This window comes from Dromiciops gliroides, chromosome 1, assembly GCF_019393635.1.
Source record: "Dromiciops gliroides isolate mDroGli1 chromosome 1, mDroGli1.pri, whole genome shotgun sequence".
In the NCBI taxonomy this organism is placed as follows: Eukaryota; Metazoa; Chordata; class Mammalia; order Microbiotheria; family Microbiotheriidae; genus Dromiciops; species Dromiciops gliroides.
Genome location: NC_057861.1, coordinates 24,483,862 through 24,555,950, shown reverse-complemented (window position 1 = coordinate 24,555,950; position 72,089 = coordinate 24,483,862).

Sequence of the window (72,089 nt, the reverse complement as noted above, 5' to 3'; positions counted from 1 at the left end):
ACTCACATTTTCCTGATTCTGAGGCTGGCTTTCTAATACCAAATTGCCTGTTATTCCCATCTTTCAGGTGAAGAACTTGATGCACTAAGATGATAAATTATCCTAAGGTCATCAATTCAGAGTTGGAAGAAATTTTAGAGATCTAATCTATTCCAATCTATTTACCTGCTTATTTTACAGAAGGTGAAAATGAGACTGAGATTTTAGGTGACATAAAGGAACGAATGAATCAATAAACACTTATTAAGGGCCTATAACAGTCCAGGTTCTGCACTCAATGCTGGTGGTTATAAAAAGAGACTCAGTAAGGATGAAATTTGGGACCCAAACTCCCAGTTTTCTGACTCCAAATCAGTGCTTTGGATCTGAGGCCCATAGTAAGATGGTAAACTCAGAGTTGGGAGAGACCTTAGATGCCATCTGGCCCAGTTTTATAGATGAGGAAACTGAGGCTGAGAGACTAAATGACTTTTCCCCAAGTCCTATGCATGGTAAGTAAAAGACCCAAGGTCGTTTGAGTCTAAATTCAATGTTCTTTCTACTGCCCCTCTTACTATACATTAAAGTAGAGCAGAGAGTAGGGGTGATGGGAGCCAGGAAGACCCCAGTTCAAATCTAGCCTCAGACATTTATTAGCTGTGTGACTCTGGGTAAGTAATTTAACCTCTATTTGCCCCAGTTTCTTCAAATGTAAAATGGGCATATCATAGCTTCGACCTCCCAGGGTTGTCGTGAAGATCATATGAGATAATCATTGCAAAGGGCTTCTTAGCACAGTCCCTGGCACATGGTAGGTGCTATATCAATGCTAGCTATTATTACAGGCAGGGTTTAAACTCATGCCTTCAGATTCTAATTTTGGCACATTATTCACTAACACTGCTTATCTGGAAGGCAAAGTCCAGCAGATAATTCTGTTCACAGATGTTATTTGACTGATTTTATCAGTGCCCAGAATATTACAGGGCCTTCTCAATAACATGTTTGATTATTCCAAAGAGATTAGACTGAAAGTCTAAAGGGAAAAACTAAACGAATAAAAATGTGAGTTGGCTACAGACCTAACATGTTTCTCCATGGATCATGTTCCTCTGGGTTCCAGTAATGTCATTCTGAATTAAATACTTACTTCTCTGGGCCTCAGTTTATTTATCTGTGAAATGAGAGGATTGGCCTAGGATGGAACTTTAAGGTTTCTTTCAGCACTGAGTTTTATTATGTTCTTCTTTTTGCTGCTTTGGTTCCCTTTTTCCTCCTCTCCTAGACATTCATAAGTTATTAGAGGCAGAAGGGACCTTAGAACATAGAATATGGAAGCATAGTATATAGGAACTGGGAGGGCTTTAGAACAGGGAATGTCCAAGTTGGGAGGGGCCTTAGAACAGGGAATATCAGAGCTGGGAGGGGCCTTAGAATAGGGAATATCAGAACTGGGAGGGGCCTTAGAACAGGGATTATCAGGCCTGAAAGGGCCCTTAGAACATGGAATTTTAGAGTTGGGAGGGAACTTAGAACAGAATGGAAGAGCTAGGAGAGGTCTTAGAACTGAGAATGGATGAGCTCTTAGATCATGGAATGTCAGAGCTGGTGCACTCTATCCACTGCACCAGTTACTTGGATTATAGAAGGTTTGGTTCATTCTTTATCATATTGAGTCAATGAGATGAAGTTCCTGCAGTAAATAACACTACTTGCTCCTCAGTAGACGACACTATCCACGCATCAAGAGCTACTCCTCTAGCCCGAACCCATCAATATACAGAAGAAGAATCTGAGGCCTCTCCCCAGAATGTGTGAGGGAGAATTCGTAGAAGGAAGAATGCCATTCTCTTCTGCTTCCCTCGTTCTCAAAAATCCAGGAAAGTAGCCCGAGAATCCTGGGTTCCCATAAATTCCCAGGTGACAGATTCCTAACAAGAAGTTGGAATCTAAACTCTCCTTGAACCTCCATCTATTTGAGTTAGTACCACCTCTTGGGGTCATGAGTCCCATAAGGTTGCTCCTTCCTGTGCAGAACAAAACTTCCTCTCGTTCCTTGTCCAAAAGTCCCCTCCTTCAGACTTTGGGATGTCCTAGTGGCAGGATACAAGGACGTGCTCCTTCTTTCTGCGTCTTCTTCCTTGTCGTTATAGAAATAAGAAGAAGCAGGAGTCATCCGGGTTTGGTGCCATCGGGGGGACTGGCTAGGGAAGGGTGAGCATTGTTTTTTCACAATCCTAGGAGAAATCCTGGCCAGCCCATTGACCAGAAGACCTGGGGAGGTCAAAAGTTTTCTCTTTCCTTTCATCCTGATTTCACAGCTAGTGGTTGGTTCCAACAGGTTCTCACAGAACCCTCAATTTCTTTTTTTTTTCCAGGGCAATGAGGGTTAAGTGACTTGCCCAGGGTTACATAGCTAGTAAATGTCAAGTGTCTGAGGCTGCATTTGAACTCAGGTCCTCCTGAATCCAGGGCCAGTGCTTTATCCACTGTGCCACCTAGCTGCCCCCAGATCCCTCAATTTCTGACCTCAACTGTGCTCTCTAATTTTTAGAGCTAACCCATTATCTACCTCTCATAAGACCTTTACCTGTGCCCCACCCCCCATGCACATCCACAGACACCTTTCTATTTCTACACTTGCATTCCTTCCATCATGAAGTTTCTCCTACATGCCTTGGACTGTGCTGGGCCCAGCATCACAAAGACAAAAAGCAAATACTCCTTACTCTGAGTGAGCTTATGTTCTCTGGGGGAGAAATAACATGCATAAAATAAAGTAAATATAAAATAAAAGCAATGTGATTTGGGGGTGGGAGATGCACAGTAATCATTGGGAAGATCAAGAATAGGTCTCTTTTCCCCCAGAAGAATTTGTCTTTGCTGCTTTATCAATCAATCAATCTATCTATCAATTAATCAACTGATAAGCATTAAGTGCTTATACTGTGTCAAGCGCTGTTCTGGGCATTGGGATTTCAAAAAATAAAATAAAAATAGGCTTTGCCCTTAAGAAGCTGCCATTTGACAACGTCTGTATATATGTAAAACACATATAAAGCTGATACTAGGTAGCAAGGTGCTTAGACTTTGCAGAGTGACTTTGTATGCAGCTGGTGCTCAATAAGTGCTCTGTGTACTAAATTGGTGTCATTTACTTGTACCTGGGGTTTGCCACTTCAAGATGATATAAACTGAACAATTTCTGCCCTCAAAGTTCCTAGTGGTGGTGGTGGTGTTAGAGGGGTGTGAAATAATACCTTAGTTAGTCAAATAAGACTAGTAAAGGGAAAATAAGGAGAGAATATTAGTCTCATGTTGCCAGCACCTTCCCTCTGACATTACTTCCCACTTACAGCATCTATATCTTATAGGAATAAAGTTGTTTGCATGTTGTCTCCATTAGAATGGGAACTACTTGGCACAAGGACCATGTTTATGCCTTTTTTTGCATCCCCAACTCTTAGTACAATGTCTGGCAAATAGTAGAGATTAATAAATGGTTGTTGACTGACATTCATTAAGAAAACAGCCACTAAGGGCACCCAGTGTCCTAGTGGATCGAGTATTGGGCCTGGAATCAGGAAGATGTAGGTTACAGGCCTGACTCTGCCACTAGTTAGATGTATGACCGTGGTACAAATTATTTGATCTTTCCGAGTCCCAATGATGTCGTCTGTGAAATGGGGAGAATAATTGAATCTGCCTGGTAGAGTGGCTGTGAGGATCCAATGAGGTGACCTAGAATTTACAGAGGTCCTACTATGTGCCAAGTACTGTACAATGACACTGTAAGGGAAGTTCTCTGGACATTTTAAAACTTATAAGAATATGATCTATAGCTTTGATGTTTCTGACTATGAGTAAATACTATTTCATTGGTGTTGGGGAATCCTAATAAAGAAACTTCCTATACCAACACAAACTGGCAACTGCACTATAATGTATTCTGCGGGGTTGTTTTGAGGTCCAAATGGGATAAGGGATATAAGAGCCAGCTAGAGCGCCTGATTCATTAGTGTTAGCCCTGTGTCTGGGGCAGCTAGATGGTGCAGTGGATAGGATGCTGGCCCCGAAGTCAGGAGCAGCTGATTTCAAGACCCTTAATAGCTGGGTGACCCTGGGCAAGACACTTAACCCTGTCTGCCTCAGTTTCCTCATTTGTCAAATGAGATGGAGAAGGAAATGGAAAATTACTCCAGTATCTCTGCCAAGAGAACTCCAAATCTTGTCACAAAGAGTCAGACAGGACTGGACAACAGCAGAGAAAGCCCTGTCTCCAAAGGGGTTCTGTCCATCATAGTGCTGAGCCTCAGCTCCTTATCCTATAATTGGTACAATTTCTAAAAGGCTCCCCCCTGCCCCCCACTTTGTTCCAGTCCCTAAAATCCCACCTTGGAGGTCTTCAAGCAAAGACTAGATAACCACTTGTCAGGCATACTATGGTAGATACTCCTTCCATGGAAAATTTTCAACTATATGGTCTCTCTGACTGTCAAATGCTGTGCTTCTGTGATTCCAGGGTACCTGCCATCATGCAAGGTGGTCCTTCCTTCTTTTGGGCAGCCTTAATTAGTAGGAAGTTTTTCCTGACATCAAGCTTATGTTGGCTTCTTTACAGCTCACACTCATCCCTCTTGCCTCTGCCCTCAGCGTCTTAAATAGACAGAGCTAATTTCCTCTTCCACGTGAAGCCCTTGGTGTGTCTAAACACAGCTTTCATGTCCTCCCTGAGTCTTTTCTTCTCCACACTGAGCAGTCCATGTTTCCTCTAGCCATCTTCCTATGGCATGAGCTCAAGGCTCTTCACCATCCTGATCACCCTCCGCTAGGTCTCAACATGCTTCTTAAATTAACTCCACATCCAGAATTTTCCCACTGAGTAATGTTTACATCATTCTTCATATCCCTACACCACCAACACACTGGATGGCCAATAAATATGTGTTGATTGACTGGCTGAATTCCTGGATAGCAGGAATATTTTTCTTGGGAAGAAGAGTACCTCCAATCAGCCATCTTTGGAGCATATGTTTCAGGAGGGGATCTTTCAAAGGACCATAGTTTCCAACTTGGAGTGGAACTTCAGAAATTGTTTAGTCTGAGCCCTTCATTTTTCACATGAGGAAACAAAGACCTTGGTTGACTTATCCACAGTCAGAAAGTTAGCGAATTATTGACAGGATCTGAACCCAGGTCCTCTGACTCCAAATGTGCCATTCTAGGGCTTCTCAGCTGGCTGAAGCCATTGCAAAACAAACAAGAAAGCAAATTCATGAAGGAACGAACAAATGTATTAAATGAATGAATGAATAAATGAACAAATGAATGAAAAAATGAATAAATGACCAAAATAAATGAATGAATGAACAAATGAATGAATAAATGAGCAAAATGAATGAATGAATGAATTTTTAAAAATAAACAAACTAAATATGGGAGAGAGTTGATGCCTCATGGAGAGGAATGCTAGGAAATGACTCCTTAGCTCTGAGAACAGTGTGGAAGCAAAAGGAAGTCAATTATTCAGAGCTCAGTGGTAAGAGATTACCAAAGACCCCTTCCCACCCAGACCACCCAGCAGATCTGCTCCCAGCTCCCAGGAGACGGCATCGACCCCTCAGCCTGAGATTTGGGTCTTTATTTTCAAATGACCCAGATGTCAGCTGACTTCCTGTGCATGGCCTTTTAAAACATCCCAAGCAGCTCTGCCCTGTGAAACCCTTTCTTACTTTCCCCTCCCTTCAGTGACCATCTCCCCTGCCTCACCACCCCCACCCACCCCTCCTCCTCCTCCTCAGCTTGCTCTCCTCCATCTCTGACCCTGGCAACATCCTGTCCTGCCCCTGAAATCAACTCCCACTCCAAATTCCATGTCTGATAGCAATCTAAAACAAATGCTTCCCCAGGCCCAGCTCCCTTCTTGGGGACACCTTATCTCCCTTTCTTCCAGGATGGCTGCAGTTCAAGGAATCCATACAGTCTCTCACACAGGCCTTTCTAATTTTAAGCCTGCCCTCTGGGCACCGCCCCCCTTTTCTTCCTCCTTCTTGGGCCTGGGCAGGACTGGGGAAAGGGAGTGTGCCTATCCCAGAGCAGGCAACTGGAGGCCCAGGCTGAGGGCATCATTGTGGCTCCCAGGGGAAGGCGTAGTTCGAGAGCAACCCCCAGCCCCATGTGCTAAAGCTAGGGGAGGAATAATGGTGGTCCCTAGGGCTTGGTGATACTTCAGGGACAGAGCAAGAGGCAGCCCTTGGAGTTAGTTCCAATCCTACTTTAGAAGTTCTTAGCTCTGTGGTCCTGGGTGAGCCACTTAACCTCTCTAAGCCCCAGTTTTCAAGGCCAGCCTTCTATCCACTATGCTCTGCCTCCTTCTCTTCCTCCATCTTTTCTTCCTCCCCCTTCCTTTTTCTCCTCCACTATGCTATGCTGCCTCTTCTTTTCCCTTCTCCTTCTTCTCTTCCTCGTCCTTCTCCTCTTCCTTCTCTTCATTCTTCCTATCCTCTTCCTCTTCTTTCTCCTTCTTCACTTCTTTCTCTTCTTTCCTATCTCCTCCTTTTCCTTCACCTCCTCTCCCCCTCCTCCTCCTTTTTCTGCTCCTCCCTTCCCCTTCTCTTTCTCCTTTTCCCCCTCCTGCTCTCTCTATTTATAATAGATATATCTTTCTATCTTACATAGGTAAATAGATTTAAGATTTGCAAAGTGCTTTCCTCCTAACAACTCTACGAGGTGGGTACTGTAAGTAACATTGTCCCTATTCCACACTTAGGGCAAGCAAGGTCCTGAGAGGTGTAGGAACTTACACAAGGTCACACATCTCATAAGTATCACAGGGCTTTAAGCCCAGGTCTCTGCTGACTCATAGACTATAGAACAGCAGAACTAGGAAGAACCCTTCAGGTCATCTAGTACAGGGGTTCTTTACCCCTTTTGTCCTAGATCCTTTGGGAGGCCTGGTGAAGCACTAGCAGATTTTTAAATATATACAATAAAGAATGGAGATTTGCAAAGGAAATCAATCTTACTGAAATACAGTTATCACAATATATATTTTGGGATCAATAGATAGATGGATAGACAGACAGACAGACTAGATAGATAGATGGATGGGTAGATGGGTACTTAGATGTAATTGGGTAGATGGATGGATTGATAGATAAAGAGGGTTTCGTGGATAGCTAGATACATGTAGAAGGGCACATGTATAGATAGATATAATGAGGGGTGGATATGTAGGTAGATTAGATAGATGATAGGTAGATAGATTGGTGGACACAGATAGATAGATAGATAGATAGATAGATAGATAGATAGATAGATAGATAGAATGGGAGTGGGTATGTGGGTAGATTAGATAGATGGATGGATGGATAGATAGACACTAGATAAATAGATATAATGGGGGTGGATACATGGGTAGATTAGATAGATGATAGATAAGGGACAGACGGATGGACAGACAGACATATAGGTCATTTATTAAGCATTTGCTATATTCCAGGCAAAGTGCTAAGCACTAGGGATCCAAATACAAGCAAAAAAGACAATTCCTGCCCTCCAGGAGTTTCTATTTTAATGAGGGGAAACAACAGATTTAAGGTAGATAAAAGGGGGTCACAGCTACTGTAACTTTTCTCAGTTTTGAAGAAGTTCCTTGTCAGGTCTCCTAGGGTAGTTAAGAGTGGATTCTCTCCTCTTTTAAATTGTATTAGAAATAACATGGGCCTGGCTTTCACTGTTCTTGGTTGACAATATCCATTTTATAGATGAAGAAACTGAAGCAAGCCCAGGGTGATTCAGTGACTTGCCTCAGGGCTCAGAGCTTCTGGTGAATGTTCATCCAGCCTACTCAAACATGGGACTGTTATCATGCCTGTTTCCACTGACCATCCCTGGGAGTCTATGGCAGAATTCAGAGAAACGTGATGAGGGCCCAGGGTTCCTCATGCATATTTCCAGAGGGAGTTGCCAGAAAGGTGAAGGTGGCTTAACCTCTCGGATTTCAAGCAGGTGGGAAGGGAACCACAAGTCCTCGCTTGGGAGACCTCACATCGGAAGGAAAAGGGCTTTATCAGCCTAGTCATCACATGATGAGGGATGACAGAAGGACAGACTACTCTTAGGGAGAGAAGAAAATAAGAAAGACTCTCCAAATGTTCTGGGGGCCGCCGAGGGTGAAATTACGGGAAGATATGGAGTAGAGACAGACAAGCTGGGCAAGCAGAGGAAGGTTCTGATGTGTTCATTGAAGGGATTATCCATATGAAAGTAATTTCAGATCCATTGGAGATTTATAGTATTATGTGTTTTAGAACAGGGAATGTCAGAGTTGGGAGGGGCCTGAGAACAGGGAATGTCAGAGCTGGGAGGGCCCTTAGAACAAGGAATATCAGAGCTGGGAGGGCCCTTAGAACAGGGAATGTCAGAGTTGGGAGGGGCTTGAGAACAGGGAATGTCAGAGCTGGGAGGGTCCTTAGAACAAGGAATATCAGAGTTGGGAGGGCCCTTAGAACAGGGAATGTCAGAAATAGAAGGGCCCTTAGGACAGGGAATGTCAAGGCTGAAAGGGGCTTTAGAACAGGAAATGTCAGAGGTGGCTGAGACCCTTGAGAGAGTCCAATTCCTTTGTTTAATAAATAAGGAGGGGGCAGCTAGGTGGCGCAGAGGATAGAGCACCAGCCCTGGAGTCAGGAGTACCCGAGTTCAAATGCGGCCTCAGACACTTAACACTTACTAGCTGTGTGACCCTGGGCAAGTCATTTAACCCTAATTGCCTCACTAAAAAAAAAAAAAAAGAGATAAGGAAATGGTTTTTAAAAAGAGAGGGGACTTTCCCTAGATTCAGTGAGTCATTAGTTTCCAGAATCCATTTTTGCACTCATCTTTCTGATCACTTTAGGTCAAGTTGTGGTGGTGAATGTGTTGTGTGGCCACATATATATGAATTTTTGCAAGCCAAAGCATTGTCCAGCTCATGCCCCAACCGGGCCCTCTCCAGAAAATGTGACTCCCTTTCCATGCCTCTTACTCTGTTTCAGCCTGAGAAACAACCTCTTCTCACTACTCCCTTTCTTCCTCCTCCCTGCCCCTCATTATGCTTTGCCGGGGACAAATGCTTCTTCTTACCCAACTGTGGGTATAAAAAGGGCTGTGGGATTTGAATTAAGGGACAAGTGTGATGAGTTTTCTGGGGTCAGCACAAACCCTGGGCACACTTTGTGGATGTGTGTGTTCTTAGAGGTGAGAAAGGGGATGGAGAGGGGTGTGTGTGTGTGTGTATGTGTGTATGTGTAGACATTCAGGGTGCCAACCTGTAGCCAACACTTTTGTGTCCTTTATAGGATTTCAGGGACTTGGAGTCAGAAATCCTTCCCCTGGGGCCCACCATCCCTGGGCTCTTGGACAAACTGTTCCTCTGAGCCAACGTTAGCTCATCTGCTAAAATGGAGATCAGAAAACCCTCAGGACAGACCTCTCCCAAGTGCTTTACAAACTTCAGTCTCATAGAAATGGGCTGTCCATGGGCCTACAGGCAGATTCTGCATCCAGAGACAGTTCATTATTTTTGAGCGCTCCGGAAATGCAGAAACATAAATCTCCCTGGGACCACTGACTCCAAGGTCTATTAAAGGCAAACAAATACTTCCTTCACCATATCTTCTTTCCCAAAGCCTATTATTTTACGAAGCATTTGTATGTGTTTGTGTGGGTGTGGGTGTGTAAGCAACACACACCCACACACACATTCATCTCACCCCTCTGAACAATGGCATTTGTCTCTTGAAGTCTGGCTCCCATTCACTGCTTCCAGCCTCTCCTGTCTCTGACCCATCCTCTCAACTCAGCAGCCAAAACAGTCTTCCTAATACCCATTGGGCCTCTGCTCAACGACCTTCCATGGGTCCCTATTGCTTTTAGATAAAATCCTAAGTCCTCTAGTCACTATTTAAAGCCCTGCATGATATGGCTTCTACTTAACCTACCTTTCTAGAATTATTTCGAATTACTCTTCTCTGGGCACTCACTGTTTTGTTTTGTTTTAAATTTTTTGGGGGGGAGGGGCAATGAGGGTTAAGTGACTTGCCCAGGGTCACACAGCTAGTAAGTGTCAAGTGTCTGAGGTCGGATTTGAACTCAGGTCCTCCTGAATCCAGGGCCTGTGCTTCATCCACTGCCCCACCCAGCTGCCTCCCAGGCACTCACTGTTGCAGCCAGATTGGCCTTCTAGCTCTTTCCCCAAATCAGCCTTCCATGTCATTGCTCAGGCACCTCGGCCCTCGCCTCCACCTCTTAGACTCTCAAGCATCCTTCAAAGACCAATTCAGATGCCAGCATCAATAATGACTCCCCAGGGGCAGCTAGGTGGTGCAGTGGATAAAGCACTGGCCCTGGATTCAGGAGGACCTGAGTTCAAATCCGGCCTCAGACACTTGACACTTACTAGCTGTGTGACCCTGGGCAAGTCACTTAACCCTCAATGCCCCGTGGTGGGGAAAAATAGTGCCTCCCTAAAGTACTTACTCCTACCTCAAATTATATTGTATTGATTTATCCATTTCAATATTGATTCCCTTCAGTGGTCCCTGAACTAGAAAGGAAGCTTCATGAAGCCAGGGACTGTTGCATTTTTGCCTTTGTATTTCCAGTGCTTGAAACAGAGCCTAGAGAGAATTAGATTAGAGGAGCATAGATTTAAAGCTGGAAGGGACCTTATAGCCCATCAAATATAAGATCTTCATTTTACAGATGAGAAAACTGAGGCCTGGGGTGGTTTATTGATTTGCTCAGGGTCACTATAGGGTGTCTGAGTCTGATTTGAACCCAGGCCTTGTTAGTTCTAAAGCCTTGCATTGATTTTCCTCCTCTTCCTCTTTTTCCTTCCTTCTTTTTTCTTCTTCTCTGCCTCCTTCCCTTCCTCCATCTTTTCTTCCTCCTCCTTCCTCTTTCTCCTCCTTTAGACCTATGATTTCATCAATATAGGAAACTAGTATATAAGTTGGCGTCTTGTCACTTACAGTCTTATAGGCTTGTCTGAGGGCCCTGAGACATTCAATCCCTCGCCCAGGGTCACACAGCCAATATGTGAACAACTTGAACCCAGATTTTCTTACTCAGAGGTCTGGCCTTCCATCCACTGAAGAATTCTGTCTCTACAGTTAGGCACTTAATAAATGTTTGTTGAACTAGATTGAAAGTAAAGGCCTAAACTGGTTCTGAAAATTTCTTCCCTAACTGTGCTTGCAAAGGGGCAATGTGTCCTTACCTCCACTCCCTTAGCTGGGAGGTGCGAGGTTTTTTTTTTCCTTCCATGTACATCTTTCTATAGTGTAACAAAGACAGACAGGCTGTCTCACTTGCAATCCAGAGACAAGATGAACTTCTTAATTGCAAGCAATCCGGGCGATCAGAAAGTCTTCCTTATCACTGTTTATATTAACAGCTCTCATTAATAGCCCAGTGGATAATAGAAGAAATTATTTTCCCCATCACATTTCTTTCATTAAAATTTTAATGCTCTGAATTAATTGCATCTCAATAGATGATCGCTGTACTTGAAGGGGGTAGGAGGAGAAACAATTCAACAAGAGAATGGCTTGAACTTGGGCTCTGGACCTTCTCCAGGGCTGGCCACCGAGGCTCATGGGAAGTTTCCGAGCCTCCCTGTGCACGTGCAGAAAGTAAGGATGAGGTGCCAAACCCCTGGTTTCCCAGCAGGGTTGTCCTGGCAGGTCGCCTGCCCAGGAAGGTTAGATCCCACTTGGGAATCCCCTTAGCTTCCCCCAACAGGCTGGCATCCTCAGGGCAGGTGGGTGGGCAACTGAGCCCCTCTGGGCTATCCTGAGACTGGGTCATATGCCATGGAAAAAACAATGTACATCCTGGCATTTGTCTGTAACACCACAGGCTACATTATCAGCACTGTTCATGTGGCCGGTCTGCTGCCCCTCCCTTTATTGTCCACTTCCCTGGACACTTAGGGAACAATACGGACCGTCACACAATGGGCCTCTAGAGCTGAATTTTCCCTCCCTTGTGAGCCACTAGCAAAGAGGGCTAGAAGGTTAATTGAGTCCACAGGAGTCCCCAAAGGCTTGAACGTATTTGAAAACCAGGTCACGTCCACCTGAATATCCAATGGCTGGTGAAAGATCGCCTAGTATTGGGCCCTTCTGAGCCTGGGGGCTTCAGAATTAATCACTGGGTGGTGGGGGGTAGGCTAGAAGTCTGACGTCCTCACTGACAGAGAAAGGGCTCTGGATAAATGGTCCAAGAGACAAGCTGGGCATCGTTTTCTATCTGAACCAATAGACAATAGGAAAACATACCGCCCAAGGTTGGTGACTGGCAGGGAGGGGCAGGGCTGGGCTCTGGGTCTCTCTGATGGCTTTCTAATCACTTTTGGAAATGCGTCCTTTGTTTCTTTGTTCCCTCCTGGGGAATGTGCCTGTGGAGCAGATCCAAGGAACTGAATAGCTTTTGTGTACGGGAAGCCCAAGGGGAATACACAGTAGGCTCCCAGAGCCCCAACAGCAAGTATGAATAATCCTAGAGCCCATTTCATGGAATAACAGACTCAAAGAGCTGGGAGCGTCCCTTGAAGCCATCCAGGCCAACCTGGACCCACACAAACATTCCTAGACAAGTGGTCTGTCATCCAGTCTTTTATCAAAGACTTCCAGTGACAAACAACTTGTTACCCCACAAGGCAGCCCATGCTGCTTTCAGCATCTTTTGGGGGGAAGGGGGCTAGAAGGGACCTTATTTATCACTTTATGACAGAGGAAGGCAGCCAGCCCCAGAGGCATCATGACTCACCCAAGGTCATACAGGTAGCCAGTGTTTGATGTAGGATTTGCTGACACTGTCAATTCCCTTTCCATTACACTCTACTGCCCGTCAAGGCAAAGATTCAGATCTAGGAGGGGGTCTTAGCAACCACACAGCTCAAACTTCTCATTTGATAGCAGAGGAAACCAACTTCAAAGAGGATGAATTGGGTTGTTCAAGGTTACAAGACAATAAGCAAAAGGACTGGAATTTGAATCCAGGTCCTCTGACTCCAAATTCAGTGTTGCCACTAAGTCACATCTCCCACCCCCGGAACTCAAGATCACAGCTTTCCAACTGGAAAGGACCTTGGAGATCTTATTTTACAGATTAGGAAACTGAGGCCCAGAGAGGGGAGAAGTGATTTCCCAAGGTCATAATCTAGGAAGTGGCAAGTCCAGGTCTAAAACCCAAATCTTCTGATTCTGCATCTCATGATCTTGAAAGTTTTAAAATTAAAGCATAACTTTCTCGCAGGCATTTCTCTTGAGACTCATAATTAACCCAAGCAATCGTGCGGCCCTTTGTGGGGGCTCTACATGTAGAGAAGAGCAAATACAAACAAGTGTTGTAAACGTTGTCTATGTGAGTGGAGAGGTGAACCAATAGACATGGATGGATGGATCAATAGGGTTGATAGAGATGGAAGTATGGATAGATGGATGGAAGAGTGGGTTGATGGATAGATAGATGGGCAAATGGATAGATAATATAGATAGATTACCAATCAATAAATATTTATTGACAACCTATTATATGCAAGGCACTATGATAGATAGATGGATAGATAGAGATGGGTGGAAGATTGGTGGATAGATGATAGATGAATAGATAAATGGTGGATGGAGAGATAATCAGAACTAATGAATCAATAAATATTAAGTACCAGGCACCGTGACAGATAGATAGAAATAGATACAGCATTTATTAAAGGTGAGCACTGAAGTTACACATGCAAGTAAGCAAGAGAGTCAAGTCAGTACCTTCATGGAACTTATATTCTAATGGGGGAAGATAACCCATAAAGAAAAGTTGGAAAGAAGATGGGGAGGGTAGCAACAATGGAGCAAGGCAGCCGGTAATGAAGTGAAGTCCATAATGAGTCTATTCAGGAATGAAGTGAGCATGGCTGGGGCCCCTTAAGAAACAGGGGTTAGGGGGCAGCTAGGTGGCACAGTGGATAGAGCAGCGGCCCTGAAGTCAGGAGGACCTGAGCTCAAATATGGCCTCAGACACTTGACACTTACTGGCTATGTGACCTTGGGCAAGTCACTTAATCCCAGTTGCCTCACCAAAAAAAGAAAGAAAGAAAGAAAGAAAGAAAGAAAGAAAGAAAGAAAGAAAGAAAGAAAGAAAGAAAGAAAGAAAGAAAGAAAGAAAGAGAGAAAGAGAGAAAGAAAGAGAGAAAGAAAGAGAGAAAGAGAGAAAGAAAGAGAGAAAGAAAGAGAACAGTGATTAGGTCTGGACGTGGTAGAAAATACCTATAATTCTTGCTATCAGGGAGTCTGAGGCTGGTGGAACTCCTGAACTAGAAGTTCTGATCTAGAGTGGGCTATATGTTATCCATATGAATATGGTGAGCCTCCAGGGATAGGCGACCCATCAAATCACTCAAGAACAGATAAATCAGCCCAAGTTAGAAAATTAAGCAGGCCAAAGCCCCCATGCTAACTACTGGGGGACTAGGCTTGTGGGTAACCCCAGTATTTCTAGCCTGAGTGAGAGGGGGAGAACAGATTAAAAACAGAAAAAGAAAAAGAAAGAAATAGTGGTTGGACTAGGGAGTCACAAAGTCAAGAAAGTCAGCATTTGTCAACCTGTAGTCATGACCCGAATGTCATAGATACCCGTCTGTTCCCATTTTCCCCAGTGAAGTCCATTGAACAAGAATTTGTGAAGTGCCTATTGTGTGCAAATGTGAAATGTTCCAGCATCAAAAGGCTCCAAAGGAATGGATAGAGGTCATCACAGAATCAGAAACTAATGCATATATGACCTAGAAGCCCTCTCATTTCATCTTCCCTGTATAATTATGAAGTCTTGATGGGAAGGGAAAAACAATTAAAAGTTTCCAAATTGCTACTGTGGCTGCATTTCCAGCAGGGATTCATGAGAAAAGCTTCAGGCATGAAAAGTAAAACCAGAGACTTGGGCCTCCCTAACATTCATAATCACGTATTATTAACATCCAGCTCTTTATCTCAGGGTTCCATGGCACTTGGCAAAAGGTTCAAGGTCTCCTGGACCCTCTCTTATGTGGACTTGGAGGGGAAAGGCAAGGAGAGATCTCAGACTCTTAGGGGTTGATGGAGTGGCCCCAGCTTCTAGCATCATTAGGAAGGATGAAGGGGGGAAAACGTCTTGGGTTTGTTCATTTCTAGAGCTGGTATGTGTCCATTACTAGAACTGGTACGTGTCAATTTCTAGAGCTGGTACTTGCCCATTTCTAGGGCTAGCACATGTTTATTTCTGGAGCTGGCACGTGGCCGTTTCTAGAGCTGGTATCTGTTCCTTTCTAGAGCTGGTACATGTCCATTTCTAGTGTTGGTATGTGTCTACTTCTAGAACTCATATTTGTCCCCATATGGAACTTAAAACCTTTGAGAATGATAGTGTTAGGGAGGCACCACTAGAATCAGGGGAAGAACACAGAAAAACTTGATACTATACACTCCAGAATTATGTTTCCAAATAAAAGTTTCATGCACGGGAGTTTTAAAGAGCCAGATTTAGGCTTGGCAACAAGAGAAACATTCAAACAATTAAGCTGTCCCAGAGTGAAATGGACTGCCTCATATGGTAGTAAGCCTCCCATCATTAGAAGTCTTCAAGTAGAGGCTAGATAGGTGTTAAAGGAATCTTCTTTTTCAGGTATGGGTTGAACACTGAGGTTTGTTCCAACTCTAAAATTCTGTGGTCTCAAAAATTCATTGGTCTCAAAAGGCAAGGGATAGATTCGATCAATCATAATTTATTATATGCCTTCTGCATGCCAGTACTGTTCTAGATGTTGGAGATACAAAAATAAAAGTGAGGTAGTCTCTGACTTTGATGTGCTTACAATGTTGTTGTTGTTTGTCCTTCATTCTAGAAGAGGACCTGATGTCATGACTTACACTGAATTGGATTTAAGTGAGGCAGGGCTGTGCAAGACCATCAACCTCACTCTCTCTTCCAGAGCCATCTAGGTCCAGTGGCAAGATAGACGTCAGGATAACTGGAGATCGCCCCAGACGTTTAAAGCCATTGGGGTTAAGTGACTTGCTCAGGGTCACCCAGCAAATAAGCATCTGAGAAGGGATTTGAACTCAGGTCCTCCTGACTCCAGGGTCAGTGCTCTATTCACTATGCCACCTAGCTGCCCCCAAGTTTACAATATATTGGGAGGAGACAGCATGCTTATCTGATGATTATATTAAAAAATTATTCAGCTAAATACAAGGGTATTTGAGGTTGGGGAATAGGCATCAGCAGCAGGGAGTTTCAGGCAAATTGGAACTATATGCCAGGGAAAACTTCCTACCAAAGGAGAACAGGTTGTTTAAGGAGGTAGTGAGTTCTCCTTCCTTGGAGGCAAAGGGAACTTTGCTCTTCAGAGTCAAAAGGAACACTACAAGGGGTGCTGTAGAAGGAATTCATTGGCAAGTATTGAATGCACTAAATGGCTTTGGAGATTTGTTTGATCTGAAAAGTCCTGGTCTGAGTTCCACAGCTGGATGAACCACAGCAACAACTGTCTTCAGAGTCCCAAGTCCCCACTCACATGCTCAGGTGCCCGAATGGGGAAATCAGGGAAGTGCCCTAAGAGGAGAGAAATCTGAGGTGCTGCCCCTGGAAGCACAGAATGGACTTAGAATCAGAGGACCTGGGTTTGAATTCAAGAACTGCCTTGAATTAGCTGTGTGGCCTTGGGTGAGTCATGACTCTGGGCCTTGTTTTTCTCCTCTACAGAATAAGGGAGGTGTAGAGGACCTCAGGGGTCCCTTTCAGCAATAAATCTATGATTCTGAGAATTATTGATAGGCGATATGTCTCTGGACAAAAAATAAATCTAAGGATATGGATTAAATCACGGTCCCTTTGAAATAAGGTATCATAGTGGATAGAGCACCTGGCTTAGGGGCAGCTAGGTGGTATAGTGGATAGAGTTCTGGGCTTGGAGTCAGGAACACCTGAGTTCAAATCCAGACACTTAATAGCTGTGTGACCCTGGGCAAGGCACTTTATCCTGTTTGCCCCTGTTTCCTCATCTATCAAATGAGCTGGAGCAGGAAATGGCAAACCACTCCAGTATCTCTGCCAAGAAAACCCCAAATGATATCACAGAGAGTTGGACATGACTGAAGAACAACTCTGAGAGTCAGAGAGTTTAAGTGATTTTTCTAAGGTCATTTGGATTGTAAGCCTCCAGGATGGGATTTTAAGTTACCTTTTCAAAAGTTAATTATATTACTTTATGATTAGCTATTGCCAACCATTCCAGTATCTTTTCCAAGAAAATCCCAAATAGGGTCACAGAGAATTAGACATGACTGAGCAACAAGTGAATGGAGCATGGGTCCCAGAGTCGGTAAGACCAGAGTTTAACTCCTGCCTCAGACAATTCCTACCTATGTGACTCTGGGCAAGTCACTTAGCCACTATTTACCTCAGTTTCCTCGTCTGTAAAATGAAGATAATAGTACCTACCTCACTGGGTTAGTTGCAAGGATCAAATGAGATAACATATGTAAAATGTTTTGCAAACCTTAAAATATTATTATTCTGATAACTATCTAGTCTAGCCTATAGGGATAGGGGATAAGGAAATGACATGTGATTTCATTGATGTATCTTCTCCAGGTGAGAACACTCCCTCTGCCAAATGCAGGTCAGCATCTGCTCTCCAACGAACAGTTTGAAAAAAGATCTCTAAGAAGTTAGATGACTTACCCAGGGTCACATGAGAAGTCAGGATTTGAACTCCAGTCTTCAGGCATCAAGAATATGTCACCTCTTGCCAACCCTTGCCCACTCTAGAGCATCCTGGACAAGTGACCTGATGCCTTCTGCCCTAAATCTTGCCGGTGAGAGGTATTCTACTCCTCCGCCACCTAGGAGAGGCTCTAATTCATAAGAGGTTCCCCTGACAGCCAAAAGCAAACCTTTGTTTACGCAGCGTTTCCCATCGTTCCTTTTTCTGCCCTCGGGAGTGATGTTTCCCCCTCCCCTGGCTGAAAACCCCAGTGTTTCTGTGATCTCTGGGCCTTGGTGCTAAGCTGGGGGAGAACAGCATCTCTACTGTGGGAGGGCATGAGCCTGTCAATCAGACTCCTTTTCATTACTGACAGCTGCTAATTAGTTGGCATCCTGGATTTGCCAAGCTGGCTAAATCTCCCCTGAAGCACCTGGGAGCGGTAGGAGTGGGCTGTGGACAGACTTCCCAATTAAGCACCTTGGCTTGTGGGAGCTTCCCAGGGACAAAAGGAAGGCAGCAACAGAGACAGCAGCAGGACACTTTCCCATCAAAGATGTTAGGGAAGCAGGTGATGGGCAGGCCCAGTCTCTTTGAAAGGAGAAAGTGCTGATGGTAAAGGGGAAGGCTAAGGGCTTTACCTTTGAGTGGGGAAAACAGAGGGAGATGGGGGAGGGAGGGAAGGAGGAGAAATAGAACTAAAAAACCCCAGAGCCTGGAGAATGGAGTTCAGTGCATTTTAGGAAGGACATTGATAAAACAGAGAAAACCCAGAACTGGGGTGAGATTTTACCACATAAGAACTGGTTGAAGGAGCTGGGAGTGTTAAGCCCAGAGAAGAGAATACTTAGGAGAACATGAGTTGCAACAGCTATCCAATGGGAGAGGGATTAACTGTGTTCTGCTTGCCCCCCAACCATAGAACAGGGAGCAGTGGTGGGTGAGGAGGAGGAACAGCAAAGAGGGAAACTGGGGATTGATCCAATCTTCCTCACAAGTGAGAGGTGCCCCAAGGTGAAGTGGGCTGTCTGGGGAGGTGGTGGTTCCTCCAGCCTCCCCTTCCACCACCATTGGCTGGGTGACTCCTTGTCCTACAGCTGATGTTCTTGGATGGTTCTAGGTTGGGCTACATGACTTCCAAACCACTCTTTCTGGGGCTCTAAGAAAAGCAAGGTTAATGAAAAGAGAAAAGGCAGCCTGTTAGGGAACTGAAGGGTGCCAATGACACAAAAGCAAAGGTAGAAGTGATCCCTGTTCTCAGGGAGCTCACATCCTACCTTCTCTGGGCCTGAGTTTTCTCACCTGTGACTTGTCCCTTTCATTTTCAAATCCTGTGGGGGTTTCCAATCCTCAAGAGAATGCAAAACCTTCAGGACAGATATTTCTTTCTTCATATCCCCAACATGTAGCATATAGCAAGCACTTTATAAATGAATGTTGATGGAACTGGAAATCTTAGAAAAACAAATGTTGGAAACTATCTATATGTAACTAGAAAATAATAAAATACTGTTATGATTAAAAAAGTAAGTGAAAGTCGATCAATTGACATCTCTTGGAAAGCAATGTCGAAATGGCTTGCTGCAGGGCCTGAGGTCAGTTTTCCAAGCCAGTTCTATTAGTGACCCACTGAGGGACCTTGGACAAGTCATTTCATCTTGTTTTTTTTTTTCCTGGCACAGTGAGTGGATAGAGTGAGAAGCTAGAAGTCTAGATGACCTGAGTTCGAATTCTTACCTCAGAGATTTACTAGCTGTGTGACATTGGGCAAGTCACTTAACTTTTGTTTGCCTCAATTTCCTCATCTGTAAAATGAGGACAATAATAGCACCCACATCCCAGGGTTGCCCTAAATTGAATAACAATGATTTCAAAGTGCGTTGCACAGTGACCAGCATGTAATAGGTGCTATAAAAATGTTAACTATTGTTGTTGTAGTTGTTATTTCTGATTCCCCTGTTGTTAGTGACTATCGGCTACTCCTTCCTTTACTTCCTCCAGATCATCACTACACACTTGCTCCTCTGAGCACTTGGGGAGAAGTGTGGGAAGGCCAGCTGATGAAAGGCCAGTCTTGATGAGATCTCTATGTGTCTAATGGTGACCAGTAACCAGAGAGGGAATCCCAGAGATAATGATGGGCAGACTCGAGGAAGGAGAAAATGTTAGAGACAGGAGAGAATGGAGAAGACAAAATGTTAATGGTAGACGTGACCTTGTATCCCAGAACACATGAACAAAGAAGGAGCACAGAGATTGGATTTTCAGGGATACAAGGGAGCTTAGAACAGATAATTTAAGAGCTAGGAAGGGCTTTAGAGCAGGGAATGTTAGAGATAGGAGGAACTTTAGAACAGGGGATGTCAGAGCTGGGAGGGACCTTAGAACAGGGAATGTCAGAGTTGGGAGGAACCTTAGAACAGGGATGTCATAAATAAGAGGGGCCTTAGAACAGGGAGTGTCAGAGCTGGGAGGGAGCTTAGAACAGGGATGTCAGAGCTGGGAGGGACCTTAGAACAGGGGATGTCAGAGCTGGGTGGGACGTTAGAACAGGGATGTCAGAAATAGGAGGGGCCTTAGAACACATATGTCTGAGCTGGGAGAGACTCTAGAACACAGCATGTCAGCACCAAAGGAGATTTCTAATAGTGTCAGAGCTAAAAGAACACTCAAACCCCCAGCTGGTTAGAATGGAAAGGCTCTTGGAGATCACTCAGTCCATATCCTTCCAGCCCTCCCTGATCTTCTCAGTTTTACGACCCAGTCCTGCATCTGTCAGAAGAATGTGTGTTAAATATCGAAGGAGTGGACCGACTATTCCAACCACAGTTGAAACGGCTCCAATTCAATCCTGAACAAACCAGCTGTGGCCAAGAGCCCCAGCCCAGCCTGCCCTTCCTGCAGTTTCCTTCTGGAGCCCAGAAAAACAACCATCCCGAGTTTGTGGTGGGCGGGTGATTCACCATCGACTGTTACCTCGGCCTCCAAGAAAAACAGGTCTTTCCCATCCTGGTCGCCTGCACTGTCCTCAGGTGAGCCGGCTCTTTGGGCCTCCCTCAGGAACGGCATCTGTTTGGTTGAATAAAAGGCAGAATAAGTCTAAGGAGAGACTAAGTTAATGTCCCTTATTTTTAAGGAGAACCCTACAGCCCTGGGACTGTACTCACTGGCTGAATGACCATAATCAAGTCTCTTCCCCTTTCTGGGCCTCAATTTTCTCATCTGTAAAATGAGATTGTTGGAGTAGACGGTCTCTGAGGCTGCTTCCAGGTCAAATCTTATGATCCTGTGATCGTTGGGATGAATGTTTCCTCAATGTTTGAACTGGAAGGGAATGAGAGACCGTCTAGTCCAAGGCCTTGGTTTTATAGATAAGGAAATTGAGGCCCAGAGAGGAGAAATAGTTTTATCCTTTTGTTCAGTATTTATGAAAAACTTACTATGTTCCAGATACCCTTTGAGGTACTGGGCGTACAAAGAGAAAAAAACAAGCAGTCCCCAGCCTCAAGAATTTTCTAATCCAATGAGGAAAGATAGAATGCACAAAAAAAAAAAAAACAACTTGAAGCAAGGCAAAATAAGAAAAATACAAAGGAGAGCTTTAGGCAAAGTGTTATATGGGAAGGAAAGAAGAAGGAAGAGAGGGAGGGAGGAAGGAAGGAAGGAAAGGAAAAAGGGAAGGAGGGAGGAAGGGAGGAAAGGATAGAAGGGAGGGAGGAAGGAAGGAAAGAAAGGGAGGAAAGGAAGGAGGGAGGAAAAGAAGGACAGAAGGGAGAAGGAAATATGGAAATGAGGGAGGAAAGGAGGAAAGGGTAGAAGGAAAGACGGAACGAAGGAAACATTTATTAAGTGCTTTCTGTGGGTCAATTATTGTTCTAAGTGCTGGAGATATAAATGTAAGATGAAAAAGTACAATAATCCTGCCCTTAAGGAGCTTACTGTGTTTCCTTCTTTTTTATTTTAAAAAATTTTCCTCTTTAGAAATAGTATTTTATTTTATTTTATTCCAGTTGCATGTAAAGATAGGTTTCAACATTCATTTTTTATGAGATTTTGAGTTCCAATTTTTTTTTCCTCCCTCCCCTCCCTCCTCCCAAAGCCAGCAAGCAATCTGATATAGGTTATACATTACAATCATGTTAAACATATTTCTACATTAGTCATTTTGTGAGAGAAGAATCAAAACAAAAGGGAAAAACCACAAAAAGAAGAAATAAAACAAAACAACAACGAAAGTGAAAATAGGATCTTCCAATATGCATTCAGAGTCCATAGCTCTTTTTCTGGATATGGAGAACATTTTCCAACATGAGTCTTTCAGCATTGTCTTGGATCATTGCATTGCTGAGAACAGATAAGTCATTTACAGTTGATCATCACACAAAGTTGGTATTACTATGTACAATGTTTTCCTGATTTTATCACTTCATTTACCATCAGTTCACTTAAGTCTTTCCAGGTTTCTCTGAAATCTGCCTGCTCATCATTTCTCATATCACAACAGTATTCCATGACAATTATATATCACAACTTGTTCAGCCTTTCCACAATTGATGGGTATTCCCTCCATTTCTAATTCTTTGCAACCAGAAAAAGAGCTGGTATCAATATTTTTGTATATGTGAGTCCTTTCCCCTTTTCTATGATCTCTTTGCGATTCAGACCTAGTAGTGGTATTGATGGGTCAAAGGGTATGCACAACCCCATAGCCCTTTGGGCATAGTAAGGAGTTCACATTTTTATGAGGGAAGAGCTCTAAAGTGGAGGTATGGGAAGCTATGAAAGTACCCAACAGTGGAACTCTATGGACTCTCTGGCCTAGTTCCCACCCCAAAATGGAGGCCCAGGAGTTCCTCACCAGTGGGAGAAAGGGGTGGGCCTGGTGGAGGGATATTTGACAGAGGGACACTGGGGTACGTGGATGTTCCAGGGTGAAGAGGTCCATGGCCCTAAGGGAAGTTACAGGATGAAACAGCAGCAAATACATGATTTGAGGTCCAGAAAATTGACAGCAGAGCCATGAGAGGAAAGAATGAAGGAGAGGAAGTGTCGTACAATGGGGGAAGTGCTGGTTGTTAGTCAAAGAGCTGGGTTCAAATCTCACATCTGATGAAGTCACGTCATTCTGTGTGACCTTTGACAAGTCACTTACCCTCCTAGTGCCTCAATGTAGGGGCAGAATGATGCAGTGTATAGAGTGCTAAACTGGGAGTCAAGAAGACCTGGCTTTAAATCCTGATAACTGTGGAACTCTGGGCAAGTCACTTAAACTCTCTGGGCCTTAGTTTCCTTCCCTGTAAAAAAAGTATGAGGGGTCTGTACTTGATGACATTGAGGGTCTCTTCCAGTTCTAAGTTATGATCCTACAAGAATTCCTTTTTACCTGAGAAGGTCATGGTGGTCACAATGGTTCCTGAGTTGAGCCCCCCACCCCCAAAAGGAAGGCAAGTGGACCAACCAACTGAGAAGATGAATAGGAAGAATACATGCTGATCTCAGCATTTCATCTCTGGTATCCATGGCTTGGCCTGCATTATCCCCAGTGCCCTATCCATGCCACCTCGTCTTGTATGATTCTATCTGCCTTTATTTCTGCCACAACATCCATGAAAACTTTCCCTTCACATTCTGTGGGTATCAGCATAGCTCATGAACTGCCCATCCATGATTCCCCACACACCTTCTCTTCCTGTCATGCCTCCCTTGGGTCTCTTCTGTGCTTCTTGTTGTATATATAGACCACAAAGTTCATACATGGAAAAAAGTGTGTGTGTAAAATAGAGCTTGAATGTATATATGTGATGCACAGACACACATACATATACACACATATGTGTGTTTGCATACGCACATGCGTGTGTGCACACACACTTTGAACTGTTAAAAAAAATTCTGCTCAATTTCCCAAAAGAAGCTCAGCCTGTTTTACTCCTTTTACTTAATGGGAGAAGCAGCTCACATCCATTTGCAGCACTCATCCAAGTTCCATAGACTGCTAGACCAGCTCAATGTATCCTCCTTCCAATAATAACTTATCTAAACAATAGGCATCATTCATCTATTTGTTGTTACTGTTTCACTTTGAACTGTTAGGCTGCATTCTTGGGTGGTGCTGAATCTCATTTTAGAAGCTCCGAGGTGTTCAGGATTGGTGCAGTCAGCTTACTGCCATCCACAAATGGGAGCCTCCAGAGAACTTGGGCATCTTTAGGGAACACTATTCTGTATGGACTCTACACTGGACATCTTTGATGACTATGGCAAACAAGCTTGGCATGCTTGGCACACAGTAAGTGCTTAAGAAAATATTTTTTATTGTTCTCATTCATTTGCTTATTGATTCATTTGCTGAACACACATTTCTCTGTTTTGTGACTTCCTTGCTAACAATAATTTGAAGATCATTGAACAAAGTTACCTCTGTAGTTGTAACCATCAAGGATCTTAACATAGCCATGGGAAACACTTTGCCAGAGGAAAGCCTTTAAGATAAAATTTTGCTCTAAAGAATCAAATACTTTTATATTTTTGAAATAAAAGTATTTTATTATTTTGAGTTACATGTAAATATAGTTTTCAACATTTGTTTTCATGAGATTTTTGGTTCCAAATTTTTCTCCCACCATCCCTTCCCTCGATGAAAAGCATTCTGATATAGTTTATACATGTACAATCACATTAAACATATTTCTGCATTAGTCATATTGTGAAAGAAGAATCAGAGCGCAAGGGAAAAACCTCACAAAAGAAGGGGAAAAACAGTCCAAAAGTAGAAACAGTATGGTTCAATCTGCATTCATAATCCACCGCTTTTTTTTCCCTGGATGTTGAGAACATTTTCTATCATGAGTGATTTGAAATTGTTTTGGATCATTGCACTGCTGAGAAGAGCCAAATTTATCACCATTGTTCATCACACAATGTGGCTGTTACTGTGTACAATGTTCTCCTGGTTCTTCTCCTCTCAGCATCAGTTCATATAAGTCTTTCCAGGTTTCTCTGAACTCCTCCTGCTCATTGTTTCTTACAGCACATTACTATTCCATTACATTCACATACCACAATTTGTTTAGCCATTCCCTAGTTTATGGGCATTTCCTTGATTTCCAATTCTTTGCCACTACAAAGAGTTGCTATAAATATTTTTGTACATGTGGATCCTTTCCCCTTCTCTATGATCTCTTTGGGATACAGAACTAGCCGTGGTACCAATGGGTAAAAGGATATGAACACTGCCATAGCCCTTTGGGCATAGTTCCAAATTGCTCTCCAGAATGGTTTGATCAGTTCACAGCTCCACCAATAATGTATTGGTGTTCCAATTTTTCCACAGCTTCTACAACATTTATTATTTTCCTTTTTTGCTATATTAGCCAATCTGATAGGTGTGAGGTGGTACCTCAGAGTTGTTTTAATTTGCATTTCTCCAATTAATGGTGATTTAGGGCATTTTTTCATGTGGTAATAGATAGCTCTGAGAATCAGATACTTTAAAAAATAGTCAACAGACAGTAAATACAATGGAATTTACATCCTCTTCACCTTTCAGTAAACTGTGTGATTGTCAAACATGTTTTGCTATGTAATATTCTTTGGGAAAGCCTGACAGTTCCTTTCTCATAACTTTATCATGGATCCCTTTAATGTATATGTAAATTATTCTCATAAAGATATGGCAGGGATGAGATAATACAGAGATTGGTAGTTATTGATACTTTTTTGCTTGTCTTTTTCCAGGAGTATTGCCTTCCATGATTCTTCCTCCCCCCAATTATTGATCTTCCCCTCTTTCTGACATCTTCAAAATTAGTTTCTCAATTCCCTTAAAAGTATCCCACTTCATGTCCATCAACTGGGAAATGGGTAAACAAGCTGTGGTATATGATTGTAATGGAATATTATTGTGCTGTAAGAAATGATAAGCGGGATGATTTCAGGAAAACCTGGAAAGATTTAACATGAACTGATGTATAGTGAAGTGAACAGTACCAGAACTATGTACACAGTAACTGCAGTATTGTTCATTGAAGAATTGTGCATGACTTAGCTATTCTCAGCAATACAATGATTGAAGACAATCCTAAAGGACTGATGATGAAATGTACTTTCCTACCTCCAGAGAAAGAGCCCATATTGTTTGAATACAGACCGAAGCATGCTTTTCTAGACTTTGAATCTTCTTGTACAAAATAACTAATATGGAAACATTTTACATGATTGCATATGTATAACCTAGATCTGATTGATTAGCATTTCAGGGAGGGGCTGGGGAGGAAGGGAAGTATTGAATTTGGAACTCAAAACTTTACATAAAAATGCTCATCAAAAAACTTTCCCACTTCTTGAATAGACTTCCTCTGTCTATATTCCATTTGGTCCAGTTTGAGACAAACTATCTGGCTAGCATTTATATTAAGTTTTCAAAGCATTTTACCTATGTTATCAATCTGATATTCACAAGGACCCTAGTAGATAGAGGATATTATTTGTGTACAGATGTGGCAACAGTCTGAGAGAAGTTAAGTTGACTTGCCCAAGGTCATATAGCTAGTATGTTTCAGGGGCAGAATTTGAACTTAGATCTTTCCTGGCTGAGACCTTCCATATGTGTATAGGTCAAAGTTCTAATTGTATGTCTCGTGTATCTTTTGGAGGATTTCCTGCTTACTCAACTCCAATAAACTTCTTGCTTCTTTCTTATTGGTCCCAACCAACATGACTTCCTTTAGCCCTATCTGATGAGGAGGAGGAGGAGGGGGAGGAGGAGAAGGAGAAGGAGGAGAAGGACAAGGACAAGGAGGAGGAGGAGATGGAAGAGGAGGAGGAGGAGGAGGAGCCAACCAAACAAAAATGACCAGGGACTGTTATGATAGAATTCAAACACCAACACCAGGAATGATTATGTTAAAATCTAAATGTAGTTGTTCTACTGTCCTTGAATAGTTATAGAAATTATAGAAATCAATAATAGGTATATCCCGTGTGTGTGTGTGTGTGTGTGTGTGTGTGTGTGTGTGTGTGTGAGTGAAAGAGAGAGAGAGAGAGAGAGAGAGAGAGACAGACAGACAGACAGACAGACACACAGACAATGTTTGTTTTCCATGTTGTAGTTGCATCTTTCAATGCTCTTGGAAAGATCTGGCCAGCCTTTGCTGTAAAACATTTCTCCTTCTCTGCGACTTCCCACTGTTTTAGAAGCCAGAGCTACTCATGATCTTCCACAGCCCTCCTCTCTAAGGTTTTACAAATGAGTTTACATTTTAAATTGCCATTGATTTTGGCAGCTATTTCTCTCCCCTTGGCAAGAAGATAAAGAACTTGGAAGCAGTTACTAGGCTCTCATGTTCTCCTTATTGTGGTGATACATTGATATCGGCTAAACTTCTTTAGGAAATAATTAGAGTCTGTGTTGATTTTTGTTCCTTTGTCCAGTTTCCATTTGGAGGGAATGTGTAAATACCATATCTCAATAGGTCATATTGGAACTTTTCCAATACATGCTTTATCTTCTCAGCTTGAGCTTTTCTTCTAATAGGTGTTGATTTTGAGTTTTGCTTTAACAAGCTGAAGGTGTGTAACAACCAACAGTTGATTTGGAAATGACTCTCACATCAGTAACCTGTCATTTCCTATAGGTTAAGATAGTCAATATAATTGTTCATGATACTATTTGGTGCTCCTCATGTCTAGGGGCATCTGATGTTCTTCTTGAAGAAAGTACTAATTATTTCTTGGCTTGAGGTTTCTATATATTCGACAAGCTTTTGGCCTCTTTCCATTTCTTAACCCTGAGCCATATTCTTTTACATATTTTTTCATTATCTTCTCCTATGCCTGCCATTCCTTCAAAGGCACTAACTGTATTGATATAATTTGGATCATTTCTTTGAATTTGTCAGATAACTCTTTCCCCTGACCTTGTCTTCAGGAACAGATGTTGGAACACAAGTTGCAAATATCTTTGGAATGGTCTTTCCATTTTTTATCTCCATGAGTACTTCAAGGTAATGTGATGAAATGATGGGATTTAGCAGATACTCAAAGACCCACCTGGAGATTAATCTAGACTGATTGAATCAAGTGAGAGTGATTGACTGCTGATTAGCCTACTTCAAGTTAACTGGGTTGTAATCACACCTGGCTAGCCCTTAAGAAGGTATTGTTCTCAGAAACTAGACTGTGAACTCAACTCGAGAACACCTTCAAAACCAATGGATTTGGATGACACCAACCAATCAGCTTGAAGCAGTGTGTAAGGACTGCCTCTGTTCCAGACCTATAAAATTCTTCCACAATCAGCTTGCTGGAGAGTTCCTGATTAAAGCAGGCTCGTGGAGGAGGACTTCAGGAAGAACCCAATCAGGCTGGAACTCTAGGCTAGGTAGGACTTTTTTTTCTTAACTTTCTGAACTCCTTGTAAATATCTGTATGCTTTAATAAACGCTTAATACCCAAGGACTGGTGCTAAATCTTCTAATTTAAGGGGACCACAATTTAGATTTTAAACATCACAGTAAATCCAATGAATTCACATCAACAAACATTAAGAGTCTATGCCCTTGGGGCAGCTAGGTGGCGCAGTGGATAGAGCACCGCCCTGGAGTCAGGAGTACCTGAGTTCAAATCCGGCCTCAGACACTTAACACTTACTAGCTGTGTGACCCTGGGCAAGTCACTTAACCCCCATTGCCTCACTAAAAAAAAAAAGTAAAAAAAAAAAAAAAGAGTCTATGCCCTGGGGCAGCTAGATGGCGCAGTGGATAGAGCACCGGCCCTGGAGTCAGGAGTACCTGAGTCAAATATGGCCTCAGACACTTAACACTTACTAGCTGTGTGACACTGGACAAGTCACTTAACCCCAATTGCCTCACACAAAAAAAAGAGTCTATGCCCTTAGGAAAAGAGAAACCAACATGATGTAAAAGCAAGATATTTCATTTTTTAAATCACTGAATATTTTTGAAATCTTTTTTATTTGGATTTTTAAAATATTCATTTTTTTATTTTAAAAATCACTATTTAAAAAAAAACCCACTGAATTCTGCAGACAAACACAGATACACACCCACATACACACAATATGTCTACTGTGTATCAACACAGTCTTTCCCCTCAAGGAGATTACATTATCTTTGGTAAAGTAATTTAAAATGTCCAAAAACCAGTAGAAACTTTATCCAAATTTATTTCAAGAGGGAGAGAATGGGAAAAACTAAGTCAGAAAGATGGAGAGATGGGGAGTTTGGAGAGGTTTTATGGAGAAGATATCACCTAAGCTATGCTTTCAGGGAAGTTACAGATTTTTATGAAACAGAGGTGAGAAGACAGTATATTCCAGATATGGGGGATCGTGTCTTCTAAAATATGGAGGTGAGAGATGGAATATCATGTATGTAGAAAACCCAGCAATACTATTTGACTTGAACAGAGAGTTCATAAAGGTGCATAATATGACTTAATATTGGAAGAGTAGGTGGGAGACAGACCATAAAAGTCTTTGAATACTAGGTAAAGGATTGTTTTTCTCTAGAGACAGAAAGGAGCCATTGATGACTATGGAGTAAAGAGCTGACATGGTCAGACTTCAGTTTTCAGAATATAAACACTGGCTGAATGTAAAATTTTTGGAGAGGGATGAGGCGGGACACATGAAAACTAATTAGGAAGATATTATAGGAGTTCAGATGAGAGGTGATAACAGAGATAGAGACCACACAAATGAAGAGAAAGGGTAGGATGCAACAGATACTGTGCTGTTAGAACTGACAAAATGCTCAAAGTCTTTGGTTAGGTAGGCTGGTGAGGGAAAGGGAAGCAGTCAAGGATGAGTCTGTCCAAGGTTGCAGCCCTGAGTGAATGGAAGGTGGTGGTCCCATCGAGAGAAATAAAGAAATTTTTTTGGGGGGAGGAGTTAGCCACCTCGAGTTTGAGGCCAATATATGGAGATGTCTGTCAGGCAGTTGGTCATATGGGACTGCAGTTGAAGAAAGAGAGTATGACTAGATATACAGACCTGGGAGTTATCTGCCTAGGGATGATCATTGAACCCATGGAAACCATGGGGAAAGAGAATATCTATGTATAGAATAACAAGTGGGCCCAGGACAGAATCTTGGCAGGTGCCCACACTTAATATAAAGGGAGGATTGTTGATCTAGCAAAAAGGACCAAGAAGGTATATCCAGAGAAGTAGGAAAGGAACCAAGAGAAAGCAAAAAAAAAAAAAAAGCTAAGGGAGAAGAGAGTGTCAGGAGGAGATAGCCAAATGTCTCATGAAATGATATTTATTATTTCCTTTGCAAATAATTCTTCTGACTTCTTTATTTTCCTCTGCTGGGGGAAGTCAGGTGCCATCTCTGAATTCAGCACCACCTTTCTACTATCTCCTGGTTTCATTTATAGTGACAAGGTCAGCCTTGATATGGTTTAGTTCTTCCATTAGAATGTGACTTGGTCATTGGACAAGAATTTCCATTTAGAGCATCAACAGTTAAATTATCATTTGTGGATGTGCAATTCTTTTGAAATTGAAAGATACTTTTGTCTTTATTGCTTATCTCTTATTTTTCTATCCCCTTCCTTTCCCTATGTATCCCTCTCCCTGCCCCTTCCCAGAGAGTGATCCCTTATAAGAATTTTAAAATAGGGGGAAAACAGTTCAGCATAATTAACCAATATATTGGGGGAAAACCTGAAATAATATGCCAAGTTCTGTATCTATAGTTTCCCATATTTGCAAAGAAGCAGGGAGAGTTGCCTTCTTATGCCTCTTCTTTGACACTAAGCTTGGTCATTACACTAAGCTTGGTCATTATTTTACAGCATTCAATTTTGCCTACACCTGTAGGGAGAGGTAAGAGGAAGGTCTACTTTTGGAAAGGATACTGTAACAAGTACTCTAGCTTCATATACCTAGACTACAGCAGGCTGCTTTGGAGTTCTAGGGGTACCCCTGAGGGGGCTGAGGGTGTCTTTTTCCACTGCTATCAGCTTAAGTTCCATTTTAGTATCCCCCTTCCCACTAACCCCAATGCCAGCCACCAGCAACTAGGGTCCCAATTCCATTAACTTCAGTTAAATTTTACAGAGGGATATTTACTTAAAAGGTATAGCAAAAACCAAAGTAAAACATTTCCTTCCTGCTGATAGTTAGAGGGGCCCAGTTTCCCCATGCCACTGCAAGTCTCTGAGAGAGTGGACTGTGACTTAACAAGGTGTTTAGATTGCATTAATGCCACTAAGTTCAGGTGCAAATGCAACATTGTTGGTGGTCTAGTCCTTGTCTCAGCTAGTAACAGGTTGAGTCTTAAAGACCATTTTTCATTTCTATGGATATCAATACTGGACTGCAAAATCTGGCCCAGGCCCCAATCCTGAACCTCCATTTCCAAACGCCGTTACCTAAAATAAAGGCAAAGAATTGAGGTCTGCATCCATGGAACATATGTCTACCTTTCCCCTGATAGTATTGATTCTCTTCTCTTGCTGAAATGCTACCAGTCAGGGAGAAGTTAAATCAAAAAAAGGAAGAAATATTTGTCAGCTGGTGCCTTTTGAGCATCTCCAGTTCTACCTATATCACCGGTCAAAGAATCCCCTCCTCATACTGGGTTAGCAGACAGGACCCAGTTATTGGATATCTACACAGGCTCAAAGTCCATCAGCTAAGTGCTTTATCTAGCCTCATAAAAACTAGATTCATTGACCAACACATCATACTATATACCACATATTATACTATGTTATCACATAGTATATTTATTGTGTAATATCATATATCATCATATATTGTTATATTATATTACATATTATTGTATATCATTGTATGATATAGTCCCCCATTATACTAATTTTATTTTCTTTGTTAAGTTCATATAAAGAAAAAATAAGATTATTATATTATTTTGTACTTGTCTTATTTCTATTGTTTTCATCATTGTAATAGCCTTCTTGTTTCTGTTTACTTCACTTTGTACTAGTTTATATAAGTCTTCCCATACTTCTCTGAATTTATAACTTTCATTAATATAATATTCCATTTGATTTCAGTAATATCCCATAACACTCTTGCACTACAATTACCATCTATTTGGCTATAAGTTCTTTGCTACTACAAAAAGTACTGCTATAAATATCAATCTCTCCACCTGTATCTATATCTACATCTATATAATTACACCTATACTTGGTCTCCATCTATAGCTGTGCTTTTTGATGTCTATCATCAGATCTTCATCCACGTATAATAATATCTATATCTATGTATATACCTATCCATGTCTACATCTGTATGTATGTATGTAGCTAGCTAGCTACCTACTTACTTATCTATCTATATTCTATTTTAGGAGTATTAATCTTAACACCTTCTGCCCATGTGTCTGTGGCTATGCCACCATCATTGCCAAAGTATAAGGGAGCCATATAAGATGGAGGGTCATTTTATGTATACTTTGTTTGTTATATGGGTTGCCATAGTGATGGTGGGTCCCTTCAAACTTAGCTCATCTTCTTTTCAGAAAACAGATAGTCTGTCACCAGGACAGTGCTTGTAGGTTTTAAAAGTTGTCCAGTTCTGGAACTGAAGGGACAGAAATGTAGCCACATGCTACTGAAATCTAACTCTACTGGGACTTTCAAACTATTGGTGGTATATACCAAAAGGCTACAAAGATATATGCGTGAGTCAGCTTTACCAGTCCCTTAATTTCTCACGTATCTCTTATGGTAGCTGACGGACAAAGTGGTATATGAGTAAGTTATGGAAAAACGTAGCCATCTCCACAATGTAGGCTCAGTTCAAGTTGTGCCAGTGATATGGGGTAGTAGTATTTTATACTTAAAGGTAGTTGAAGTCTTTCTCAAAGGGATTAGCAGATGTCAGAAATCTTTTGAAAACACCATTCATGAAGATAACAGTATACACAAGGGTTGTTAAAGGTTTTTTTTTAGTGTCAAAGTGAGGGGTGGGGCACCTAGATGATTCTGGGTCTGGAGTCAGCATGACCTGAGTTCAAATCCAGGCCTCAGACACTCACTAGCTATGTGGCTCTGGGCAAGTCACTTAACCACTGTTTGCCTAATCCACTGAAGAAGGAAATGGCAAACCACTCTAGACCCATAAGGGTTCATGAAGAGTCCAACATGAATGAAATAACTGAACAACAACAAAGGATGCTGCTAAGAACTTGGAAACAGTTTGGTTTCTTAAGTAGGTTAAACAGTCCCACTGTAATCTCATTTCCAATAACAATTTGCTCATCTGGTTCTTTTCCCATAGATAGCATAATGTAAATGTCAGTCCAAACAGCCCAATTCTTGTGAATTCTAAACAAGCCAAAGGAATCCCTGAAAGTGACAGAGGTTTGGAGACACACCTTGCATAAGCCTAAAAAACTGATCCACAATACTTCCATCTGGGCATTTCCTCCCATTATGGAGAGGCAGTGTGGTAAAGGGAATAAGTAGCCTTACTTTCATCAGAATTGGCTCAAAGAGGGAATAACATACACACTCAAGTGGGTATAGTAATATATCTTGCCCTTTGGGGAAGTGGGAGGGGAAGGGGATAAGGAGGGACAGGGAAGGGGAAGGGAGGTCAAATTGGGAGAGGGGCAGTCAGAAGCAAAACACTTTTGAGGAGGGCTAAAGTAAAAGAAGACAGAAAATAGAGTAAATATCATGGGGAGTGAATAGGATGGAGGGAAACAGCAATAGTAACTGGGAAAAAAATTTGAAGCAGAGGCAAGAGCAATGTAAGATGAGGATGATGGTGCTAGTGGTACTTACTTTGCTGGACTATTGTGAAGAAAATTCTTTGTCAGGTATAAGGTACTATAGAAATGTTAGCTATTTTTGTTGTCATGATCAACCTCATGGATGCTTTGTAAGGAAATCTCCCTTTAAAGTACTATATAAATGTAATTTACTATTTAAAAAAAAGATGAGCAGGATGTTATCAGAAAACCCCCAAAAGACTTACATGAGCGGATGCAAAGTTAATGTACTATATAAAAAATAACAGCAGTACTGTAAGATGATCTGCTTCGAATGACTTAGTTATTTTCAGCAATTCAGTGATCCAAGACAACTCTGAAGGACTTATGAAAAATGCAATCCATCTACAGAGAAAGAACTGATGGTACCTGGATAAAGACAGAAGTATATATTGTTGTTGTTGTTAATTTCTTTTTCTATAGCTTTTTGTCTGCTATGTTTTGCACGACTGCACATACATAACATATTGAATTGCTTGAGTTTTTAAGGGGGAGGTTAGAGAGGAAAGATGAGAATTTGGAACACAAAGTTTTAAAAATCGATGTTACAATTTGTTTTTACATGTAAGGTGGGGAAAATTCTAAATAATTTTTTTAAAAAGGGAATACATATTGAGCTCGCTTTTGCAATCTCACTGCAGACACTTACTAGCCATGTGATATGGGGTACTCAGGGATACTGAAGGCTCTGTGACTCAGTGCCCAGTTCCTCATATGTAAAATGGGAATAGTTACAGCATACTTCACTCATGGGTGAATAAATAAATGAAAAAAGCATTTATGAATGGCTTACTGTGGCCCAAACACTGTCTAAAAACCTCACAGGGTTATTATGGGGGTAAAATGAGATAATGTATGCAAAATGATTTGGAAACTTTAAAACATCAGACTTTAAAACTTTAAGACATCAGTTGTTGTTGTTGTTGTTATCGGATAAGCATCATGGTGCAGAGGATTGTCCTCAGGGTTAGGAAGACCTAGGTTCTAAGTGTACCTCTGAAACGTACTGACTGAACCACCCTGGTCTCTCTTGAATGCCCTAAGCAACTCTCTGAGACTTTAAGTAACTGACCAAGTGCTGACCTTTATTGGTAGTGGGAGGTTCTTCCCCCTTCCCCCCTTCCCAACCTGGGAGTTTCCTATGGCAATGAAATCAAAGGTCTTGTCCAGAAATAAAAATTATTACTCATGTTACAATTATAATTCTGAATCTGTGCCACTCCCTTCCTGACCCTTCCCCACTTTCACCAGAATTTTTTAAAAAAATCATTCTTCTGAAGCCGATTCCTTCCTGTGCCAGGCTTTCTTTTCTTTCTGTTCTATAGGCACATTACTTCCACCTCCCCACCCCCACTCCTATGAGATGATCTATTCCTGCCATTCCAGTATTGGGTAAAACTCCAGAACAGAGAGGCTTTGCAGTTTAACCAAGGTCACACAGTGAGTCAGGGGCAAGGAGGGACAAAAATAGACATAGGTCCCTTGGCACACCATGCTCAATCCTCTCAACCTCATTCGCTCTTTGGGCAGGCATCTCAATGACACACCCTCGAACATTTCAACAGCAAGCCACAGCAGGTCAGGAATCACAGGGCATTAATCAATTCCATGTGCAGTTCAGCATGATCACAAGCCGGCATCAATGATCTGCCATCCCATAAGCCCAGCTGCCCCATCAGCTAGCTAGCTGCTGACTCGGTATGTGTGGCACTGGAGGGAGGGTTTCTGACCTTCTCGGGAAAGTACAGTCCCCCCCCTCACTTTGTCAGCAGAAGAGAAGCTGCTTTTAGCCAGCCACCCTGGCCAGGACAGATGGAGATCACCCATGTGGTGTTTCCTATGACGAGCCAGATTTAGCATCAGGCAACCGTATACTGTGATGTGGTCCAGGGGAACCCTCTTCTGGTACGGGCTGAACTAAACCTCAGAAGCCTTTTCCAACTCAGGGATTCTGGGATTCTCAGCTGGAAGGGCCCATTGATCCCAGAGTGGACAGAAGAGGAAATGGAGACTCAGGGAAAGGAAGCGGCTCACCCAAGACTGCAGAGAATGGGAAGCAGAGCTGGGACACAGGTTTCACCACTCCCACACTGCGGCTCATCCTTTAAACAGAGTGGCCGGATTCCGCAGAGCTGGGTTTCAGTCCCACATGGAACATTTCCTAGTCATGTGACGCCACCTCTCTAATGCTCTATCTCCTTGTCAATCATTAATAAATCAATAAGCATTTAGTAAGCAACTACTAAAAAAAAAAGTAGAACCGATCAAAAACTCCAGTCTCTTCCCTCAAAGAGTTTATATTCTATCCAGGAGATCACAGGCACATAAATGATTATATATGAAATAAACACTAGGTAATTTCTGGGGGTAGGAGGGATCCTAGCAGCTAAGAGGAGGAGAGATTTGGAAAGTTCTCAAAGACATGGTCGGAAGGAGATTAAGCGTTCCATAAAATAGGGATAATATTTTCTCTCTGTCCCTCCCAGTGTGGCTATAAGTATTAAACCTTTATAAATCTTAAAACTGCTCAAAATATGCTAATTATTATCATCACAATTGTGTGTTTTAATTTTTATTAGCCTCATTATGTCCTGCTGCTCACATCAGAGAAATTGGCTTTAATCATTTCAGCTGTTACGATAATATGCTATAATAGGATATTGGGGCAACGCATGTGGATGGACAGTCACCACCTCTTCTTTCTTTTTTTTCCCCCGGGCAATGAAGATTAAGTGACTTGCTCAGGGTCACATAGCTAGTAAGTGTCAAGTGTCTGAGGCCAGATTTGAACTCACATCCTCCTGAATCCAGAGGTGGTGATCAATCCATTGCACCATCTAGCTGCCCCACTCACCACCTCTTCTCCAAGGCCTTTCCTTATTTTTATGCCCTCCCCTCCAACACTCCTATCTCTACAGAAGAGTGGATAGCATAGCTTCCCACTTGAAATTACACTGTATCACCTTGTGCTAACTTTTCTGTGTATGTGCATCTCTCACCAGTAGAACGTTAACTCCTGGAAGGCAGGAACGGTTTGCATTTTTCTTGTACCATCTCAGAGCACCTAGAGGCAGTGTCTTAGAATGGCTAGAGAGTAGGCCTCAAAGCCAGGGAAAAAAAATTGGGTTTAATGAATATACTGGCTACATCACTCTGGGCAAACTCTCAATTGCTTTAGGCAACTTTCTGAGAGCATTAAGAGGCAGAGTAGATGCTGCCTTAGATTAATAGAGGGAATTGCTACAGGGAAGTTTCCTGTGCCAATGAAATCACATGTCCATCTGGCCCCACCCAGACCCTAACCTTTCCCCCAAACCTAGCATAGTGTCTGAAATGCATTATCAGTTTTACAGATGCCTGTTCAACTGAATCTCTTTGAATTGAATCTGAAAGCATTGAAGAGCTTCTGGTGACTTTATGCTATTGCTCTGTAGAGTACCTTGGTGGGTGACTTAGTGGCTAGAGGGCTGACTTTAGAGCCTGGAAGACCTGGGTTCATGTCCAGCCTCTGATACATTCAGACTGTGTGACCTTGGATGAGTCACTTAACCACTAGGTTGTTCACTTGTGTCTTAGTCTTCTTGGCCCCGGGGTACCATAGCATGCTAATACTATCCATAGACATACGGGCTTTTCTTGACCAAGATGCTGGAATGGTTTGCCATTTCCTTCTCCAGTGAGTAAGGCAATAGGGGAACCCCTGGGTAACTCCCTAAGACCATAGAAGGTTCAGAGAAGGTGCGGACCTGCATTGGTGGTGGGAATTTCCTCATCTGAGAGGTCCTATACTAGTGAATTCATATCTAGTCTCTGTCTTTTTTCTCCATAAAAGTCAGGGAGTATACTTTTAGTAGAACTGGCTTGTCTAAGATACCATCTTTACTGTTGGAAAGAAGAGAGCAGAGTAGAAAATGAAGTCAGGAAATACCTGTAAGTGGCCTGGGGAAGGGAGGAAAACACCAAAGACAGAGTGCTTGAAAGGAAGCTAGTTTGTACCAAAGGAATGAGGCCCAGCCGGCTTTCTGCTGTCTGCCTTCGGTTTGGCTGACAAGTCTCCCAAATGGAAGGTGAATGGCTGGCCCAAGGAGCCAGCTCCAGTTTCTTTCTGCATTTCTAAAACGTCCACGCCAGTAAAAGAAAGTGTTTACCACAACTGAGTGAACTGATGAGCTCAAATCCCTCCCTCATTTCCAAAGGCTGCATTCCCCTCCTTAGCTCCAAATTCCTTCTAGCCAGATGACTCATTTCTTCCACAACATAGACTGAATGGCAAATCACAGGCGGGGATGTGACTCACACAGAGTGCAGGCAAACACCATAGCGAGAGGGCAGGTAGACTGAATGAATGGAAGAATCCATTCTTGGCTTCTACCTTCTGCTACCTGTTCATTTCCTTTCATTCCTATCCTCCCCTTTACCCTCAGGGGATAGTTACCTCTATGTGGCCTTCTGAGTCAATTCCTTGCTTCCAGCCAACCTGGATATCTTGCCATTGGCCCTGCTGTGGCTCTTCTAATGTCTGGGACAGCAACCTCCAGACTGGACCTCCAGAGACCATGTCTCCTGCCTTTACTACCACCACCACCACCACCACAACCCCTTTCTGGGGAAAGCCAATTCATTCTGTTTTGTAATTCCACCATGGGCTGAGCTGTCTTGATTGGGGAATGGATGAGCATAAATTTAGCTAACTCATTATATTTAGTAATCCTCAGGCCAGACAATGTTTCACATTCTCTTGACATCTGTCCTGCTCCTGACAATGTAGAAACATTCTTGCCCTCCTCCCTTTCTACATCTTCCCTTGTGAACTCTAATCAAATGAATGCTGTGGAGCCCCAAATTACCTTCTCTGGTCACTGACCTCCCAAATGTATCATTGTTCCCTCTTAGAATATAAGCTCTTTGAGGAGAGGGCTTGCTTTTTATATTTATGTTTATACTTTTTAGTATTTATTTAGTACTTTGGGGGGAAGACAATCAGGATTAAGTGACTTGCCCAGGGTCATGCAGCTAGTAAGAATCTGAGACTAGATTTGAACTCCGGTCCTGCTGAGTTCAGGGCCAATGCTCTATCTACTGTGCCAAGTAGCTGCCCCCACTAATCAGCACTTAATAATGCTTTTTCACTCCCTTCATTCACTCATTCAGTCACTCACTCACTGACTTTCTCCCTGGCCACCACTCCCCTTTATGTGTCCTCTCCCATCATTAGGATAGCAGCTCCTCTATCAAAGCAAATTCACATCCGCTGTATAGTTTCCTGTTTCAGAAGGTTGCCTGGAATATTGACCCTGAATTCATCAGGGATGAGATGTAAACCCAAGTATGCTTGACTCTGAGGCTGGCTCTCGACCCACTAGGCAACACTGCCTTTCAAGGAGAATTAGATGAAAAATACCTATAATGTAGGGGGTTTGGAGGAGAGGATGTAGGAGGGATAGTTGTAAAAAGCCCTTTCTTATAAATTATTTTAGGGGGTGGAGATGGGATAGTATGGGCAGCTAGGTGGTATAGTGGATAGAGTACTGGGCCTGGAGTCAGGAAGACTCCTTTTCCTGAGTTCAAATTACTAGATGTATGATCTTGGGCAAGACAATGAACCCCCTTTGCCTCTGGTTCTTCATCCATAAAATGAAGGAAATGGTGAACCCCTCCAGTATCTTTGCCAAGACAACCCCAAAAGGGGTCATGGAGAATCAGACATGACTGAAATGACTGAACAACAACAGGCAGATATCAACACCTGGTTGATCAAGATTGAGTTCCTATAGGAGGTAGCACCTGCACAGAGCCTTGAGAAAGCCGTGGATTCCAGAAGATGGAAATGGGGTACATTCCTGGCAGGTGGGATAGCCTGTGCAAAAGCATGGGAGAAGGAATGTCACCTATAGGAGCAGCAAGGAACTCGGCCTAGCTGGAATGTACAGCGCATGAGGGAGGGCAAAAGCAAAAAGTCTAGGAAGAGAAACTGAAGCTGGACTATGAAAAGCTTCCAAATCTGAACCGAGGACTGTGCATGCTCTCCTAAGGGCAAGAGGGAGTTACTGAGATTCCTTGAGGAAGCCAAGAGCAGCTTGGTTATATTTGTGTTCTAGGAATATCGATTTGGAAGCCCTGGGGAGAATGGATCAGAGGGAAGGCATGAGTCGGGGAGACCTTGGACCTTTGGGCAGGGGAGTCAAGGAAAACTTGCTGGAGAAGTGGCATTTGAATCTGGCTCTTCAGGATGGGCATTAATTCACTAGGAGAAAGAGGGAGAGAGAGGATATTCCTGTAATAAGGAACGGTGTGAGAAACAGCATGGAAGTGGGAGGGGACAATCAATTCATAATTATTTATTAAACACCTACTATGTGTTGAGCATTGTGCTAAGAACTGAGGATATGACAAAAGGCAAAAATAGCCCCTGCTCTCAAGGGGCTCCCAGTCTAATAGGGGAGAAAAGATGCAAACAACTGTGAACCACGAAACTAGGACAGGAGAGACTGGAGGTAATCAGCAGAGGATACCAAAAGAGGCAAAAGACCATCTCTGCCCAGAAGGGTCTTACAATCTTATGGGGGCAGAGAGTGTTCATCCAGTTTGGCTGAAACAGATAATAGGGAGAGAAGCAGCTCAAGAAAAGCCTGGCAGTGGAGGGTGGCACCAGATTATGGATGGCCTGGCATGATAGGCAACAGAATTTGGATGTAATTCCACAGGCAATAAAGAGCCAGGAAAGATTTTGGAGCAGACCAATAACACTATTAGATATATATGCTTCTCACTGTCTGTGCACATGCATGGTTTTGGAATCACTATGAACATGTCTTGGAGGGGGAAGATAGTGAAAGCAGGAAGAGCTGTTATGAGTCTCTTTCTGTAGTCCAAGTGAATCATATTGAGGGCCCATCCTAGAGATAAAAGAGAGGAGGACATATTCATTGATCTGCAAAATGGGTATAATAATAGATAACACCTCCTTCTCAGAGTAGTTGAGAGGATCAAATGAGATATTTGTATAAAGTACTTAGCCCAGTACCTGGCACCATAGTAGGTGCTATGGAAGTGCTTATTCCCTTCTTTTCTTCTTTCTCCCCATGGAGAGGTACAAAATAAAGTGCACGTGAGATTAATAGACATTTATTACACCCGATCGTGTGCCAAGGGCGTGCAGTACAAAGACAAAAGGGAAGCAATTCCTGCCTTTAAAGAACTTACCTTCTTTGCATTCATTCATTTGTTCTTTCAATCACTCACGTATTCATCCAATAGGCATTTATTAAGCATTCATGATATGCCCTATTCTGTGTCAGGGAGTGGCTTTAAGAACACAGAAGTCAATCAGTTACTACCCTCAAGAAACATGTATCCTTTGGGAGAAGTAACATGTAACAAGGATAATGAAGGGATAATGTAACAATGTAGCAAACAAAGTAACAAATGCAACAAGGATTAGGAAAAAGTGTTTTGTGTGTTATCTTATTTATAGATATGTTACTAAAAAATAGTGTCCCCCAAATCTCAGTGTAATATTAAGTCATTATTGGCTTAGTTAAGCTGTTCATTGAATCATTAACTAAGCCATTAATGACTTAAACTACATTGAGACTTTGTGGACATCCCGTCAATATACCAAATAAATCCAAGGTTATTAAGTGAAGAGGCAGTACCATTTGGGGGAAGCAGAATCCAGGAAGGGCTTCATATAGGAGGTGCTACTAGGGCTGAATTATGAAGGAAATTAGGGATTCTGAGTGATGGAATGGGTCCAGGCGTGGGGGTGAGAAGTTGGAGTAGGAGACTAGTGTGAAGGTCTGGATAACACTGGCAAAATAATCCTGGTCCTCAAGGAGATTATATACATATATAGAAATGTAGGGGCAACTGGGTGGTGCACTGGTTCTGGATTCAGGAGGACCTGAGTTCAAATCCAGCCTCAGACACTTGACACTTACTAGCTGTGTGACCCTGGGAAAGTCACTTAACCCCTATTGCCCCACAAAAACAAACAAACAAACAAAAGAAATGTATACCAATAGACAGGTAAGAAGAGAAGGAAGTACATTCCAGTCATGATAGAGAGATGGGAAGTGGAATGTCATTTGTAATGAACAGCAAGATGGCCAGTTTGGCTGGACTGTGTATGTATGAGGCTAGAAAAGTAACTTGGAGTCAAGTTGGAAAATGGAAACTTCCCATTGAAGGTAAATGACTCACTCAAGGTCACACAGCCCATCAGTGTCACTCACAATGGATCCAAGGGAAAGATCTCCTGATTTGTAGTCCAAAGCCTTTCTATAACACCAGGCTTATGCCCCCTTCACCCAAATTATCTGCGGCTTGCAAGGGTATCTTTTTAATTAGGAACTTTCTTCTTGTTAACTTCATAAAGTCAAATGACAGGTAATGGCCACAGAAGCCAAGGCCTTTGACTTTCCAAATAACATTAATGGGAGCTGATGGTGTGCCTGCATAGCCCTCATTCTACTCCCAGAGGCATCCTCCTCCAGCTTTAGACAAGAGAGTCCGGGCAAGTAGAGAGAAGCCACCAGGGAAGGCCAAGAGGCATGGCAAGCTAGAACTCTCAAGAGGGAATGAACCCACAGACAGGCTGCAGGGAGAAGAGGAAGGGCTTGGTTCTCGCAGTGCCAATCCTAGGGAGAGCCAGAAGGTTCTCCTTGGCATGACAGAGGCATGGAAGCCAACAGCTCTGAAAACTGCCCTATGGCAACAACCCCACAATGGTCAGGATGTCAGCTTGGGAGAATGTCAAGGAGGCCGTTGGGGTATCTTGTCACAAAGAGATACAGAGAGAGGAGGGAAGAGAAAGTGATACAGACCAAAGACCCAGACATTTTGAAATCAACTAGAAAGTCTATGAGGTGGAAGTGAGGAAAGAGAACATTCTAGGCTTGGTGGAGGGCCAATGAAAATGCATGGAGATAGGAGTGCTGAGTGAGAAAGCCAGCTTGGCTAGACTGTAGGACATGTCAAGTACTCTGTTCTCACCTAAGGCAGCTCCTAGATTTGTCGCATTGAACAGGGAATCTGGAGTTGCCAGGGTACTCTCCCAACAAGAACTATAACTAGGGAAAATCAACTGGGACCTTTCCCCCAGGGTGCCAAATTTAGAGGGGCCTTTACTTAAAAGCTAACAACTCAAAGTCCTTCAAAAGCATATAGAAAAAAGAGGTTAGTATCTAGTTACAAGAATAATTCATTAAAATAGGAAGGTATAAGATGGTAAGTTCAAGTAAGATCTTTCCTTGTGTATGGGTATAGTATGTATGTCTATAGAGAGATAGAGAGCTCTATCGATCTGGATCTAGATAGATTAGATATAAAGATAGATGTGTATATATACATACACACATGTATGTACACTTGTATATAAATACACACACAAACATATATACATACATGAGCCTTTCATCAGGTTTTATATTTTAACTAATTATCTTTGCTAGCTAAGTACAAACTGATTTACATTTGAAGAAGACAAAATCCAATACTGACAGCTTCTAATGTCCATACCTAAATGCTCAATTTTTAGGTAACAGACAAGAGGAACTTAGAGGTCTCCATGCAAGAAGGTATATTTCACCTCATAGGTCAGTTCCATCAATTTCTTCAATAAGCTTTTGTACCTCCTTTTCCATTTGGCCAAATGAGGTTTTTTTTAAGGAATTGCTTTCTTCAGTCAGTCTTTGTGCTTCCTTTTCCAAACTGTTGATTCTTTTTTTTCCACAATTTTCTTGTGTTGCTTTCATTTCTCTCGATTGATTTTTTTTAATGTATGAGGTATTTTATTTTTTCCGTTACATGTAAAGATAGTTCTCAACTTTTGTTTATACATGCTTTACAATTTCAGATTTTTCTCCCTCCCTCCCCTCCCTCCCCCCTCCCCTAGACAGCAGGTAATCTGATAGAGGTTATATCTATATATCTCTATACATATACATATAGATATAGATATATATACACACACACATATATATACACATAATAACATTAATCCTATTTCTGCATTAATCCTGTTACAAGAGAAAGAATCAGAGCAGTGATGCAAAACCTCAAAATAGAAAAAAAAACCCAACAGCACCCAAAACAAAAGAAATAATATGGTTCAATCAGCATCTATACTCCACAGTTCTTTCTTTCTTTTTTTTTTCTTGGATTTGGAGATCCTCTTCCATCATGAGTTCCCTGGAACTCTTCTGTACCATTGCATTGGTGAGAAGAATATAGTCCATCACAGTAGGTCAACACTCAATGTTGATGATACTGTGTACAATGTTCTTCTGGTTCTGCTCATCTCACTCATCATCAGCTCACGTAAGACCCTCCAGGTTTCTCTGAACTCTTCCTGCTCATCATTTCTTACAGCACAATAGTATTCCATTGTATTCATATACCACAACTTGTCCAGCCATTCCCCAATTGATGGGCACCCCCTCAACTTCCAATTCCTTGCTACCACATAAAGAGCAGCTATAAATATTTTTGTACATGTGGGTCCCTTTCCCCCTTCCATGATTTTTTGGGCAAAAGACCTAAAAGTGGAATTGCTGGGTCAAAGGGTATGCACGGCTTTATAGCCCTTGGGGCATAATTCCAAATTCCTCTCCAGAATGGTTGGATCAGCTCACAGCTCCACCAACAATGCATTAGTGTTCCAATTTTCCCACAGCCTCTCCAACATTTATTATCTTCCTTTTTTGTCATTTTAGCCAATCTGATAGGTGTCATGTGGTACCTCAGAGTTGTTTTAATTTGCATCTCTCTAATCATTAGAGATTTAGAGCATTTTTTCATATGGGAATAGATAGCTTTGGTTTCTTCATCAGAAAACTGCCTGTTCATATCCTTTGACCATTTCTCAATTGGGGAATGACTTGGATTCTTATAAATTTGATTTAATTCCCTATATATTTTAGAGATGAGGCCTTTATCAGAAGCACTGGCCTCAAAAATTGTTTCCCAGCTTTCTGCCTCCTTTCCAATTTTGGATGCATTGCTTCTGTTTGTACAAAAATTTTTTAATTTAATATAATCAAAATCATCCATTTTGCATTTTATAATATACTCTATCTCTTGTTTGGTCAAAAACTGTTTTCCTTTCCAAAGATCTGATAGGTACACTATTCCTTTCTCTCCTAATTTACCTATGGTATCACCTCTTATGTCTAAATCATGTATCCATTTTGACCTTATTTTAGTATAAGGTGTAAGATGTTGGTCTATGCCTAATTTCTGCCCTACTATCTTCCAGTTTTCCCAGCAGTTTTTGTCAAATACTGAGTTCCTATCCCAGAAGCTGGAGTCTTTGGGTTTATCAAACACTACATTACTAGTGTCATTTACTACTGCATCGATTGATTTTTAAAATCCTTTTTGAACTCTTCCGAGAAGACTTTTTGGTCTTGAGACCAATTCATCTTCCCTCTTGAGGCTCCACATGTAGCCATTTGGAGAACATTGTCCTCATCTGAGTTTGTGTTTAGCTCTTCCTTGTCAAAACAGAAGCTCTCAGTGGTAAGAGCCCTTTTCTTTTTCTTACTCATATTGTAGCTTATTTTTTTTTTTTGGTGAAGCAACGGGGATTAAGTGACTTGCCCAGGGTCACACAGCTAGTAAGTGTTAAGGGTCTGAGGCTGGATTTGAACTCAGGCCCTCCTGAATCCAGGGCCGGTGCTCTATCCACTGTGCCAACTAGCTGCCCCTTGTAGCTTATTTTGTTTGTTTGTTTGTTTTTGGTTTTTGTGAGGTAATTGGGGTTAAGTGACTTGCCCAGGGTCACACAGCTTGTAAGTGTTAACTGTCTGAGGTCGGATTTGAATTCAGGTCCTTCTGAATCCAGGGCCAGTGCGCTATCCACTGCACCATCTAGCTGCCCCTATAGCTTTTTTTTTGTTTTTAAGTTGTGGTCTGCTCCTGGGGCACAAGGATCACTGACAAGGTTCACTCTTTCAAGCTACTTGTGCTGGGAGATAGGGGCTGTGTCACTGGCTTTCTACTCTGAGGCCTCTATGGCTTATGGATTCCTCACCACCCTGGGCTTTCTCCTTGTGCTTGCTCCAGGTGCTGGGATGTCCCGGCCCAGTCAAGCCTGTCCTTCGAGTGGCCCTCTCGCTGGCAGACTGCCCTCTCAGCTGGTGCCGGTGGATCTCACAACTGGCACACTGCACCACCAGCTTGCTGAGCCAGGATCAAGGGGCCTCAGTTGCTCCACTGTGGCCAAGAGCTTCCTGCTGACTTGGCCAGCCCCCCTCTGTGCTGCACTGCACTGAGCTGTACTGTGCTCTCCTTTTTCTGAGTGAGACTGACCTTTCCTGAAGTCTTCTAAATTTTCTCAAGTTGGACGATCATGTCTCTCTGTCTTTTTGTAGGTTCTGTAGTTTCAGAATCCGTTTAGAGGTTTGATTTAATGTTCTTTTTGAGGGAACCACAGGGAAGCTCAAGCAACTTGCTGGCTTCTCTCTGCCATCTTGGCTCTGCCTCCCAGTTCCTTCAATTTCACTGAGATGTGGTGGAATGAGAGGACCATGAGTCTGGATGAGTTTACCTAAAACAGGATGAGTAAAAGGGGTGGGATAACATTTTCTATTAGAAGGTACTCTGTAACTGTCAAAAGCAGATTTTGAACCTAGGTTTATGTGATACTAGGTACAGCATCTTATTACTCAATCAGCAAGCATTTATTAAGCACCTCCAATGTACTGGGGACCATGATTAATCAAGGGTTGAAATGGAGATCTCTGGAGAACAAGGGGGCAGTAGGAGAGGATAAGACAGCCTGAGCTGAGCTAGGAGGAAATCCAGAATGGGACTTAGGGATACTAACCCCGCTTTTTAAAAAAATCCCTTTAACTTTCTTCCTTGTTTCTACTTTGTTTTTGGTGACCTAGCATTGATAGTGGACAATCGAAGTGGACCATCAATTGAGATTCTCCTGATAATAGTATAGCTGGAGATGCTTAATAAATGCTTGTTGATTTATTAATTAGTAGCAATGTCCTTTATTCCCCTTAATGCTTGTCCTTTCCCTCTGTTGATAATTTCCAAATTATACTGTATATATCTTGTTTATACAGAATTTTTTGCATGTTGTTTTTCTGTTAGACTATGAGCTTATTGAGGACAAGGGCTGTCTTTTGCCTTTCTTTGTATTCACAGTGCTTAACAAGGTGCCCAGCACATAGTAGGTGTTTAATGGCTGTCTCATGTAAACAGCACTCTATAGTTCAGTTTAATTCAACAAGTATTTTAAGCATCCACTATGTTCCAGGCACTGTGCTAGGTCCTGGGGATTCAAACCAAAACCAAACAAACAAACAAAAAGACCCAAACCAGTTCCTGCCCTGCCCTCAAGCAATGTACATTCTACTGTGTAGATTGATATAGCATGCACATAGGAAATAAATAGAGACATATAGGAAGCACACACACAAAGGAGAGAGAGCTAACAACTGGGCACATCAATGAAATAATATTTGTGAAGCACAGTGCAAACATCAAAGTGTTATGTGAATGTTAGTTATCATTATTATCACCACCACCACCACCGTCATCATCAATCACACCTGAACCTTGCTTTGAAAGAAGGTGCAGTGGACTGCAGTGGACTTTGTTTTTGGTGAGGCAATGAGGGTTAAGTGACTTGCCCAGGGTCACACAGCTAGTAAGTGTCAAGTATCTGAGGCCGGATTTGAACTCAGGTCCTCCTGAATCCAGGGCCAATGCTTTTATCCGCTGTGCCACCTAATGCAGTGGACTTTTACAGACATTTAGTAAAGTGAACCCCCTAACTATTGAGGGGCACAGTAGATAAAAGGCTGTACTTGGGAGCAGGAAGACCTGAAAACTCCAAATTCTAGCCAGGTGATCCTGAGTATCCTTTCACTTTCCTGTACCTCAGTTTCCTCATAGAGAAAACAAAAAGGTTGGATTTGATGATCTCTAAGTCCCTTCTAACTCTACACCTATAGTCCTACAATACTGCCCCTGCTCTCATGTAGTTTACATTCTACTGGGGAAAGGGGGCACAATCTAGATTTACCCATGAATCTCCCAGTCACCTTGTGATCCAGGCAGAGTGAACTTTATTTTTCTTCTTTTATGGTGGAAGAATGTGAGAGCTCAGCAAAATCGGGCGACTTCCTAAAATTTATAGTCAACAATTGGTCAACAGGCATTTATCGTCACCTATTATGTGTCAAATCCTCTGCTAAGTTGGGGAGATACAAAGAAAGGCAAAAATACGGTCACTGTTCTCGAGGAACTCACTTTCTCCTAGAGCGTACAGCATGTGAATACTGGTACAAAAGTACACTGTAGGGCAACTAGGTGGCACAGTGGATAAAGCACCAGGTCTGGATTCAGGAGGACCTGAGTTCAAATCTAACCTCAGACACTTGACCTTACTAATTGTGTGACCTTGGGCAAGTCATTTAACCCTCATTGTCCTGCCCCCCCCCAAGCTAATGGCATTCATTAAATAATTACCAACTATGGTATATATTTAAAAAAACAAAAACAAAAGTACACTGTAGTTGGGACCAGGGACCAGGTTTTCTGGGTTCCCAGTCCCAGGCTATTTCCACTGCGTCACTTTACTTCTCCAGTGACTCCCATGGGACTAGCTTCTTAAAGCTGGAAAGCTCAGTGAGGTGAGGGTAGTGACTAAAGTAGGCTGGGCCTAGCCCAGAAAAACACTGGAGGGGAACCAAAGAGGGAGAGACTTCCCAAAATGAGCGCATTTATTATTTAAACATTGATCGTGCTGTTTAAATCTCACAGCTGGAAAAGGTCTCCCATTTGTAAAAGCAGTTTTTAATGGAAGATCAAAGCCTGTCAACATCCCATGTGATGCTGGCCTCTCCAAGTGGCCATGGAGAGCTGATAAGGCCGGCATGCCAGATGAGGGAGGGAGAAAACAGGCTCCAGACTCCTGTCTGCACTGGGACAAATGTGTGACTCAGCTCCCAGAATCCCCCAATCACAGATCAGAGAGGGACCCCAAGGACTATGGACGTAGTGCAAAAGTTCTTAACCCTTTTTATTGTCCGAAATCTCTTTGGAAGTCTGATAGCCCCTCTGCATCCTTTCTTAGAATAATGTTTTTAAATGTATAATATAGACAAATCTATTTTTGCAAATAGAATACACAAATATAATATATGTATATATACACAAATATGTGTATATATAACATAACATGTTACATTATATTGTATTATTACATTATATATCATATTATATATACAAAGGAAACTATATTGAAATATGGATGTGTTCTCCTCCTCCCATTCATTCATGGATCCACTGAAATCTATCCATGGACTTCTTGGTAATCCATGGACCTCAGATTACCCCTGATCTAATATGAATTAAACTCCCTCTACAGTGTCCTAGATATGTGGTCATCCAGCCTTAGTTCGAAGGCTACCACTGAGTGGGAACCCATAACCTCCTGAGGCAGCTTAGTGCCCTTTGACATCAGTTTTGTGGTTTTTTTTTTTTTTTTTTTTGCGGGGCAATGAGGGTTAAGTGACTTGCCCAGGGTCACACAGCTAGTGTCAAGTGTCTGAGGCAGGATTTGAACTCAGGTCCTCCTGAATCCAAGACCAGTGCTTTATCCACTGTGCCACCTGGCTGCCCCCAACATCAGTTCTAAATGTTAGGAAGCTTTTTCCTGATGTAAAGCCTAAATTTCCTCCTTTGCAATGTAGAAACCACCCCCCCCCTTGTTTTTATTTCTTGCCTTCTGAGGCCAATGAATCATTCCACATTTATTTCAAGTCCCTACTGTGTGCCAGGCAGTGTGCTAGATACTAGGGATGTGAGAATAAATAATTAATTCCTGATCTCAAGTAATTTATCTTCCACCAAAGGAGACAAAATGTATGTGTATGCGTATGCGTATGCGTATGTGTATGTGTATGTGTACAAACTGGGAAACCAAAGCCCAGCTGAAGCTGTATTTTTCTGTGTCTTGTATTGTTACCAATAAACATAAGGAGTGGCCATAATGTGTAGTACATACAATGTGGCATGTGGAACCAGGAAATCCAAGATTCCAAACCTATTTCTGACACTAGCTATGTGACTATAGTCAAAATACTGATCCTCAGTTTCTTCCTCCATTAAATGGGCATAATAATACCTATAGTGACTACCTTAAAGAGTTGTCAAGAGATTCAAATGAGATGATATATGTAAAATACTAAATACAGGATGTCCAGAAAGTCCTGGTACAGTTATAAGCTATTAAACCATATTACTATTATGGATAAGCATTAATCAAAAGAAACATATGATCTAAAAGATGGTCTGGCCACATGTCATAAATAAAGGCTAATAGGTGGATAACTTATGGGCTCTATCCATGTCCTTTTGATGTCAGGAAAAAATTGAGGAAGCTCCTCAGCACATTGGATAGACTCCTAGAGTGAACTTATGGGATGACATTGTCTGGAACAGCACAGATTGGACTGAGTTGTAATCTGATCATCCGGTAAGGGAATGAAGGCATTCATGAGATGATGGAGCCATGTGGGATGTTGGAGTTGCAGTTGAGCCTGCATATCTGCCTGAAAGGGCTGTTGCAAGATTCAGCTAAGATAATCAATATTACCTTGTAAACTTTACTGCACCAACAGAATGACAATTGTAATATTATTCCTTTTCTAAATCCATCAATAACCAACCAATAAGCAAGTATTTAGTAAGCCCCTATTACATGTCAGGCATCAGTAATACAAAGACAAAAAAAAAACATAGTCTTTGTCCTCAAGGAGTTTACATTCTATTGTAAATTAATTTCCAAGTATTAGTTAAGCTGCTATTACACCTGGAAATGCTGTAGGCATTTCGATATACAAGTAAAAAGAAGAAATGTTACTTTGTTGTTCAGGACAGTCCAGCATGGCCAAGAAAAGAGGCATCTGTGCTCTATGAGGAAAGCAGAATCACAATAGCACAAAGCAAACCTGGGATGTGCAAATCTTGAGACAACTCCATGTCAAATGTTCAAGAAGACTATTTGTGCCTAACCTGTGGTAGAGCCTTCTGAACTCATATTGGATTGATCAGCCACAGTCGAACACACTGAACTTTGACCCCAACATTGTGATGTCATTGGTCCTCTTTGAGTATGAAGGATGAACAACAAAAAATAAAATAGCTTCTACTAACAAGGAACTTACAATGTAAGGTTAAAATGTCCAAAAAAAATTCATCTGATTAGCTATATAGGATGAGGGAGAGTGAAGGAGCTCAAGATAATGCCATGGTTAGGAACCTGAGTTATTCAAAGGATGGTGGTGCCCTTGACAGAAATTAAGAAGTTCAGAAGAGAGGAGGGTTTGGTGGTGAAAGACAAAGTGGCATTCCTCCTCACTTAGTTGGCATTTCTCAGTGTAAAGGTGCCCCAACAAAGCTCTTTTGTGCTTTGGCTGACTGTATCTGCAAAGGAAAAGCCAAGAAAAGGACTAAGCAGGTAGAACAGATGATGAGCTTGCCACCTGGGCTCAGCTTTTTCTCTCAACCTTTTCTCCTGTTCATTCTTTTACACAGAATGAAAGAGGCTTTGGGTTGGGAAACTGGGGGACCCTAAGCCCCAGAGCTATTTGGTAGTTATTGGAAAAATAGCCATTACCTGATATTACTTTAGCCTTCAGAAACTGTGGATCAGAGGTAAAAGGAATGCTCACAGAAGGAAGGAAGGAAGGAAGGAAGGAAGGAAGGAAGGAAGGAAGGAAGGAAGGAAGGAAGGAAGGAAGGAAGGAAGGAAGGAAGGAAGGAAGGAAGGAAGGAAGGAAGGAAGGGAGAAAGAGAGAAAGAGAGAAAAGGAATGCTCATTTCAGGCTAGAATGGGGTTAACCACTGAGACTCCCAGCTCAATGACTAGGAAGTACATTCCAAAGAAAAGGATTCAGCCTGAAGGCATTGGCAAGCTGGGATGATGATCCTGCTCTTAGTTTCAAACATTTGTTGTTCGAAGATGAGAATCTACCACAGAGATGAGAGGCTTTGAAGCCAAATCACGGAGGGAACAAGACAAAGGAGCTTGAGAGGAAATTAGTTTCTTGGTCTAGGCAATTGAATCACCAGAAGACACCATTAATTCTGTATCTTTGGAGGAATGAGTTTCCCATCTGTCCCGTGTCCTGGCCCTGCAAGCTCCCTATATTGGTGCCCCTCCATATGTGTACCAGGGCCACATGTGTTACATATGTGTGAACCCCTCCCTGCATATTCTTTACACATGTCTACTCTTCCAAATATGTTGTTTGCATTTGTAGACAAGTCTGTCTCTTCTCTCAACCCCCCAGTTAATGTAACTAACAAGCTGTGCTACACCCTGCTACTTTCATCAGTTGAGAAGTCCTCTCCAATTGAGTTACAGAAGCAACAGAGTATCGACTAGGTATGAAATGTTCTAGATGCCTCCTTTGAATCAATCAATCAATCAATGGGATAATCAAACATATAATTAGGGGCCAACTTAATGAAAATAGATGAACCACAAAGCAGATATTATGTGGTTCGTTGAAGAGAATCAGTCATGCCCTTTGGAACTTGGATAAAACCCCAAGTCAATTTGGAATATGGTATTTTCATATCTCCAACCTGGTCATGGAGAAACTCCAGCTAAGCCCTTGAAAGGGAATCAGTTGAGGGGCAGAAATGGGGAGAGATGATGAGAAAATCTCTCCCTCTACTAAACCAGATGCTGACATTGTGAACTTCAAAAGGTCAGAATATTTGGACCTTCCATGGGTGCTGGCAGTGTCAATGTCCCAGAACATGGTGGTCATGAATAGCATCTACATTGGGAAGCAATGGACCAACTGTACCCTCTGAGGAAGAAGCCCTTGAAGCCCAGAAGAGAGCTATTCACACCAAAGAGAAACTTCATGAGAAGGGAGAAGAGGACTTCCAGCCACCAACAGCTCCGTGCTGCCCATTTACACTCTAAATCTGAGCCCAGGCCACTCATGTGCATGAGGGGAGGATTGTCTCAGACTTTTGTGGGAGATATTTTTGTACTAGCCATTCTAACTATGCATCTTTTTTGGTAAATAGCTTTTTTTAAAACCAATAGCCCTGGCTGACCGATTGATATCAACTGGTTGAAAAAGGGTGGGCCAAAAAGTCATGAATATTTAATAACTCCTTTACTTTTTGCTTTAATTTACAATACCATAGCATCATATACAGTATATATGTATATATATATATATATATGTAACACATTTATGTTATGTGTGAAAAATCAAATCTCGTAAATGGCCAAAAATAAAGAAAAAATAATTTTCAAAAAGTTATTAAAACATCAGACCCCTTTGGGACTTTTGACCTACACTGTACTAGAGAAATGCACTGCAGAGAGGGGTTCATAAGAAACAGTATTAGAAACACCCATTTAAAGGCCCGAATGCTACCAGAAGGGGGAAAAAATAAAAAATTCTATGATAGCCAAGGATCGTTTATTTGTTTGTTTGTTTGTGGGGCAACAAGTGTTAAGTGACTTGCCCAGGGTCACACAGCTAGTAAGTGTCAAGTGTCTAAGGCCAGATTTGAACTCAGATTCTCCTGAATCCAGGGTCGGTGCTTTATCCACTGCACCACTTAGCTGCCCCCTGTAGCCTAGGATCTTAAAACCTATTTGTATACCCAGAATTTAGCCCAGTATCTGGCACAGAGTAGGTACTTAGTAAATGTTTGTTGACTGTATGGACAAGAATGGAAGAAATTTAAGATACTTAGCAAAGTATGGAAGCTCTAGGGAAACAGACTTAGATTTCAAGTCCAGGGCTCTTACTACCATGAACTAAAAACAGAGCTAGAAGGGCATATGGAACAGGGGATGTCGGGGCTGGGAGAGGCCTTAGAACAGGGGATGTGAGGGCTGGGAGGGGCCTTAGAACAGGGGATGTGAGGGCTGGGAGGGGCCTTAGAACAGGGGATGACAGGACTGGGAGGGGCCTTAGAACTAGGGGATGTCAGGGCTGGGAGAAGCCTCAGAACAGGGGATGTCAGAGCTGGGAAGGAGCTTAGAACAAGGGATGTCAGAGTTGGGAGGGAACTTAGAGATGATGGCCCCTGGTCTTATAGTAAGTTGGGGCAGAGCTGGGACTGTATCTCAGGTTCCCTTGCTCTGAATTGTGTAATCTTTCCTCCAAGCCAGAGTAACGAAGGTTTTTCAGCAGAGGCCTGGAAAACAAGCTGGTTTCCACCATCTTCCTCTGGGATTCCTGTCGGCCCATTTTCTGTTGGTGCAGTTCAGAGCAGGCATTCCCGGGGTCAAGGCTGCCACCTGCCCAGCAGGCACAAAAGCCCGATTGTCCGGGTGACGGTGTTAGGACAAAGGGAGTGGGGAGTCACATCCTCGTACCGGCTTTGTCCCCCCCGCCCCCTCAGCTTCTGAAGCCCCAGAGTGAGGTTTCTGTCTGATGAGCCTCTCCTGGCAGCTGGTGACAGGCTGAGTGGTTTAGGTTGGACGAGCCAGGATGTAATGAAACCACCGAGCACCCAGGATCTGCCAATGGAGGGACTGCAAGAGCCTTGGAAACAGATGCCTTCCAAATTCCAGGAATCACATGGTGTTTATTCTGAGGCTGGGCCTCCCATCAGCCACTCAACTGGACCAGCTCCAGAGCTGAAGGGTTCACGCTGGACTCAATCCAGATTAAATAGCAATGTTCTAAGGAACACCTCTCTGTTTTGGTCTACGGTCTCCGTCACTTGAAAGGGACAAGGCCAAGTAGCATAGGGCCTTGTCTCAGGGCCTACTGGACCATGAACTAAGTACAGTCTGCTGGAGATCACACTCTGTGTTATTCTCAAAAAAAAAAAAAGTTGACATTTCCTCTACTATTTTTGTCTGCTAAAAATTCCTTTGTTTGAGGCAGTGTGGAGTAATAAATGTACAACTGGCCTCTGGGAGTGGAAGATTTCTGTCAGGTTTCACTTCTGACATGCTGGCTGTGTGACCCTGGACAAGTCATTAACTTCTCAGCAGTGCCAGTCTATCAATTATGGAACACCAGCCAAGGCATCAGTCAAATGTTTTGTAGAATTTGTAGAACAATATATTAGTAGAGGGAGGTTTAAATTATTAAGTTCTGTACTAAACCTGCAATCAGAGGTCTGACTTAAAATAAGCAAAAGAATAAACAAATAAATAAAAATAAAAATACACAAACAAACAAATAAAAATTCAAGGATTTGATTAGGATGCCATGTGTTTCTCCTGGTCCTTGAAAAATGCAAATCTTATACATTCATTGGGGGGTGGGTATTAGACTCAATCACAGAAATAATAAACAGACTTTAGAGATTTTCTACATTAGCAAGCTGAGGCCCAGAGAAGGGAAATAACTTGATCACATAGTTATTTACAGTGGAGGCAAAATTGGGATTTGAACCCTGCTCTCCTAATCCCTGGTCCAATGCATCTTCTGTCCTCACGTGGTCTTTGGAAATGACATGACAAATTCATGTTTTGTTAGTTTAAAACTGCTCCCCATTTCCCAAGACTTCCTTATTGATGTGCTCATAGGAAGTATTCAGCAAAGGGCAAACACATAAATTGCTCAGAACAAATGAGTGAACCATGGGCACCCTGGTCAGACAACCTCTCCTCTACTAGGAAGTGTTATTTTATCATACAAGCACACACATATGTGTGTATATATGTGTAGGTATGTACATCTGTTTATACAGATATATCTTGAAAGGATAAAATATATAAAGTGATATGATGTAAAATCACGTAAATTTATATTATATATTCATATTATATGTTATATAAATGTATGTAAATATATTCATGTTTTATATAATTTTATCTAATATATATTTACATGGAATACATTTTGTATAAATTTACATAATGTATAAATAAATTAAATAAAAATGTATAAATAAAAGTATCATTAATACTGCCTTAAAATATCTGCAAAATCTCAGACACATAAGCACATCGGAAGCAGTCAAATCCAATTATCTACCCCCAAATCCCCTCTGAGATAAATCACTTTTATCACCAACTTAGCTGAAGTTCACTTTCATCACTTCTCACCTGGACCATTGAAATAGCCTCCTACTGGCCTCCAATCCATCCTCTATGTAGATGAAAAACCAATTTTCTGAAAGCATAAGTTTAACCATACCAAGCCAGTGCTGAAGATCTTCATTGGTTCCTTGTTGCTTCTAGGAGAAAGTGAAAACTCTCTTGTTTGTTTCTGAAAGTACTTCATAATATAGATCGAATCTATTATTTTACTCTAAAATGAATTTGTACTATTGTGCCTAAAACAATATTTTTAAAGATCTTCAAAACTGGTCATTTCTTACTTTTCTAGTCTTTTTTACATATTAACCCCTTCTGCACACTCTACAATCCAGTCCTACTTGATTACTTTCTATTCTGTACATATGATGCTTCATCTCCCATCACCGGGCCTTTGCCTTGGCTGTTGCCCATGCCTAGAATGCCATCATTCCCTTTCACTTCTGCCTCTTACAATCTCTGGTTTCCTTTAAGACTTATTTCCAATGCCACCTTCTACATGAAGCTTTACCTGATGTCCCCAGCTGCTAGCCCTCACCTTCCCTCATCATCTTGAATTAATTTCATGGACATGTCTCCCCTATTAGAACATAAGCTCCATGAGAGCAAGGACTGTTGCACTTTCGCCTTTGTCTCTACAGTGCCTAGCACAGTGCCTGGCAAATAGTACATGCTTAATTTTTTATTATTCGGGGCAATGAGGGTTAAGTGACTTGCCCAGGGTCACACAGCTGGTAAGTGCCAAGTGTCTAGGCTGGATTTGAGCTCAGGTCCTTCTGAATCCAGGGCCAGTGCTTTATCCACTGTGCCACCTAGCTGCCTCCTTAATGTTTATTACTTGAATGGCTGATACTCAAAATGCTCTGATGCCTGCTGTTTTCAATCCATTTATCCATTTCCAGTCTTCAAAACTTTGCACAGCCTGTACCTGTGTATGAAACTCCCCATCCTCACCTCTTCCTCTTGGAAGCTTTGGCTCTATTCAAAGCTCATCTCAGTTGCAACTTTGTGACATGGACTTTTCTTCTCCCCCTCCCCCCTCTACCTCACCTTCATCAAAATTACTTTGCATTTATTTTGTTTGTTTGTTTGTTTGTTTTTTGTGGGGCAATAAGCGTTAAGTGACTTGCCCAGGGTCACACAGCTAGTAAGTGTCAAGTGTCTGAGGCTAGATTTGAACTCAGGTCCCCCTGAATCCAGGGCTGGTGCTTTATCCGCTACACCACCTAACTGCCCCATTTTTCATTTATTTGTACAGACATTTATCTTTGTATATCTTTTTTCCTCAAGTAGCATGTAAGCTCTTTGAGGTCAGGTTTTTTTTTTTTCATTTCCCTTTTTATATCCCAAGCACTTAAGCGCAGTGCCTGGCATGAATTAGGTGCTAAAAATGTTAGACAGAAAGAAATTGAAGCCTCCCCAAAAGGGAGAATCCTTGACCTCTAAGACAACCCATTCCATTGCTAGCATTTATCAGAGGGCTTGTAACATAGTAGGTGCTTAATAAAGGCTCATCTACTTGACTTTTTTGGGAGGGGTGGGGCGACAAGGGTTAAGTGACTTGCCCAGGGTCACACAGCTAGTAAGTGTCAAGTGTCTGAGGCTGGATTTGAACTCAGGTACTCCTGAATCCAGGGCTGGTGCTTTATCCACTGTGCCACCTAGCCACCCCTCTACTTAACTTTTGTACAGCTGTCAGAATCCTCCCTTGAGGGAGGGTTAAACACGTAAAGGAAGGAACTTGAAATTCTGGTTATTTCTTTTTAAATGACTTCCATTTGAGGTCATATTCTCTAAATCCATGAATGATGAAAGTGAACCCTGGTTAGGCCCAGGATGGATAGTGTTGCAAATGCTAATACATGAATTTCCACATCAGGGTATTCAACAGAAAGTGATGGGTATGGAAGAGTGGAGAGGCTACTGAGAATCCTGAAGCACAGATGGCTGAGGACCCCCTCTACTGCACCTCTGAGCAAATGGAAGGAGCAGTAAGGGCCAGAAAGCTTCTGGAAGAGTCCTGTCTACATCCTGTGTGGCAGTATTACAAGAGGAAGGCAATAGTGAATGAGTGTAACAATTGTAATGTAAATAATATGCAAAACACTGGCATTATTGAGTGGGATGTCAACCACCAGTTGGAGGAGCTGAGCTAAACAGTGGCTTAGGAAAGTACTTGAAAATGTTTTGCCACATATGTAAGAAATTAAAATTAGGCTCCAACTCACCCAAAGAGGCACTGGGACATATGGTGAGACAAGGGTGGGGAGGGTGGTGGGGAGGTGAGTAGCAAAATTAATTTTTGGACTTAGCAAATAGCTTAAATTTGTTTTTTTGTTGTTTTTTAGGTTCAGTAAGACCCACAATTAATTTTTTAAATTTATTTTTTATCTCAACTACCTTTCTTCATTCATTGTAAACCCTGCGGTATTTTGGATCTGTATTGAATCCACATGTATCCCATTCATTTACACTTAACTCATCAACAGGCTGTTTTGCAAGAACCATTTGATGTTCAAGGAGCCTTTTGAGCCTTCTTTATATGTATAAGCATTCTAAAGTCTTTTCTGAGAAATGGGAAGCTGCATTTTGCTAAGCATTGGCCAAGTGTGAACATCAAAGAGGTCTAAAGAGATTCCAAATGGGCAAGACAACAGATTCTTATTTCAACACAATGTTGCCATCTTTGGCCAAAGGTAGAAACAAGCATCGGGGCATATGCGCTCCTTTTGAGAGGAAGTATGGTGCAATGGAAAGAACAGAGGATTTGGAATCAGAGGATGTGGGTTCCAATCCTACCTCTCATGTTTCTACTCATGTGATCTTGGACAAGTTGGAGAAAGGGTCCTCCTTGGGCCTCCTTGGGCCCTGGTTTCCTCATCTATAAAACCACGGGGTTGGACATAGTTGGCATTTCCATTTCTTAATGAGGGTGAAGGGAATACGTGTCTATTGGGGCAGGGAGGTGGCATAGTGGATAGAGTGCTTGACCTGGAGTCAGGAAGACCTGAGTTCTAATATGGCCTCAGACATTTCCTAGCTGTGTGACCCTAGGCAAGTCACTTCACTTTGTTTGCCTCAGTTTCCTCCTCTGTAAAATGAGCTAGAGAAGGAAATGGCAGACTACTCCAAGATCTTTGTCAAGAAAACCCCAAATGGAATCATGAAGAGTCAGACAGGACTAAAACGATTGAAAAACAACAACAGTGCCTACTATGTGCTAGGTACCATACTAAGTACTTTTACCAAATATCATCTCATTTGATCCCTACAACAACCTTTGAGGTAGGTGCTATTATCATCACCATTTTATAGTTGAGGAAACTGAAGCAAATAGCTTGTGGTGCCCAGAATTATATATTTAGTAAATGGCTGAGGCTAGATTTGAACTCAGGTCCTCCTGATTATAGGCAACTAGATAGGACAGTGAATAGAATGCTGGGCCTGGAGGCAGGAAGAGCTAAGTGCAAATCCAGCCTCTGATAGTTACTAGCTATGTGACCTTGGGTAAGTAAGTTAACTTCTGTTTGCCTCAGTTCCCTCAACTGTAAAATGAGGTGGGGGGTAATAATGATATAATGGTACCTCCCTTGAAGGGTTGTTGTCAGTTAAAAAATCAGATAATATTTGTAAAAACAGAAACAAAAACTCTTAGCAAGGTGCTTGGCACATAGTAGGCATTATTTAAATGCCTTCACACCCCTTCCCTTCCCTGAACCACCAGTTGCCTCTCATTCTATGATCTGATGAATTAGTGCTGTCCCGCAGTGGAGCAGGCTGCCCACTGAATAGTGGAAATCTCTCTTCAGGGTTTGAACTAGGGGGGCACTGAAGTCCCTTCTAGCTCTAAAATCCCAATTCTGGGCGAGATCCTCTCTAAAGTCTCTTCCAGCTTTAGACTCTGTGATCTTTCCTGTATAGACCTACATACACTCCCTGCCCTCACTGCAAAACAGCTTGTGTATGCTCCAGTTGCCTCATGCCTGTGTCCCCGGGATCCTCCTGGCTGGTCTCCCAGGATCCAATACATATCCATTTCTGCACAGCTAGTGAAGTTACCTTCCTCATCTGCCTGTCACTCACCTGATTCAATCAAACTTCAGCCTTCTTTGGCCTTCCATGACCTTGCAGGGTATAAGCCCTGCTCTAACCACCCATGTGAGCCTTTTGCCAGGCTCCACTCCCAGCTGCATTTATGTTGTCAATGCATCAGCCTTCAACTCGATCTTCCCACCACCAAGTCTTTGCCCTAGCAGCTTTAAACATATGGAACAGTGACCTCTCAAGAACAGAGGATTTAGAGCAGGAAGAAGCATTAAGAGCCTGCCTCGTCCAAACTCTTCGTTTCACAGAGAAGGGAGAGGATGCTGCAAGAAATGAAACGACCTATTCGAGGTTACAGAAAGAATGACATAACTGTAGACAAAGTAACAGCAATGGTGTAAGATGACTAGCTGGGAATGACTTGACTATCAGCAATACAATGATCCAAGGCAACTCTGAAGGACTTAGGACAAAAAATGCGACCCATCTCCTGAGAAAGAACTGATGGTTTCTAAATTCAGATTGAAGCATTAAAACAAAGAGTCGCATAAAGAGCTGGGATCAAATCCTCCATCCTTTGATTCCAAATCCTTAGAATCCCAGAATGTCACAGCTAGATGGGACCTCAGAGGGCATCTAGTCCAATCCAGACTCGAATATGAATCCCCTCGATAACATCAACAAGTGGTTGTCCAGGCTCTGGAGACGTTGAGGGAGGTCTTCTTTCTCCTATTTACTCCTCATAAACTCCTCCTCAACCTGTGCTCCACATCCAAGCAGCAATAATAGGATCTCACTGACATCAGTATATCGTCCATGGCCATCTAGGGGTAATAGTAACAATAATAATAATACCACCACAAAACACAGATGAATAATCGCAGATTGTCAATTGCCCCAGGACCATTTTTATCCAAGAAGAATAGTAATAATTATACTATTTAGTTCTTCCATGGTGCTTTCATATTTATATAGCATATTACTTACAGGATCTCAGGGGGTCTTCACAACAGCCCTTTGAAATAGGTGTTGTTAATATTCCCATTTTACTGATGAAGTAATTGTCCTCAGAGACCAAAGAGGAGGAATAAGGCTCACTGGATGCCCCAGGGTATGTTCAAAGATCACTCGCCCTTTTCTCTTGCCTCTCTTACTGAATTGTAAGCCCCCCAAGGGCAGGTGTTGGTGTCTCCTCTTCACCAGGTACCACCAAACACCAACATTGTGTTCTTTGGATAGGCCACAAATCCCAGACAGCTGCCTGGCAAGGAAGGATCAGATATCCTGAACCTTTGGTGCCTGTTGTCTCCATCCCTGGCCACTCACACATCTGGCCAGATTGCACTGGGTCTAATTCTTCCCAGGGGTTGCTTGGCCTAACTCCAGACCTTTAGGTATCTCCACAAGGAATTGTAACACTTTCTTTAATTCCCTCTTAGCTCCTTCTGGCTTTATCTTGGATTAGTGATATTTCTCTTCTGTTACTTATCCAGGCCTGTCTTTCTGCCTGGTGAAAATCCCTGGAGTTGGTCTGGTAACTCCCCTTCCCCCTCCCCACTCCCCTCCCACCTCTACCCAGCCAGTCCACAAGGCTGGCTTCGGGGAATGACTCAACAAGCCATCACTTCCTGAGACTGGCAGAACTTTGTGAATTCTTAGGCTGATGCTTTGTTTCCCAGAAGCCTTTGCTTCCTGCCATATACCCACCTTTTTTTTTTTAAAGTCCTTAAATTAAGATCTGGAAGAAATAAAATGATATTTTTCCTCCCCTAGGGTGGGAAGGGAGCATATTTAAACATTGATGTTGACATGGAAGCCCACCAGACAGGAGTCTTGTCTAACCTTCCTCATTCTCATCATGGATACCATGCCTATCCATCTGATGGAGACACGTTTCCTCAGAAGAAAATGTTTCCTTTGGATTCGAATTCAACCAGGCCTCCTTCTCCAAACCACTTCTCTGTTTCTGCTCCAGACTTACCACCTGTCCCTCCTGGCTGGCCACCCAAGATGCCTGGCAGGCCCACCTCTGACTCAGAGACCTTTCTCACACTGTCCTCTCCCTCCTAAGTCTAGCAGCCTGCCCACTCACAACTGACTTTACCATCAGCTGCCTACTTCAAGGTTCCTTTTGCTTGGCCCATTGCCTCCTTTCATATACCCCTTCCCCTGTGCCCACTCTCTGGCCAAAAAAAAGCTCTGTCCAGGACTTCACACCTCCTTTTCTTTCTCCTCAGTTCCTCCTCCCCATTTCCCTCCTCCCCTTCCTCTCCCTCTCTCCCATTATGGATTGAGTCTTCAATGAAACATTTTAACTAAGGAGAGAGGACAGCAGGCCATCCATAGTAACTTATTCTTGGACTAATTCCAAGGGGGGGGGTAGTGGTGGAAGGGTAGGCCTGGATATTTTTATAGCTATTAGTATCCTGGGAATGGCCAGTCATAGAAGGTTCAATTATATCATTAGGAATCTGGGGGTCAGAAAATCTCTGAGAAGTTTATAGATTTGATACAGTTACACAGTAAAATCTTGGGAAATGTGCTTGAAAGTTATTCAATATTAGTAAGAAATAGAGCTACAAGGGGTGGGAGGGGGGTGTCCCCCTTCGATACTTCCTCTTCCTTTCCCTCCTCCTCTTCTCTTTTCTTGATTCAATCTGTCATAGAGGAAGCATAGTGGTCTCAGAAGTGAGGCAGCAATGTTGTTCCAGATGGAGAGAGGACAGGCAGCTGCAAAGATCCCTGGGTAGGTCCTAACTTCCTGATGGCTTGCTGGATAGATGCAGAATCATGTCAGAAGGACCTTGGACAGAGCAGTCCCCTCCTGGAGCTCTGGGCTCCTCACCTGTACAATGGACAAGGTGTGTGTGTGTGTGTGTGTGTGTGTGTGTGTGTGTGTGTGTGTGTGTGTGTGTGTGTGTGTGCGCGCGCGCATGCATGAGCATGCGTGCCCTTCTGTGTCTGTGTTGATCTATTGTATAAATAACAAACACTCCCTACTTTAAAAAGTGGTTTTTGTTATTTTGTTTTAAAAATAGTTGTTTCTTTTTAAAAAGTCTATTGTACTGATAAGCAGATGGATTTGGTGATAGGAATACCTGTATTCAGGTCTCACCTTGGACATTTACCTGTTGTATGACCCTGGGCAAGTCAAGTCCTTCTCTGGACCTCCATTTACTTCTCCACAAAATGAAGTTATAAAATTGAAGGTATCCAGAACTCCTTTCAGTTTTAAATTTGAATCTCTGGAGATTCCATAAAAAATGGACCCTGACTTCAAGGAATATACATTTATCCTACTGGAGGAGATGGGTTAACCAATCCCCGATAGATAGATTGATATGTAGATAGAAAGATAAGTGAATGGATGGATGGATGGATGGGTGGGTAGATGGATAGATGGATAGACAGACAGATGGATAGAGAGAGACCAATAGATAAAGATAGAAATGGATATACATGGCTATATGTGTGTATGTATACATGTGTATATATGTATATATAGAAATGTTTCCATGTATGTAAATGTATATATGTCTATACATGCATATGTATCTATATAGATATATACTCAGACACACAAAAGTAAATATAAGGGAAATATGAAGTAATTTGGGGACAGGAAAAGCTAACAATCAAGGCTACTTTGTAGGATGTGGTACCCAAGCTGAGCCTTTGAGAACAGGGGACAATAATGCCCAGAGCCCTAAGATCAGGAAATTGCAGAGAAGAGGAAAAGTGACGATGTGTTTAGCAAACCTTGGAGGGCTATAAAATGTTATCGATACTATTTACAGAAATGCGAGTTCGAATCACGATTGGTCTCCTGGAGGAGGCTGCCTGATCCCTTGCTGAGCATAGCTTCTAAGGGATGCTTGCTTTGGTATGGATTTTAGCACAGAGGGCCTCCAAAGCTGCTTCCAGCTCTCAGCCACTCTTACTCTGTGCCTCAGTCAGAGTAGGCGCTTAAATGTACATCTGTTGATGATGACAATGGTGATAATTCAGGCAATGTAGACATCCAAACTAGGTAATTCGAGCTGAAATAAATGTTCACCTAAAACTGGCCTTAAGTTTTTAGCAAGAGATTCAACCATTAATATTGGATTGAGTGCAGAGGGGCACCTAGATAGCACCATCTTGCACAGAGCCTTGAGCCCATAGTCCAGAAGAGCTGAGTTCCAATCCAGCCTGGGCAAGACACATGACTTCTATCTGCCTCAGTTTCCTCATATGTAAAATATGGGAGATGATAGCACCTGCCTCTTAAAGTTGTTGCAAGGACAAAATGAGATAACATTTGTAAAGTGCTTTGCTGATTTAAAGTACTACATAAAAATAATAAAGAGATATCTATTATCTTCTGGGATAACATTAATTATGAAGAATGACCACTTGGGGCAGGTAGGTGGCACGATGAATAAAGCACTGGCTCTGGATTCAGGAGGACCTGAGTTCAAATCTGGCCTCAGACACTTGACACTAGCTGTGTGACCCTGGGCAAGTCACTTAACCCTCATTGCCCCCCCCCCCAAATAAAAGTGACCACTTGCTAGCTATGTTTTAGAGGAGGGATTCTTTTTGTTATGTCATAGACTCCTCTGGTGGTCTGGTGAAACCACAGGACCCCTTCCCTGAATAATAAATTTTGATGTCGCTCAGTCATTTTTCAGTCATGTCCGACTAATCTATTCCACTGATTCACTACTCTATTTATTAAGGGCAGCTAGGTGGTACAATGGATAGAGCACTGGCCCTGGGGTAAAGAGGATCTGAGTTCAAATCTTACTTCAGACACTTACTAGCTTACTATCCATATATATATATATATATATATATATATATATCCATATATATAGAGAGAGAGCCACTGGACCTAGATGGAGGAGAAAATGAGGTTGGTGATCTTGCACAGCCCTCCTTCACTTAAGTCCAATTCACTGCAAATCATGACATCGCCCCAATGTCATGGTCCTCTTTAAGAATGAAGGACAAGGGGGCGGCTAGGTGGCGCAGTGGATAAAGCACCGGCCCTGGATTCAGGAGTACCTGAGTTCAAATCCGGTCTCAGACACTTGACACTTACTAGCTGTGTGACCCTGGGCAAGTCACTTAATCCCCATTGCCCCGCAAAAAAAAAAAAAAAAAAAAAGAATGAAGGACAAACAACAACTCTATTTATTAGCCAGTTAACAGATTGTCTGCTAAACCTCCTTCCTTCACACTTTTTTTTTATTGATATGCTTGATATTCTTGACCTTTTGTTCTTCCAGATGAGTTTTTTTCTGAGTTCACTATGAATTTATTTATTTTAATTTTTTATTTTATTCGTAATACATAATTATATTTGTACGTATATCAAACAGATATATACAGACACATATATGACATGTATAATGCAAATTTTCTACATTATTGCATTAGATATACCTAGATATATTCTAATTCATATAACAGTATTTTAATTCCTGAAATAACTGTTTTATCAATAACAAATACATATTAATTTATATGACAAATTTGTTTAAATATAATTACTATATAAATAGTATCTAAATAACTCATAAATGTACAACATATATATATATGTGTGTATAAATACATATATATCTCCTATACTCTTCCCAGTATACCCCTTCCAGCATACCCCTCCCCTACCTTTCAGATTAAACATTTTTATTTATATTTTTATATTCCGATCTCTATCCCTCCCTTGATTCCCCCTTCCCTGAAGTGGTAAATAATCCAGTATGGGTTGGTTTTATATATATATATATATATATATATATATATGAGTTTTATGATTTTTTTCTAGCTCTATAATGTCATTTTTGGTAGTTTGATGGGTATGGCACTGAATATGTCCATTAATTTAGGTGGAATTGTCAGCAATACATTTTTTTTTTTTGTGGGGCGATGAGGGTTAACAGGGTCACACTGCTAGTAAGTGTCAAGTATCTGAGGCTGGATTTGAACTCAGGTACTCCTGTATCCAGGGCCAGTGCTTTATCCACTGCACCACCTAGCTGCCACAGCAATACAAATTTAAAGATAAAAATGAAACTCCCTACCCTCAAAGAGCTTCTATTCTATGGGGAGGAAATACTATGTATACAGATAAATAAGTATAAAGTATACACAAAGAAATTTAAAATAGTTTAAGAGGGAAAGGACTCAATGACTGGGAGATCAAGAAAAACCTTAAGTAGAGAGAGCCACATAATGAAATCACCCAGAGATTCTAAAGGGTTAAAGGTGCATTTTAGGCATATTCAACAACCATGTAAAGGCAATCAATGGAACAACTTCAGAGACCAGTGTGAATAGAATGGAAAGCTTATGAGGGGGAATGATGTGAAATTAGACTAGAAAAGGATGGTGGGCACTAGATTATGGAGAGTTGTCAATGCCTGCCTTAGGAGTTTGTATTTTCTCAGCAGGGAGTCACTGAGGATTTTCTGAGTGCATGGGGTGATGTGATCATTTCTTTGATGTTAGAATATCCCTTTGGTATCTCTGTGAAGGATGGATTAGAGGGGGAAGAGACTATAATCCAGGACACCAACTTGGAGGCGATTTTTAAGAGTCTAGGCCGGAGGTGATGAAATCCCAAATTAGAAAGAAAGTCCCCAATGGAGTGGAAACAACATGAGAGGAGAGAAGGGGACAAAGATAGGAGATTTAGTGGCATTAGAATCAAAATAACTTGATAATTGATTGGATGTGAGGGGAGAGAAGGAGAAAAGAGTTAAGAATAACTCTCAAATTTTGAACCTGAAAGACTAGAATGATGATGGTGTCCTCAACAGAAAGGAGGAATTTCTAAGGATGGGTTTGGCCCACTAGTTACTTCCTGTCCAAGACAGTCCATTTCCTTTCTACAAGCACTTGGACAGGCTGGTCACCATGCACTTTCCTCATTTTTACCTCACTGATGAGATGAAGAATGTCCAGTGTGATGAAAGGCCTTGTGTTCATGTCATATGAAGATCAGTTAAAGGAACTCTCTGTGGTTATTCTGGAGAAGAGAAGACTTGAAGAAGACAAGATATCTGTGTTTGAGTGTTCGAAGTGCTTATCTTAAAGAGGAGGGATCCATTTGGCCCCAAAGGACAGACACCATGAGCAATTGTGGGGGCATTGACAAGAGGCAGATATCTAGGCTTGATGTTAGGGGGGAAAAAAGAAAAGTTTTACAACAATGGCTGTCCCAAAGAGAAATGGGCGGCTGAGAGAGGTAGTGAGTTCTCCCTTCCTAAAGATCTTCACACAGAGGCCAGACTCACAATTGTGATAATGGGGATTCCCCTTTTGTGTATGGGTTGGACCAGTTGAAGGTCACTGAAGTCTTTATCAACTCTCAAATTTTGTGATTCTGGGAAATTATTATCATGGGATGTACTGATACTGACTATCTTTGATACGTAGATTATTTGCCATATCACTCCCATCTCTTACTTTCTTTCCTTCCTTTTTCTCCCCTCCTACATCTCCAGGCCTAATAAGAGCTTTTCCCCAGACAAGCCTTCAAGCTTGTGTAATTTACCATCCCTGACTATTACTTTCACCCATTCCACTGGGTGGGTCATCCATAGCTCACTTAGCTCATCTTTCTGCAAGAACTCAATTCTCTCATGTGACTTTTCATCACTTTCTAGCGACCCTTGGATCAGAGAGATGGCGGCAGCAGGTGCAGCGGTCATCAGATTCCCCAGGCCTCTCGCCTTTCCTTGTGTCGTATCTATTTGTCCTGTGGGCCCTTGGAAAATAACAGAGACAAATGTAGTGGTACTTGATTTTGGGCTGTCCCAGAAGCCCAGGGAGGACAGTCATGCCTATGTATTTTTGTCTCCTTAGTTCCAGAATTAGCCAATATCATCATGGGTCACATTGAGAGCTAATGAAAAGTTAAAAACAAAGGGCTTTGGACTTAGCCAGATGAAGGAAAGAGGGCAGAATCTGTTTTTCCTGGAGATGGGGCAGCCTTCAGCTCAGAACAGAAATCTTAGGAAGTTCAAACCAAAGTCCTTTGGACCTTATCCAGATCCTAGATTTAAAAACCAGGGGATTTAAGTTAAAATTCCAAGGCTTGTCGGTTAGCAAGCACTTATTAAGAACAATCTATTCCAGGCACTACATTGAGTGCTGGAGATACCAAGAAAGGCATCAGTAATCCTTGATCTCAGGAAGCTTGCATTCTAATTTGCTTTCCCATTAGACATACACAAATAGGTACAAGCAAGGTATTCTCAGAGTAAATGGAAGTGTGGAGAAGAGAGGGACACATCATTCAACTATTCTGGGTTCCAGATCCCCATTGACAAAATGGTAGGGTTGGACTTCATGGCCTCCAAGATCCTTTTGAATTCTAAATACATCCTAATAGCTAACATTTACATGGCGTTTCACACAGATTAGCAAAGCTTTTGGCATATATTGCCCAATTTAATAGTCAAAATAGCCTTGTGAGGTGGAAGCTATTATTATGCCCACTTCATAGCAAAAACAACTACTACCACCACCACCATCACAACCACCACCACCACCCACTACTATTACTACTACTACTACTTCTACTACCACCACCACCACCCTTACCACCATTTATATAGCACTTCACAAAGGTTAGCAAAGCTCTTTACATATATTATCTCATTTGATTATCACAATAACCTTGTGAGGTGGGAGCTATCATTATCCCTACTTAACAATAATAATAATAACAATAATAATAATTTGTTGTTCAGTCATTTCAGTCACGTCTGACTTTTTATAACCCTATTTGGGGTTTTCTTGGCAGAGATACTGGAATGGTTTGCCATTTCCTTCCCTAGCTTATTTAAAGATGAGGAAACTGGGGGGTGGCTAGGTGGCGCAGTGGATAAAGCACCAGTCCTGGATTCAGGAGTTCCTGAGTTCAGATCTGGCCTCAGACACTTGACACTTACTAGCTGTGTGACCCTGGGCAAGTCACTTAACCCCCATTGCCCTGCAAAAAAAAAAAATGAGGAAACTGAGGCAAACAGGGTCAAGTGACTTATCGAGAGTCACATAGCCATTCCATTAAGTATCTGAGGCTGGATTTGAAGATGAGTCTTCCTGACTCCAGGCCCAGTACTTTATCCCCTGTGCCACCTAAATGCCCTAATAATAACAACAACAACAACAACAACAACAACAACAACAACAATAACAATAATAACTAACATTTACATAGCAGTTTGCAAAGGTTGGCAAAGCTCTTTGCACGTATTATCTCATTTGATAGTTTCAATAACTTTTGTGAGGTGGGAGCTATTATCATCCCCACTAAATAATAATAATATAGGTGCCAGGCACTGTGGTAAGTACTTTACAATTATTATCTAGTCTGATTCTCACAACAGCCTTGTGAGGGTATGTGCAATTATTATTTCCATTTAATAGTGGAGGAAACTGAGGCAAACAACTTAAATGACTTGCCCAAGGTCACACAGCCAGCAAGTGTATGAGGTTAGATTTGAACTTGGCTCCTCCTGACTCCAGGCCCAGCATTCTCCCTACTAAGGCTGAGAATAGTTAAAAGACCCTCATGGAGCTGCACAGGCTGGGGCTGCATCTACACTGCACTGAAATAAGGAAAATTATGGTACAGAGGAACTGTAGGAAGAAACAAACAGAAAGGTTGTCACTTGTTTAGGGTCACACAGGAAGGAAGTATTTGAGCTCTGATGTGACCCTTGGTCCCTATTTTTTTTCCTTCTCTCTCTCATCGGCTGGTGCCCGGCCCGTGGAACAAGAATGCTGACATGCAGGATTACACATTTAAATGAATTTTCAGCTTCAGCAAATTGAGGTTTCCCATTTCAATCACGTTGCCCACTGTTTTTCACATCTTTTCTTCCAAGGAATTCTACTTTGCCCTTTAATGATTCCTGCACTCCTAACCCACAGGATTGCTATATGAGTCACCTGAGATAATGGCTGTGGAGTGCTTCCTACATCTTAAAACCCTATGCGAATGTCAGCTGCTATTATATTTTCTCTCCTCACCTAGATGGGAAGCGAGTTGGGTTATATTTCTTTGTATCCCCAGACACTAGCCAAGTGCCCTGCATGCTAGAAGGGCTCAGTGACTACTGAATAAATAATAATAATGAGAGCTGAGGTTCAGAGAGCGCTTTCAGATTATTGAAGCACTTTGGATGCATTATCTCATTTGCGCCTCACACCAAATCTATGAGGGAGCTGCTATTATTATCATCCCCATTTCACAGATGAGGACACTGAGGCTGAGAGGTTATCTTTGGTCATTCTGGAGAAGTTTGGGATCATGGAAAGTGCTGAACAGTTTGCCAGATGTAATCAGCAGGGCTTAATAGATAGAGGCCCTGCCTTGGAGTCCTTGCCCAGAAAGATCTGGGTTCAAGTCTTGCTTCTGATGTATGACATTACACATCACATAGCCTCTCCAAGTTCCTAAATCACAGAGGAGTTGTCTCTCCTTCAGAAATAGTGAAGCCAAGTTCCACGATGAAATTGTTGATGTGAACTCTTCTGGGCCACCAGACTCCTCTCTCTTCAAAGAAGATTCCATCTACATTCATTTGTCCTGCTCCATCTACCATTATTTTCCTCTAGAGATCCTCCTGCCTTAGCACCTGTCCTTTTACTGCCTTGCAGGGATCCTGTCTGGAAGGAGCTAAGCCAATGGACTCAGTGCTGTATGAGACCATCATGCCTCCTTTTCATCTGAGTACTTTCTGACATCTCTACCCCCAACCCTATGTGAATGGACTGCCTTAACGGCCCACACACCAATTCTGGGACTCCCCAGACTATATAACTCTCTTCCCTGACTATCAATCTCCTATATGGATTTTCTCCACCTATTAGAATATAAACCCTTTGAAGGCAGGGGTTGTCTCACTTTTGTATTTATAACCCTAAAACTTAGTATAATGCTTAGAAATACTAAGTTCTTAAAAGATACACTTATTCATCGATTCATCCACCCATTCATCCACCCATTCATCTATCTATCCATCCATCCATCCATCCATCCATCCATCCATCCATCCATCCATCCATCCATTCATTCCCTAAAACCTTCCTCCAAAGCCTCATGAAGTGTGAAGATATCTCTGGTCTCTCAAAAGTCAGCCAGTGAAATGAACAACATACTCTGGAGGTCTCATTAAGTAGTAAGTCTTCAACTTTGTCAATGGTTTAGGACTCTTGGTCCTTCAGGTTTGAGGAATAATCAGCTTGGACAAACTGACAGAGGCATGTAATCACCAGGCTGGTCACAGAGGTCGGCTAATTAGTCAATCAACAAGCACTTTTTAAGTTCTTACTATGTCCGAGGCATTATGTTAAGTCTCCTCCTTTCAGACTACCTTCTTACTGTATATTATATATTCTTATTATATACAATATATAGTCACATATAGTTATATATTATACACATTACACATGTTATATGTTCTTTTTCTATATAATATATACTCATACAATATATACATGAATCACATATATTATATAGTCTTATATAATGTATGCTGCATGGTCTTATATAATATATACTATATAGGATATTCTTATTCTATGTAATACATGCCATGTATTAAATATTCTTATATACAATGTCTATTGCAGTCTTATATATTATTACATACTGTTATTATATGTAATATGTGTACATCATGTATATTATAGTAATATATTCTGTATAGTCTATATTACTCAATATTCTTCCTCTATATCATATATTCTTGTTATATATTATATATAAAATATGTTCTTATATATACTCTATGTACCTTGTAGGTAACCAGTTAGTTCCATCATGTCTCCCCCTTAGAGTGTGAGTTCCTTGGGCTGGGATCTGTACCACCTTCCCATCATGCTTAAGGTTCTGTACTATGCACTGAGGATGCCAAGAAAAGCAGAAGCTAGTCCTTATAATTTCAAGAACGTCCCAGGCTACTGAGGGAGACAGCATGCAAACAGCTGTGCACAAACAAGGGTTCAGCGGGAGAAGCCAGTGGGCTGGTCTCAGAGGGAGTAGTAGTAGGCCTGCATCAGTCACGGACGACCATGGATCAGCGCCCTGAAGAGCCATAGGCCACAGTGTGGCTGTGCAGTCCGATACAGGAGCCGCAGCTCCTGAGTGACTTATAACCGGTAACTGCCGCATCCTGTGTTGTATCTAGCCCATGAGGAATAGCTGGAGTATCCTCTCCAGGGTGCTGGCCTGGGGAGATCAATATGAAAAACAAGCTGTTGCCCATGCAGCAGGTTTTCCCTCTCCACGACACTGGTGGATCCAAAGGAGAGGCAGAGCCAATACAGTTTGGCACCAATGCTGCTGCAGAAGTTGCCAGAGGGATGTGATGTCCAACATCCAACTGCCTAAGGGACTCCGACTCCTAATTTTTCCTTGGGGTTAACTCCTGAAGCC